At 38.0% G+C, this 61,001-nt stretch overlaps 1 long non-coding RNA gene across 1 annotated transcript; it reads left to right on the top strand.

Annotated features, from left to right (window-relative positions):
- The first annotated feature begins 44,310 nt into the window (after window positions 1-44,310).
- LOC132029449 (uncharacterized) lies at window positions 44,311-47,378 on the top strand. Its single transcript, XR_009407814.1, has 2 exons — window positions 44,311-44,436; window positions 47,097-47,378. It is a non-coding gene; the product is annotated as an uncharacterized LOC132029449 (long non-coding RNA).
- The last annotated feature ends 13,623 nt before the right edge of the window (window positions 47,379-61,001 follow it).

The following is a 61,001-nucleotide window of genomic DNA, read 5'->3' as shown; positions in this document are numbered from 1 at the left end:
TTTATTCTTATTATACCTCATTTTCTAGCACTCATTCTACCTCATTTCTCATCCTTTCTGTAGTTTGGTCTTTCACCATTCCGTCACTTATATCACTCGTGTTCTCGGCTATACACGTCATGACCTATTACTGCACTGTTATCTTGCTTTCTTCTTATTTCCTCCTTTCAATTTACTCCCTCTTCTCTGGTGCTCGCTATCATTTCTGTTATCACATAATCTTTATTCTAAACTTTCCCTACAGAACTTGATAAGTCTTTCTTATTCGTTCTATAGCTCGCTTTTATACTTTAGTCACATAGATCACGTCATAACTTTTAGTCACTTCCTCACTAGACTTTACTTATTTTCATAACAACCCTTACTATATTTACATTATATCCTGTTCATATTCAATCCTATAGTGTAACACTTCTTAACCTTATTCACGATTCTTACTATGGGTTGATTACACTCGGTGGAGTAAGCGTACTTATACTTTTACCCTTCTCGGTCAACCTTATCCTTAATATCTCATTAAGCTGTCTTATCAATACATTCATATCCGTCACAATTCTTTTTCCTCTGTACTCTTGTCTTAATCATACTATTACTTTTTTTAACTATAAACTCATCATAATTTATCACTGCTTATCAATTCAGTTGGTACCTTAATGTAGAACTCTATCAAGATTTGCCAGCCTTTTCTAAATCATCTCTTAGTATCACAAACCCTTTCCAAATTTTTTTTACCATATCGATATCGACCTCCTAATTACTATTACCCTCAATTCAGCATTCTCAAGGTCAATCGTACTCGCAACTTAGTCAAATCCTATCCTTACTATTGACACGACCTTTCAAGACATATTACAAACCTATATCTCATTCTCTTTTTATTTGTAGGAAAATTTTGGCAGAGTTTCCTCTGTATTTCTTACTATCTCAAACCTGCACGCAGGAAATACCAACAATGCCTATATATATATTATCATATCATATCACAATGACCACACAAGGCTCCCAATATCAACAACAAAGATAAAAATGATGAACTTACTCGTATGTCCAACTCAAAACCGCACCTCGTTACACTTTCCTGTTTACTTTCCCTTTCAATCTTCAACTTTACCTTTCAATCATACTTTCAAATACCTTGCCCGACATACATCTTTCGTACCGTTGCTTACCTGCATACTCTTGTAACTTTCAATATCGTTACAGTCGCTTTTTTCTGTCGATACCGTTCTTCTGCTGAAATCAAGGGTTAGTATAAGGAATCTCATTTCTTATGGCTTGGCTCTATCGCACGATCTTATATATGAAAGAAAGGTAACATCCTAAATGTCCTGCAGCTTCCTGTTTATAGATGTGGTGCACAGCACTTCGACAAACAAGACTCTACTAAACACGGTTTGTAGACACTCCGAAGATGAACTGCTCTGATACCACTTTTGTTACGACCCAACCCCGTAGGCCGTGACTAGTGCCCGAGTTGGACACTCGTATACATAACTGTTAGATATAATCAAACTGAAACTAAACATGATATGGAGGTTTGCAAAAACAATACGTTGTCTCAAAACTGTCACATTTATATATACAGGTAACCTGTCTCCTGAGGAGTCACAACCAATCAAAGATAACATAATACACGAGCCGACAAGGCTGCCATAATGTATGGGAAAATCCCAAAATATATATACGCAAGCCGACAAGGCTGCCACTACATACAACATCCCAAAATATATATACGCAAGCCGACAAGGCTGCCACTACGTATGGGAACGTCCCAAAATAAGTCATATTGACACAAACTGGACAACATCTATATACAACCTACACATATGTCTACGGACCCCCAAGAGTATCAACAACGGTGACATATAACAGACGAGGCCTGCGCATTGCACTCGGATAAGCATATGTATACATCAAAAGGATCTGTACCAAAGGTCTAGACTCCGGAACAACGGAGTGCTCCAAGACAGCTGAGTAGAAGTCCTAAGCTGGAGGATCACTAAAGCGAGTATCTGCACCTGCGGGCATGAAACGCAGCCCCCCGAAAAAAGGGGGTCAGTACGAGATATGTACTGAGTATATAAAGCATGAAATACATTAAGGAAGATCATAAATGAAGTAGAGATTCCAGGAGACAAGTATGATAATCAAGAAATCACTGTACCTGTGCCTTACGAAATAAACTCATGCATATCATTATCATATACCATACCCGGCCCATTATGGGACTCGGTGAATAAAGTCGTGTACACGTAGACCATACCCGGCCCATCATGGGACTCGGTGCCATAATCATATCATCATATCATCATATCATCATATACATATACCGTACCCGGCCCTGTAGTGAGCGACTCGGTGAACAATGCAGTGAAACTGTATCAAATAGAGCCTTAGGAATCATAGACACGTATCAAGATAACATGAAATAGCTTATAGAAGTCAAGGACATTAGCCATCCTAGTGTCTCTAAGAATAGGAGCTTATACATTAGTCATTTGTTCGTTTCATATAAATCATGCCAAAAGAAAGAAAGGATAGCTTTACATACCTTTAACGCTTATCCGTGACACAATACGTATACGCTGCCCGAAGTGTCTCAACCTATATTAAGACGTCAAGAACTATGGTTAAGCTACGGAAAGGTTCAAAACGTATTCCAATGTTAGTAACTTATTTCTAGAAAATTGGGCGGCATTTCTCCTATATTGTTCATTTCCCTTTCATTCAAGCTAACTATAAAATGACCAAGTTATCATCAACAACCACACGTTCAAGTACTATATCAAAGTTAGCCAAGACAAGATTCAAGAATGTTCCGAGACAGCCCGCACAACATTCCAAATCAGCCCACACATTACGACATTCCATAATCTTTAACATAACGACTACGACATATTCAAGTTACTCTTAATAATCTATGGCCACAACACTTCATCGCAACGACCTTACAATAGTCCAACAATTACAACAACACAATACATAATCTTACTACACCTAGTCCTCTAATTCAACAAAAACAACAACACAACCGTAACCAAATCCTTCTCGAATACAATACAACTATAACCTTAACTATCATATCCCTTCACTTTCATCATATAGTCAATGACAACAATAACGTCAACATTAATCGAAATTAATCCGCCATTTTTAGATTAGAACAGCCCCAACACGGTCCAACGGAATCTTAACACTAACTTATATAATTCCTTCACTTTTAACACATAATCCATAGCATTAACAACAACAACAACAATCAACCCAATCTAATTTAAACAACTCCAAATCTGTCCATGTCAACACCGACACTAATCATGCAATTTTCTTACTTCCAATTCCACTTAATACAACTTAATCTCTCCATTACAACATCATTAACTTCAATTTCATAACAAAAGAAGAAGTCTTACCTTAATTTAATTTGAATGATTGTACCACTTCTTACACTAATTGCACCACTCCTTCTTCCTCAATTTAAATCCCTATGTTGCTGCCTCCTTTGAATGATTAGAACACTTCTAGGAAATTAAGAATTTTGCTATCAAAAACTTGGGTGATTAAGGGCTGCCAGGCTATTGTGATCTTCTCTCCAAATCAAGGTGAGATTAGTGATTTAACGGTGTTGGAAAAAAAGGGCTGGCCGTGAGCTTGGTGAAGCTGCCATGGCCGTGGTGCTCTCTCTCTCTCTCTCTCTCTCTCTCTCTAACTCAATTTGTGAAGATGAGAGCTTCTCTCTCTTGTTCAACTTTGGAAGATGAATTATGAAATATGAGTCATCCATTAACTATATATATGCTTCCCATTATATTGACACATGTCCAACCACAATGACATGTGTCCCACTATAGCATGGACCAATCAGATTTGTCCATGTTGTAGTGGGGCCCACTTAGTGCATTATTTAATCTTAGTTAATCACTAATCCCCACTTAATAATCTAATCATGGTTAATTAATCCGTAATCTCCACTAATATTTCTATGCTATTTGAAATTTATAAGCAAATCGTGCACTAATTAAAATCGGGGATTAAAAGTCTCTATCTCATATCCCAAAATAATCTTGTCCTTGAACTTATCCCGATTAGCTTAAAAATATTCCAATGTACAAAAATACGAGATATAACACTTTGATTTGTTGATTGTATATGTAGTAGAATTGGTGGGAGAAAGCATGTATAGGTCTTCGGACATGAGGTCCAGTTGGATATTACTTAAGGCGGTAGTGATTGTTGAATTATGTGGGCTTGTCGCCATTACTTTATGTACTGAAACCTGAGTTGTATTTGCTATGTTATGAGAAGGAAGGAGTCAATATATACTCTTCTTGTTGATTGAGATGGATGAATATTCTTACTGTTGTAGAGTTGAATTATCTGAGTCTTGTTATGACTTGTGGCATGGTACCTTATATTTCATGACATTGACATTGTTCACTGAACATGTTCCATATTGACCGTTGAACTGGAAATACGTTGAGATTTCATATTGTGATCATATATATATATATATATATATATATATAATATATATATATATATATATATATATATATATATATATATATATATATATATATATATATATATATATATATATAACTCCCTAACGCGAAAGTTAAATTACGTAAATACCCTTTTAATAATACATAATTAAGTGATTAAAAATATTAAATATTTAATATTTAACTAAATAAAAGCAAAACAACGGAACTAATTTTAAGAGTTGTGTTTCTTCAGTTTCCAACTGATGCCTTTTCTAAAAGTTCAAAACATTGCCTTTTGAAAAGACACAATTCATCGATACAAAGTGTATTCATCTTGCAGCCAATAAGTATGAAAATACAACCATTCTTCTGAATTACAATTCTATAGAGATTTCGTTATTAACATTGAACTATTATCACGCATTTTTCTTTCGTGATCTTCACTTCAGTCTATCTCAATTATATACAAACATGATTTTTCTCCAGACAAAGTAAAAATTTTAAGAAAGCAAAAACACTTTTTCTTGCGGATTTAATATTTCTCTCTTTCTGTATGTTTGATACTTCTTTGTATTCAACATTAGTTCTTGACTATATTTTTTAAGATTAGAGTATTCTCAATTTTAGGTGTCCAATGTTGCTAATTTATTGGGTGACTTTCCTACGGGGAAAAATATTTTCCTAAAGATTATAAATAATAGCATTACATATATTTTACTATTAAATAATGTTATTATACATACCTATTGAATGTGATTTATATGGTTGGTATTATGAAGTATGAACTAACAAATTAATGTTGACTACAAGATAATAATTTATTTCTAATCCGCCAATTGTACTATATGTTAATAAAATTTAACAAAAGAAAGAGTGAAATTAAAAAGTTCCTACCTTTTCATATCAAATTACATAGAATAAGTGTTTGGTTAGAAAAGAACGAAGTATTTCATAAGCATTATCGAGTCATATTTATTTGTTTAAGATATACATATTTAAATTCAATTTGAAAAAAACACATTTAAAATCTTGATAATTATGTCTCTTAAAAGTGGTAAATTTTTACCGTTAGTTATTTATGAGAAAAGTATCAAAATAGTCTTGATAACTGACAAATCAAGTCAAAGATGAACATTAATAACTGGATTGGAAATAAAATTTGAAATAAAATTTGTCTATAGGAATATCAATGTCGATAACAAGAGTTATGATCGAAACAGACGAAAGGAACATATACCAAGAATATCGTCTATAAGAAAGTATTAGATTACTACTGAAAGAATAGAAATTAGCGGGGGATAAATTATGTACCTAAACAACAAAGTTCGTCGCTAATCATTTAGCGATGGATTATGAAAAATAATGTTAGCTACGGAGAAATTAAGTGACGGATTAGGGATGAAGTTCATAGCTAATTTCAATGTTTTTTATAGTGGATAAAATAGAATCTAATTTGAGTAGACGATACTAAATTAATCAGATATCAATTAGATCTAGAAATGAATCAACATCATCTTCTTCATTTTATGATTTTAGGTTTGATATTCGCTTTTGTGAAGGGAAAATATGTACATACCACCTTTTTGAATTTCTATATGAGTCAAGTTTTGAATTTGATAATTTATTAAAATTGATAAAATTAGGAGTTCATAAAGGAATTAAATCTATATACCACACCCAAATTATTGCCATTATTTTTATTATTGTTATCGCTTCATTACATGTTTGTACCTGATCATAGAATAAATATAAGTAAAAAAAATGTGTTTAACTAGACTTTGATTGTTCATCTTCGTAGATTCACACGATATTCTACCATCATGACGTCAACAAAGAAGTCACCATGCGACTATCTAAATTGATCATTCATGAAACTTATATCTTATTTTTTTATGTATAATTTTTTTATGCATATCTTATACAAGCAGGAACGCTAAACTATAAAACTAAATTACTTAAATACCTTTCTTATTAATCTAAATATCTTTAATCATTATAAAATAAATAAAAATATCAAATTTTTTAAAAGGGGTATAATCAGATTAGCTATTAATATTACTAACAATTTTCTACTTTTAATTTGGCTTTTAACCATTGCAATTATTGGTTGAAATCTTTTAAGTGAAAAATCAACCTTTAACCAAAATAAACGATCCAATGTATGTGACAACTATTGGACGTACTTTTCATTTTTGGTGCGATATAGGTCTTATCCTTGCCTTTTAGATTGATCCTTATTACTCATGAATATACGGATTAAATGTCAATTAGACGAGGAAAAAGTTCAAGTAAAGAAAAGATGATGACTTTGCAAATAGAAACTCTCCAAACAAATTGCATTATTTGCCAGGTTCTAGGTATTTCTTTTATTCTTAAAGAAAATATATATGCATTTTAGATAAACATGACCAATCATGACATATACATACACACAAATTCAGATAAACTTAATAAAGTTATTTGTTTGTCATAATATTATACTTTTGTTAGGGTCAAAGTAGGTTCACGATTATTGATCTTATTCTCTTATCTTTTCCTTTTCAACAAACAGATTTAACATTCCTCTTACGCTACCGTTTCTTAAAAACAAAGCAGAAATTTTAGGACATGAAGAATTTGCTATCATAGCATATGTTTCTTATAAACACATTTAAATGGTGCTACTGAAATATCTCAAAACAAGAAAGAACAAACAAATTGAATATTTGATACATTAGAATAATTGTTATCGTTCGCATATTACTTTTTTACATTGAGTTTTATTGTAAACATAATATTAATATAGTATATACAAGTGCAACATACATATATAGTGGCAAACCAAAAAATTTTAATTTTAACCAAGTGAGAAAAGGTAATATCAATTCCATTGATTGTTTATGTGATTGAAGTAGAAAACAATACTACTAAATATTGTTTCTTTCTTCCCAGATTTGAACTTTGACAGTTCATCTTTGTAGGTTCAGATGATATCAATCATTTTGAAATCGACAAACAAGTTATCATAAGAATCGACATTGACCATTCACAAAAACTTGTACTTTATTATTTCATATATAATTATTTATCAATGCTTTATACTAATAAAATTAATATTAATTTCTTATATCTTGTACTACAAGACTCGACGTACACGTGCAACACACGTGTAGAGGAACTAGTGTGTGTGTGTGTGTGTGTATCCGGAACAGACCTTTATCACCCCTTATCAAATGTGCCTTTATGTATGTATGCATGTATGCATACATACATACATACATACATACATAAAGGCACATTTGACAAGGGGTGAGGATGTGGCCTAGTTGTGGGCTCGTGATCTTAGGTCTGTTCCGGAGCGAGTGGTACATGGATACTATGGGTCCCCTGCAGTTCATGACTAATGAGCGAAAATAGCCATTGGCATGTGTGTACGGTTGAGATACTATCATTGGTTACATTGCATTACATTTGACTTATTCTTATTTCTATGGTTGGTTGATAACTGTTTGAGGGCATTTTTTGGTTATGAATTTCGCGTTATCAAGGTGTGGACGGCTTAGTATGAGCTCGGGGGAGAGCGAGAGTTACACAAGGATTATGGATGAAGATTATGTTATCCGAGCATAAGAATATATATATGACATTTGGAGAGTGTATGGAGTAAATCGGTTAACATGATCACTCGATGATAGCCCTCGAAACCATGAGTTAAGGTGGGGCCCACATGTCGGGATTTTGTAAAGGATATATTATAAGTGATACAAGTAGTACATGGAAAGTTGAGCAAGTCCTAAGAAGGACCCATAAGCCAAATATGGACATAAGCCCTCCAAAAGGACGATTTAAAAAAACGTTTTCGGATGATCTGACTTGGAGGGGCAAAAACGGCATTATAAGTTTGGAATTTGGAAAAACACCAAGAATAAAAGTTGTATATAATTGAAAGAGATTTCCAACCATAGGTTGTGGTCCATCACACGATGTCGGAATCAAGAGTTATGGCCATTTTAAGAGCAAGACCCCAAGTCGCCAAATGGTTCCGCGGCCCCACATGAATAAGTCGGTGGAACCGACCTAGGGGGGCTATAAATACCCCCATCAGCCCATTTTTTCAGCATATTAACATTCCAAAGAGTCCTAGAAGCCTCTCAAAACATCTCCCAAATATTATAGTCCGATAAATCAAGAATTTAACAAGATTACGCCAAACTAGTCCGTGAAAGGTAATTGTTCTTGCTTCTACTTAAGCTTGGTGTTGGAGAAAGTTGATGTGGCTGAGTTTCTTCAAGTATAAGGTATGTTATTTATCCCATCTTTTATGTTGAGTTTATTTGAAGGTCTAGCAAGCCTTAAAAATAAAACTAGTTATGGAGAAAAGGTCATAGAGTGTTGTATTGTAGTTGTTGTGTTTATGGGCTGTTTTGAACGTGTTGTGGCCATGTGGATGGACTGATTTACGCATATAAAAATGGTATCTAACATTGTTGGCGTATTGATGAGATTATACTCCTTGATTGGGATGGAAGAAAGTGCATATTGTTGTTGTATGTTGAAAAACGTCGTGTGGGATGTTTTTGGAATATGTTGGTATGAATAATAGTATTGTTGTTGTGGGTATTATTGTTTTTGTTGTTGGTTGTTGAATTGAAATTTTGGGCTAGGCATATAAACGGGGGAGATCTTTGCCGATTTTCGGCGAGAATATAGAATAGTTTGATTTGAAACTTGGAACAAGTGTGCAATAAAGAGTCTAACGTTAGTGTAAATCCTCTTAAATGTAGACTTATGAGCTCGGATGCATAAGCGTAGCTAATAAGAGGTGGAACAGGTATGTAAAGCTATCCTTTCTTTCTTTTGGCATGTCTTAGATGTAAGTAAGATATGATACGAGCCTTGGGGTAACTCTATTCATAAGATCCGAGCATGTCTACGATTCTTATTCACTTCTTGACATTCGCATTCTTAATATAGTCGAGCTATGGTCCTTGTGTCTTTTGTATGATTGGATAATAAATGTTGCATAAAGAGTTTTTATTCCTAAAGTGTTCTATAACGTATAATGTCCCTAACTTTCATATATGGTCTCGGATTGCTATGATATGTTCGTAGAAAATTCTATAATGAATAATGCCCGTAACTTTCATAGGCGGGCTCGGATTGGTTTGATACATGTTTATGATCCTCTAAGAGACTCTTTAACATATTTTGTAATGATATTTAGAACGGAGTTAAGTGTGACTATTATTTGATACTCGAGCGTTGATTTGTCTACTTATCTATCGAGTCTTAAAAGATGATTTATATGCATATGGTTTCTCACTACTCTGCTCGTGCAGCTGTTATTACTTCTTTCACCGAGTCCCGGGCCGGGTATGTATTCGTGCAACTCACTTGCATTATTCACCGAGTCCCTCACTAGAGGGCCGGGGCACGTTATATATATATATATATATATGATGATATGATGTGGGGATGGGGGCACGTATATATTTATATGATGATATTCACCGAGTCCCTCACTATAGGGACGGGACATATATATATATATATATATATGGGGATATGATATATATGATGACTTCATTCACCGCGTCCCTCACTAGAGGGCCGGGGCACGTTATATGTACATGTATATGATGATTTTATTTACCGAGTCCCTCACTAGAGGGCCGGGACACGTTATATATGCATATGTACATGATGATTATTTACTTATGTTTCTAAGTTCCATAATGAACTGGATATGATCTTGATACGCATGATTTATGTTTCAGAGGTAAGTCTTATGATTTTCTATACTCCTTATTTCAATATGATCCTGTTTACTATATTTCATGCTTTACATGCTCTGTACATATTTCCGTCGACCCCTTTCTTCGGGGGCTGCGTTTCATGCCACGCGTGTGTATACGGAGGGTAGAGGATATTAGTAGAAGATGTTCCAGCTGGATTGGCGAGCTCCATTTCCTTCCGGAGTGCTGCCGAGTCAGAGTATTTATGTTATGGTATCTTGATTTATGTTAGAGACTTTGCAGACAGAGTCACGTATATAACATGTCAGTCTTGTAAGCGGCTCTGTAAGCCGATGTATCATTATGCATTATGTTACAGATTTCATATGATTACAGATTTTACTTGATTTGAGAAAGACGAAAAGCATGTTGTTCTTTGAAAAGCTTCCATTATGCATTCATTTCATGATTTAAGAGTCCAAGTAAGATTATGAGTATCACGAGGATCAGCGGGTTCGCTCGGCCCTAAGTAAGGGTCGGGTGCCCATCATGCCCTATCAAAAGTTGGGGTGTGACAAATTGGTATCAGAGCAGTTCGTCCTAGGGGTTGTCTGCAAAGTCGTGTCCTAGAGAGTCCTGTTTATGGTGTGAAGCGCGCCACATTTATAAACAGGAGGCTACGGGGCATCTAGGGTGGTTACTCTTCTTTCACATCTGAGATCGTGCCATAGAGCCAAGTCATAGGGAATGAGATTCCTTACACTAACCTTTGATTTCAGCGGAAGAATGGCATCGACAGAAGAAAGTGACTAGCGATATTGGAAGTTACAAAGCACGCAGGTAAGCAAAGGTATGAAAGATATATGTCGGGTAAGATATTGAAGTACGATTGAAATACAAGTTGAAGATTAAAAGGGAAAGTAAACAAGAAAGTGTAAAGGTGCAGTTTGAGTTGGGCATACGAGGTATGTTCATCATTTTTCTTGTTGTTGATATTGGGAGCCCTTGTGTGTGGCGTGATATGATATATATATATATATATACATATGTTATATATATATGAGGCATTGTTGGTATTTCTCGTGCGAGGTTTTGAGATAGTAACAATTACAGAGGAAACTCTGCCAAAATTTTCCTAGAAATAAAGAGAGAATGAGATATAGGTTTGTAATATGTCTTGAAAGGTCGTGCCAATAGTAATGATAAGATTTGACTAAGCTACGAGTACGGCTGACATCGAGAAAGAAGTTAATTGTTGAATTGAGGATAATAATAATTAGAAGGTCGATATCGATATGGTAAAAGAATTTGGAGAGGGCTTGTAATCCTAAGAGATGATTTAGAAAAGGCTGGTAAATCTTGATGGAGTGTTATTTAAGGTACCGACTGAATTGATAAGCAGGGATGAATTATGACGAGCTTATAGTTAAAAGAAGTAATAGTATGATTAAGACAAGAGTACAGAGGAAAAGAATTGTGATGGATATGAATGTATTGATAAGACAGCTTGTGAGATATTAAGGATAAAGTTGATCAGAAAGGGTAAAGGGTTAAGAAGTGTTATATTATAGGATTGATTACGAATAAGATATAATGTGAATATAATGGGGATTGTTATGAAAATAAGTAAAGCCGAGTGAGAAGGTGGCCAAAGCTATGATGTGATCTATGTAGCTAGAATATAAAGGCAAGTGTGAAACGGAAAAGCGAGCTATAGAACGAATAAGGAAGGCTTATCAAGTTCTGTAGGGGAAGTTTGGAATAAGGGTTATATAATAACGGAAATGATAGCGAGTGTAAGAAAAGAAAGGGTAATTGGAAGAAGGAAATAAGAAGAAAGCGAGATAACAGTGTAGTAATAGATCATGACATGTGTAGCCAAGGATACGAGTACTATAAGTGATGGGATTGTGAAAGACTCGGTTATAGAAAGGATGAGGAACGAGGTAAAATGAGAGCAGAAATCCAAAGGCCGATAACCAAGTATTTATAAGTAACGGCGATCAAGGTGTGTTCATCACCATTGGGAATCTGGAAGTCTAGGACGGAAAGTAGTCATATCCATAGGTGAAAAGTGAATATTGAGGATTGAAAAAGGGCTAAAATAGTAATTGTGGAGTCAGAAGAGTAAGAGACCCTTTCTAATTCGGAGGGAGATGTGTTATGAGAACGTTTCGAAATCTGTTAAGACTTCAACTTACTCCAGATTATGTGATGAAGGTCATGCGGTGAGGTGGACGCTATCATACTAGTATTAAAGCATCGTATTTCATCAGAGTTCCAAGGTTAAGCGTCTTTGGAGTGAGAGAAATTTTAGGATGGGTGACCCCCGGGAAGTGTACTAAAAGTCCTATAAAGTCGAGACACGGGGAGAACCAAATGGGAAGCTAGAGTAGCCTAAGGGAAATTAGAGTATACAGAGTGGGCGGAAACCTTAAGAGGTCACATAGGACGAGGCAGACTGAACCAGTGAAGAGAAAGAAGGTGCATCACAGCTCTAGAAGCAGGGTAAGTTGAATAGCGTTTGGAAATATTTTGTAAGCAAGATAGTAGTAATTATATATATATAGGTATGCACATGATATCCCGTACATGGCTATATCAGCGGATATGTGTATTCCGGCAACCAACGTTGCGGTATATGGAAGGCATTAATCGGACAGGGTAACGAAGTTCAAGTGAAAAGAAAAATAAATGGCACAAATGTTACAAGGCAAGCTGATGTTGTTTTCACTACAGGTTAAGCTTGGAAAGTTCTAATACAATGATATTTGGAAAAGAAAGAAAGTGAGTAGATGGAAGGCAAGGGGATCAAAATGTCGGAATAAAAGTGCCGCCTAATTGAGATTGGAAATACGGACATAGGGCAAAGTATAATCGGATAATAGTATAAGTACACCCTTAAGGGGGAAGCGAGTGCGAGAGATGCAAGTGTAAGATGGAGACAATCGACACTACAATATATTTGATACGGATGCTTGGGCTACGGGTAAGATTCCTTGCTGAGACAAGTTAGTAAGATCTAAAAGACAGCAATAAAGGGGTAGAAGTCAGGATGGTAATTGAGATAGTGCTGGGAATGAGATTAATGTAGAGATCTTGAATGACATGACATTGGAAAGTGGATGCTTAAAAAAAAAAGAGAATACGACAAGGGAAAGTAACGAGTAACTTACGGAGACATTGTGAAAGATAACACTGCTATGCTGGATTAGAGGCTAAGATGTGGGCAATAGAGTTGTTCGCTAATGATACTGCGACCTATAAGTAGCAAGGGAGAAAGATAGAAAACCCCCTATAGTAGGAAGTGAGAAAATCAAAGGAGTGAATAACGGAAGGGAAAGGAGTATGACAAAATAGGCTATAAGCGAATGTTAGTACGGAGGAATATGTGAAGTAGAATGAACCAGAGAAGGAAAGATCGTGACTAAGATGAATATACTTTATACAAGTCGTACAAGAGTAGTTATGTTACCTATGAATATTTATATGCTGAGGATGAGACCAAGCAAATACTTAATGAGAAAAGTTTGGATTCAGTAATAACAATATGGTTACGAGATTCTGGGTGCATTAAGGAAAGATGTAAAGATGGTTTAAGCTAAATTACCGAGATAGAATTAGTACTGAGGACAAATAGGACATGGCTATGGTTGAACCAAAGACCTATCCCGATACCGGTTGTAAGATAAGAGAGGCGAAGACAAAGTAAAACATAAGGATTAGTGAAGCCACGCTAAGGTATTTTTGGGCTAATTTGAGCACCTTCGCATATTCGTGTAAAGATTGCAACATAATGTGTGACAGGAAAGTTGAGAGCAAGATCTGAGCAAAGGGACAATAGAAGAGTTTGAATTAAAGATAAAGAGATGACACGAGATAATGTGCCTAGAATGTTACAAGTTGAGTAAAGGGGATTATAAGACGATTTAAGCAAGATGATCAGAACTAGCTGGCTACTAAAAGAGGGTGAATTTAGACGTCAAATTCTTTCAGAATTATACCAGCTGATGATAGTTAAAGCAGGGAGCGGCTATGTAAAGTTACTATATGAGGGGACTTCATTGCTACTTGATAACTAACTCCAAAGATAGAGACTAAGAGCAAAAGGTAGAGTGACTTTAAAACTAAGGTCTTTTAAAGGAGTCGAGAAGAAATACATGAGGTGAAGATTCCGAATATGGACTTCATGACAAACTTACCTCGCACTCGCGGAAGTATGACTCTTCTAGGGTATTCTCTTGGGATGATGTCCTTAGGAGGTAGTAATAGAAGAGCTAGCGTACGAGGAAAACCCGTAGCTACCGGATCGTAAGGTAAGGCGAGAAAGTTGCGTACTAAAAACGTGACTTCCGTTAAGGTATTGTGGCGGAACAATAACAGGGAGGAGATGACCTGGGAAGCCGAAGAGGAGATGAAGAATAAGTATCCCTACTTATTTCCTATGCCTACGTGTGTAATCTAAATTCCTAGAGTGGTTATGTTGATTGATAAATAAACTGTATGTGGTAGCTATAAAAGGAACTCCCCCGAAGTGCCTATAAGACCCTGTAAGACTAGTTTAACATTCGAGGACGAATGTTTCTAAAGGGGGAAGGATGTTACACCTTGGAAAATTTCGCGTTATCAAGTTGTGGACGGCTTAGTATGAGCTCGGGGGAGAGAGTTACACAAGGATTATGGATGAAGATTATGTTATCGAGCATAAGAACATATATATGACATTTGGAGAGTGTATGGAGTAAATCGGTTAACATGATCACTCGATGATAGCCCTCGAAACCATGAGTTAAGGTGGGGCCCACATGTCGGGATTTTGTAAAGGATATATTATAAGTGATACAAGTATTACATGGAAAGTTGAGCAATTCCTAAGAAGGAACCATAAGTTAAATATGGACATAAGCCCCCCAAAAGGACGATTTAAGAAAATGTTTTCGGATGATCTGACTTGGAGGGGCAAAAACGACATTATAAGTTTGGAATTTGGAAAAACACCAAGAATAAAAGTTGTAGATAATTGAAAGATATTTCCAACCATAGGTCGTGGGCCCTCACACGATGTCGGAATCAAGAGTTATGGCCATTTTAAGAGCAAGACCCCAAGCCGCCAAATGGTTCCGCGGGCCCCACATGAATAAGTCGGTGGAACCGACCTAGGGGGGCTATAAATACCCCATCAGTTTTTTTTTCAGCATATTAACATTCCAAAGAGTCCTAGAAGCCTCTCAAAACATCTCCCAAATATTATAGTCCGATAAATCAAGAATTTAACAAGATTACGCCAAACTAGTCCGTGAAAGGTAATTGTTCTTGCTTCTACTTAAGCTTGGTGTTGGAGAAAGTTGATGTGGCTGAGTTTCTTCAAGTATAAGGTATGTTATTTATCCCATCTTTTATGTTGAGTTTATTTGAAGGTCTGCAAGCCTTAAAAATGAAACTAGTTATGGAGAAAAGGTCATAGAGTGTTGTATTGTAGTTGTTGTGTTTATGGGCTGTTTTGAACGTGTTGTGGTCGTGTGGATGGACTGATTTATGCATATAAAAATGGTATCTAACATTGTTGGCGTATTGATGAGATTATACTCCTTGATTGGGATGGAAGAAAGTGCATATTGTTGTTGTATGTTGAAAAACGTCGTGTGGGATGTTTTTGGAATATGTTGGTATCAATAATAGTGTTGTTGATGTTGGTATTATTGTTGTTGTTGATTGGTTGCTGAATTGTAATTTTGGGCTAGGCATATAACCAGGGGAAATGCTGCCCGATTTTCGGCAGAATATAGAATAGTTTGATTTGAAACTTGGTACAAGTGTGCGATGAAGAGGCTAATGTTAATGTAAATCCTCTTAAATGTAGACTTACAAGCTTGGACTTAAATAAGCGTAGCTAATAAGAGGTGGAACAGGTATGTAAAGCCTCCCTTTCTTTCTTTTGGCATGTCTTAGATGTAAGTAAGATATGATACGAGCCTTGGGTAACTCTATTCTTAAGATCCGAGCATGTCTACGATTCTTATTCACTTCTTGATATTCGCATTCTTAATGTAGTCGAGCTATTGTCCTTGTGTCTTTTGTATGTCTGGATAATGAATGTTGCATAAAGAGTTTTTATTCCTAAAGTGTTCTATAACGTATAATGTCCCTAACTTTCATATATGGTCTCGGATTGCTATGATATGTTCGTAGAGAATTCTATAATGAATAATGCCCGTAACTTTCATAGGCGGGCTCGGATTGGTTTGATATATGTTTACGATCTCGAGACATTATGTGACATAACATAGTTGTAATGATATTTAGAAGAGTTTAAGTGTGACTATTGTATTCGGATACTCGAGCGTTGATTTGTCTACTTATCTATCGAGTCTCGAAATGATGATTTATATGCATATGGTTTCTCACTACTCGCTCGTGCTAAGCCGTTATTACTTCTTTTCTTGAGTCCGTGCCGGGGCATGTATTCGTGCAACCCCTCCGCATTATTCACCGAGTCCCTCACTAGAGGTCGGGGAACGTTATATGTATATATATATATGATGATATTCACCGCGTCCCTCACGGTGGCACGTTATATGTATATGATGATATTCACCGCGTCCCTCACTAGAGGGCCGGGGTATATATATGATATATATGATATATGATATGGGGATGGCGGCCATATATATATATATATGATGACTTCATTCATCGCGTCCCTCACTAGAGGGACGGGCACGTTATATGTACATGTATATGATGATTTTATTTACCGAGTCCCTCACTAGAGGGCGGGACACGTTATACATGCATATGTACATGATGATTATTTACTTATGTCACTCGGTCCATAATGAATTGGATATGATCTTTGACACATGATTTATGTTTCAGAGGCAAGTCTTATGATTTTCTATACTCCTTATTTCAGTATGATCCTGTTTACTGTATTTCATGCTTTACATGCTCCGTACATATTCCGTACTGACCCCCTTTCCTCGGGGGGCTGCGTTTCATGCCACGTGTGTATACGGAGGGTAGAGATATTAGTAGAAGATGTTCCAGCTGGATTGGCGAGCTCCATTTCCTTGGAGAGTGCCGAGTCAGAGTATTTATGCTATGGTATCTTGAGCCATGTTAGAGACTTTGCAGACAAAGTCACGTATATAGCATGTCAGTCTCGTAAGCGGCTCTGTAAGCCGATGTATCATTATGCATTATGTTACGGATTTCATATGATTACGGATTTTACTTGATTTGAGAAAGACGAAAAGCATGTTGTCCTTTGAAAAGCTTCCATTATGCATTCATTTCATGATTTAAGAGTCCAGTAAGATTATGAGTACCACGAGGATCAGCGGGTTCGCTCGGCCCTGAGTAAGGGTCGGGTGCCCATCATGCCCCATCAAGTAGGGGTGTGACAGTATCTTTATTTTATATATGGCATGAATAAATGGCTAATCATTAAGTCTAGTATCACACACGTGGCAACAAGCCAATAGATCACAACAAGGCAACAAGCCACAATCAAACAGTGCTAACCTAAGTAATCCGTCCCAACTTCATACCCGAAGGCGTAGCATCCTTTCTCGAACAATCACTAACTCTACATAAGCCTCGCTAACAGAAGTCTAACATAAGGTAAATCATAACCTACCCGGTAGCCAAGCAGGAGCCAAGAACAATCACACCTTAGCTTTTCCCTTTCGTAGCTCCTCCAGATACTTAAAAGTCTAATCATATTAGAATTCTAGGTTAGAAATAATGAAGAACAACACCCATATTACTATACTTATCTTTCGAATCAAATTCAAATATGGGGAAAAGGGGAAATGGGCCCACGAGGGTGAAACGATCATTTTGAAAGTGAAATATGCAATTTAACGTTCTAGGAGTTCAATCCTCCTAATCAATTGCAAGAATAACTCAAGAATAGGTCAATTTCGAGATTCAAGTGAAAACCCCAATTTGGGTATGAACCCTATTTTTTCAACCTTCAAATTAATCAACACAAATGGAAGATTCAAGCCTATTAGCTATGAAATTATCAAATTCTATGATTAGATTAGTCTAATCCATCAACAATTGCCATTTAGAAAGATTAGAACTCATTTCAAGAAGTTATCATTGAAACCCATTTTTCCTCTTAGATTCTAATGGATTTCTAGCAATGATTCAAGCTTAGGAAGGTTAAAATAATGAATGCTAGGTTAGAAGACTTACCACAAGGAAGAATCAGCCAAGAACTCTCCAATTTGCCTCAAGAATGTTTAGAAAGTAGTGAATGAAATGATAGGGGTTTAAGGGTTCTATCCTAGCACTTACTGATTCTAGAAACACGTAATCCTGCTGCAGTGGTCACGGCTCCACTACAACGGGTTCACAGCAGTGCATCCGCCACAACGGATCCTGTCCACTGTGGTGCCCCAACAAAAGATCAATCGCCCGCTATAGTGGCCAAGACCCCTCTATAGCGGTTCTGCTAGGGCCGGTCTGGTGCCGCTACAATGGACACCAGACACCAGAAAATTCTGGTTTTTCACAACTCTAATCCTGAAATCCGAAAATCACTTGAGACCTCACATATACAAACCAAACAAGAATTCACATAGAAAGTCACGCTACAGACTCACTCGTGGTCTCAGAATTCCCAATAGAGGTCTATTTGACCGGGTCAACACCCAATGGCCAACGACCAACTTTCCAACTAATAACCCAAAATGCTCCCAAGTGCCTTGGGAACCGAATCGAACATACTACCAAGTTAAAATTAACCATTCGGACCTCTCGGAATTGACGGATTCCGAAAAAAAGTTTGTTTACCCAAAAGTCAACTATTGGTCAAACGTTTTTCACTTTAAAACTCTAATTCGCATAAGTCATCATAAACCTCGCCCGATCATCTCAGGAACCGTACCACCCATCCCCGCGAGTCTAAATCGTACTCATAAGGCTTGGGGAAGGGTCAACAGGGGTAAAAAGGTCAAGAACGCTCGTTACATCATATACCAATTGAACAATCGCTCGTCCTCGAGTGACAAGGAAGGAAACCGGGGAAGTACCTGAGTCAGCAAACAACTGGGGATATCTGGCATGCATATCTGACTCGGTCTCCCATGTGGCCTCCTCAACAGGATGATGCTTCCATTGAACCTTAACAGAAGCTATCTCCTTAGACCTCAACTTTCTAACCTGCCTATCCAAGATCGCAATAGGCTCCTTCTCATAGAACAGATTCTCATCAAGCAACACAGAATCCCAATGAATAATATAAGTCCCATATGAATGATACCTCTTCAGCATAGAAACATAGAAAATCAGATAGACACTTGACAGGCCCGGTGGTAAAGCCAACTCATAAGCAACATCACCAACTTAACGGAGAATCTCAGATAGGCCAATGTACCTCGGGCTCAACTTGCCCCTCATCCCAAATAGCATTACAGCCTTCAAGGGGGAATCTGCTCGCCCACCATAAATAATAAATCTCGAACCTTTTGGTTCGCATATATCTTTTACCAACTCTGAGCTGCCAAAAGCTTTTTCGGAGGAAGCTTCACCTTGTACAAGGAGTCTCTAAGAAAATTTGTAGCCCACGGGCGAACCTCAAAAGCATCAAATCACCCAATAGTAGAACGACACCTCTTATCATATAAAGCCTCGAACGACGCCATATCAATGTTCGAATAGAGCTATTGTTGTACGTGAATTGTGCCAAGAGTAGGAACTTGTCCCAATAACCACCCAAGTCAATACTACATGCTCTCAACATATCCTCGAGCACTTGGATAGTCTGCTCGGACAAACCATCAGTTTGGGCATGAAAAGTTATGCTCAAGTCCAACTGAGTACCCAACTCTGCCTGCAAATGACCTCCAGAAGTTGGAAGTAAATTGGGGACCTCCATCTGAGATGATGGAAGTAGGAACCCCGTGCAATTGCACAATCTCACAAATGTAAATCCTGGCCAACTTCACTGCATTATAAGTAACCTACACAGGGATGAAATGAGCAGACTTAGTCAACCGATCAACAATAACCCAAATTGAGTCAAACTTGCCTAGGGACTTCGGAAGACCTACAATGAAATCCATGGCGATCCTCTCCCACTCCCACTCCCACTCCCACTCGGGAATGAGCATCCTCTGAAGTACACCACCAGGTCACTGGTGCTCATACTTGACCTGCTGACAATTCCCTATCAATAAAATCTATAATATCTCTCTTCATTCGACCCCACCAGTAGTCTTTGTCTCAAATCACGGTACATCTTCGTTGCCCCTGGATGAATAGAATACCTTGAGCTATAAGCCTTCTCCAATATCAATCGAATCAGACCACCAACACGAGGAACACACACATGTCCCTTAATCCTCAGAATCCCCTCACTATCCAGAATGGCCTTACCTCTCAAAACCTTATCGTGAATCTTACATAACTGAGCATTCTCAAACTGCTAAGCCCTAATATTTTCGAAGAGAGAAGACCTCACCACAACGCATGCTAAAACTCTACCCGGATCAGAAACATCAAGACACACAAAGCTGTTAGCCTGAGTATGAACCTCAATGGCTAAGAGAAGCTCAGAAGCAACCAATCGAGATAGACTGCCCATACTCACTGCCTTGCGACTCAAGGCATCGGCTACCATATTAGCTTTACCCGGATGGTAAAGTATAATGACATCATAATCCTTCAAAAGCTCCATCCACCTATGCTGCCTAGAATTGAGATCTCTCTCAATGAACAGGTGCTGAAGGCTCCGCTAATCGATAAACACCTCACAGTGGACCCCATATAGATAAAGCCTCCAAACCCTTAAAGAGAACACTACTGCTGCCAACTCCAAAGCATGAGTATGGTAGTTCTTCTCATGGATCTACAGCTGTCGAGAAGCACAGGTAATGATCTTGCCCTCCTGCATCAACACACCTCCCAAACCAACACGGGACGTATCACAATAAACTGAGAAATCCTTACCCTCCACGGGTGATGCCCATATCAGAGCGGTGGTCAATAGAATCTTGGCCTTTGAAAGCTCTCTTCACAAGCATCGGATTACTGAAAGGGAACCTCTTTCTGAGTCAATCTGCTTAAGTGAGAAGCTAACCCCACCACGAATCTACGGTAGTAACTGGCCAACCTCACGAAGCTGCGAATCTCAATCACAGCAGTTGGCCTCGCCCAATCTCTAACAACCTTAATCTTCTTGGGATCAACCATGATCCCATCCTTTGACACGACATGGCCCAAAAATACCACAGAATCAAACAAGAACTCACATTTCAAAAACTTAGCATAAAGCACTTTCTCTCTTAACAAACCAAGGACAATCCTCAAATGACGCTCATGCTCCTCTCTACTCTTAGAATAAACCAAGATATCATCAATAAACACTATGACAAAAGAGTCTAGATATGGCTTGAAAATGCCATTCATCAGGTCAATGAAAGCTGCTGGGGCATTCGTAAGCCAAAATAACATCACAAGGAACTCCTATTGACCATAACGAGTCCTGAAGGCCATCTTCGAGATATCCTTGGCTTAGCTGATAGTAGCCTGACCTCAAGTCAATTTTTCAAAATACCGAAGCACCCTAAAGCTGGTCGATCAAGTCATCAATACGAGGAATCAAATACTTATTATGAATGGTGACTTTGTTCAATTGACGGTAATCTATGCACATCCTCATCGTACTATCTCTCTTCTTCACAAACAAAACAGGAATGAGCATCCTCTGAAGTACACCACACAGGAATGGGCACCCTCTGAAGTACACCACCAGGTCATTGGGGCTCATACTTGACCTGGTGACAATTCCCTATCAACAAAATCTAAAATATGTCTCTTCACTCGACCCCACCAGTAGTCTTTGTCTCAAATCACAATACATCTTTGCCGCCCCTGGATGAATAGAATACCTTGAGCTATGAACCTTCTCCAATATCAATCGAATCAGACCACCAACATGAGGAACACACACGTGTCCCTTGATCCTCAGAATCCCTTCACTATCAAGAATGGCCTAACCTCTTAAAACCTTAGCGTGAATCTTACATAACTGAGTATCCTCAAACTGCTAAGCCCTAATCTTCTCCAAGAGAGGCGACCTCACCACAACGTATGCTAAAACTCTGCTCGGATCTTAAACATCAAGAAACACAAAGCTGTTATCCAGACTCACTGCCTTGTGACTCAAGGCATCGGCTACCACAATATCTTTACCCGGATGGTAAAGTATAGTGATATCATAATCTTTCAGAAGCTCCATCCCCCTATGCTTCCAAAAATCTAGATCCGTCATAATGAACAGGTGCTGAAGGCTAAGGTGGTCGGTAAACACCTCACAGTGGACCCATATAGATAACGCCTCCATATTTTCAAAGAGAAGAATACCGCTGCCAACGCCAAAGCATGAGTAGGGTAGTTCTTCTCATGGATCTTCAACAGTCCGGAAGCATAGGTAATGACCTTGCCCTCCTGCATCAACACAGCTCCCAAACAAACATGGGACACATCACAATAAACAGAGAAATCCTTACCCTACAAGGGTAATGCCAATATCGGAATAGTGGTCAATAAAGTCTTGAGCCTTTGAAAGCTCTCTTCACAAGCATCGGACCACTGAAAGGGAACCTTCTTCTGAGTCAATCTGGTCAAGTGAAAAGCAAACCCCATCACGAATCTACGATAGTAACTGGCCAACCTCACGAAGCTACATATCTCGATTGCAGTAGTGGGCCTCGCCCAATCTCTAACAGCGTTGATCTTCTTGGGATCAACCATGATCCCATCCTTTGACACGACGTGGCCCAAAAATAAAACAGAATCAAGCAAGAACTCACACTTCAAAAACTTAACATAAAGCTCTTTCTCTCTAAACAAACCAAGGACAATCCTCAAATGATGCTCATGCTCCTCTCTACTCTTCGAATAAACCAAGATATCATCAACAAACACTATGACAAAAGAGTCTAGATATGGCTTGAAAATGCCATTCATCAAGTCCATGAAAGCTGCTGAGGCATTCGTAATCCCAAATGACATCACAAGGTACTTGTAATGACCATAACGAGTCCTAAAGGCCATCTTCAGGATATCTTCGGCTTAGCTGATGGTAGCCTGACCTCAAGTTAATCGTTCGAAATACCGAAGCACCCTAAAGGTGGTCGAACAAGTCATCAATACGAGGAATCAGATACTTATTACAATGGTGACCTTGTTCAATTGACGTTAACCTATGCACATCCTCATCGTACCATCTTTCTTCTTCACAAACAAAATGGAAATGAGCATCCTCTGAAGTACACCACTCGGGAATGAGCATCCGATAAAGTACACTACCAGGTCACTGGTGCTCATACTTGACCTGTTGATAATTCCCTATCAATAAAATCTAAAATATCTCGCTTCATTCGACCCCACCAGTAGTCTTTGTTTCAAATCACGGTACATCTTCTTCGCACCTGGATGAATTGAACACCTTGAGCTATGAGCCTTCTTTAATATCGATCGAATCAGATCATCAACACGCGGAACGCACACGCGTCCCTTGATCCTCAGAATCCCCTTACTATCAAGAATGGCCTTACCTCTGAAAACCTTATCGTGAATCTTACATAACTGAGCATCCTCAAATTGCTAAGCCCTAATCTTCTCCAAGAGAGATGACCTCACCACAACGCATGCTAAAACTCTGCCCGGAGCTGATACATCAAGGCACACAAAGCTGTTAGCTTGCGTCTGAACCTTAATGGCTAAGAGATGCTCAGAAGCAACCAATCGAGCTAGACTGTCTTTACTCACTGCCTTGCAGCTCAAGGCATCGGCTACCACATTAGCTTAACCCGGATGGTAAAGTATAGTGATATCATAATCCTTTAGAGGCTCCATCCACCTATGCTGCCTAGAATTGAGATCCCTCTGAATGAATAGGTACTGAAGACTGCGATGATCGGTAAACACCTCACAGTGGACCCCATATAGATAATGCTTCCAAATCTTCAAAGAGAAAACTACCGCTGTCAACTCCAAAGCATGAATAGGGTAGTTCTTCTCATAGATCTTCAACTGTCGGGAAGCACAGGTAATGACCTTGCCTCCAGCATCAACACAGCACACAAATAAACACGGGATGCATCACAATAAACTGAGAAAAACTTACCCTCCACGGGTAATGCTAATATTGGAGCGGTGGTCAAAATAGTCTTAGGCCTTTGAAAGCTCTCTTCACAAGCATTGGACCACTGAAAGGGAACTTTCTTCTGAGTCAATCTGGTCAAGTGAGAAGAAAACCCCTTCATGAACCTACGGTAGTAACTTGCAAACCTCATGAAGCTACAAATCTCGATCGCAGTAGTGGGCCTCACCTAATCTCTAACATTGATCTTCTTGGGATCAACCATGATCCCATCCTCTGACACAACGTGGCCCAAAAATACCACAGAATCAAGCCAGAACTGACACTTCAAATTCATAACATAAAGCTCTTTCTCTCTCAACAACCAAGGACAATCCTTAAATTACGCTTATGCTCCTCTCTACTCTTGGAATAAACCAAGATATCATCAACAAACACTATGACAAAAGAGGTTAGATATGATTTGAAAATACCATTCATCAAGTCCATAAAAGTTCTTTGGGGCAATTGTAGGCCCAAATGACATCACAAGGAACTCATAATGACCATAACGAGTCCTGAAGGCTATCTTGGTGATATCCTCGGCTTATCTGATGGTAGCCTGACCTTAAGTCAGTCTTTCAACATACCGAAGCACTCTGAAGGTTGTCGATCAAGTCATCAATATGAGGAATCAAGTACTTATTACGAGTGGTGACCTTGTTCAACTGACGGTAATCTATGCACATCCTTATCGTACCATCTTTCTTCTGCACAAACAAAATGGGAATGAGTATCCTCTGATGTACACCACTCAGGAATGAGCATCCTCTGAAAGGTCCACCAGGACACGGGTGCTCATACTTGATCGGTTGACAATTCTCTATCAACAAAATCTTTAATATCTCTCTTCATTTGGCCCCACCAGTAGTCTTTGTGTCAATTCACGGTGCATCTTCGTCGGCCCTGGATGAATAGAATACCTTTAGCTATGAGCCTTCTCCAATATCAATCGAATCAGACCACCAACACGAGGAACGCACACGCTTCCCTTGATTCTCAGAATCCCCTTACTATCAAGAATGGCCTTACCTCTCAAGACCTTATCGCGAATCTTACATAACTGAGCATCCTCGAACTGCTAAGCCCTAATCTTCTCCAAGAGAGACGACCTCACCACAACGCATGCTAAAACTCTGCCCGGATCTGAAACATCAAGACACACAAAGCTGTTAGCCTGAGTCTGAACCTCAGTGGCTAAGAAATGCTCAGAAGCAACCAATCGAGCTAGACTGCCCATACTCACTGCCTTGCGACTCAAGGCATCAGCTTCCACATTAGCTCTACCCGGATGGTAAAGTATAGTGATATCATAATAATTCAGAAGCTCTATCCACCCATGCTACCTATAAATGAGATCCCTCTGAATGAACAGGAGCTGAAGGTTGCGGTAATAGTAAACACCTCACAGTGGACACTATATAGATAATGTCTCCAAATCTTCAAAGAGAAGACTACCGCTGCCCACTCCAAAGCATGAGCAGGGTAGTTCTTCTCATGGATCTTCAACGGTCGGGAAGTACAGGTAATGACCTTGCTCTCCTATATCAACGCAGCTCCCAAACAAACACGGGATGCATCACAATAAACTGAGAAATCCTTACCCACCACAGGTAATGCCAATATCAGAGCGGTGTTCAATATAGTCTTGAGCCTTTGAAAGCTCTCTTCACAAGCATCGAACCACTGAAAGGGAACCTCCTTCATAGTCAATCTGGTCAAGTGAGAAGCAAACCCCTTCATGAATCTACGATAGTAACTGGCAAACCTCATAAAGCTACGAATATCAATAGCAGTAGTGGCCTTGCCCAATCTCTAATAGCCTTGATCTTCTTGGGATCAACTATGATCCCATCCTTTGACACGACGTGGCCCAAAAATAAAACAGAATCAAGCAAGAACTCACACTTCAAAAACTTAACATAAAGCTCTTTCTCTCTAAACAAACCAAGGACAATCCTCAAATGATGCTCATGCTCCTCTCTACTCTTGGAATAAACCAAGATATCATCAACAAACACTATGATAAAAGAGTCTAGATATGGCTTGAAAATGCCATTCATTAAGTCCATGAAAGCTGTTGGGGCAGTCGTACGCCAAAATAACATCACAAGGAACTCATAATGACCATTACGAGTTTAGAATGATATCTTCGGGATATCCTCAGCTTAGCTGATGGTAGCTTGATCTCAAGTCAATCTTTAAAAATACCGAATCACCCTAAAGCTGGTCGAACAAGCCATCAATACGAGGAATAGATATTTATTACAAATGGTGACCTTGATCAACTGATCGTAATCTATGCACATCCTTATTGTACCATCTTTTTTTCATCACAAACAAAACGGGAATAAGCATCCTATATGGCCGGGTAGCATAACACCATGCCTATATGGCCGGGTAGCATAACACCGTACCTCTATGGTCGGGCGCTTTTTATGCATATACATTTATAATGTTGTTTTAAAAAGTTAAAGTTAGCATGCATGATATCTGCCTTAAGAGACAATTAGATATACAGGTTATCTGTTTATCTCATGCTTCTTTATTCTTGTTTATGTTATTATTCATGCCTTACATACTCAGTACATTGCTCGTACTGACGTCCTTTATTGTGGACACTGCGTTCATGCCCGCAGGTAGATAGGTACACGAATCTGACCCCTAGGAGTTTCATTAGTGGATTCTCAGGAGCACTCCACTTACTTCGGAGTTGCAGTCTATTGGTATTGGTCTTGATGGTCATTTATATTCTATGTAGAGGCTTGTAGACATATATGTACAGTTAGACATTTCATAACCCTACCAGTTCATATCGTTGTATAACATTTTAGTAGGCTTGTCGGTTGGTGATGATAGGTATAATTGTTGAAGATTATATAGAGATGTGCCGTTATGTTGTGATATATGTCCTTATAGATTATGATATCCATGAGCTATCTTTATGGTCCACCCAGAAATGATTATGAGATGTATGTTTAGAGGTGCTCGGTGTGTTAGCTCCGGGTGCCCATCATAGCCCTCTAGTTGGGTCGTGACAAAAGTGGTATCAGAGCAGTTCATCCTGGGGAGCATCTACGAGCTGTGTCCAGTAGAGTCTTGTTTATGGGTGTGAAGAACGCCACACTTATAAACAAGAGGTTGCAGGGCATTTAGGAATAATTGACCTTTCTTTCTCATCTTAGATCGTGTCGTAGAGCTAAATTATAGGAGGTGATGTCCCTGATTCTAATCCTAAATGTTTTGATTGTGGATAAGCAGTTGATTATGCCACTATGAAGTAATTGATGAGAATTGAAGTTGATTCTCCGAAAGGTATGTTTCCTGCCTTATTGATATTGATAGAATTCGATATAATAACTCGACCTAGATGTTACGAGTATTTGTGATTGCCCTGTGAGGCATTGGATATGTTTTTAGGGCTGTGTGCAGGAATGAGGCAGTAAGAAGTATAGAGGAAACTCTACCGAAATTTTTACAAATTAAATTGTTTGAATGTCTATGCTATAGAGAAAGAATGAAGGGAAAATATGACAATCGGATGTTTGGTAAGTCCTGATTGAATGAACCATTATGAGACACTTTCAAAGAGAAGTTTTAGAATGATTTTAATTTAAGGGAAGAACCCTGGAGGGAAAAAATGATTAGTAATTAAAGGAGTTGGAATGAGTGCATTCGAGATTTTGGAGAATTGAGATTTATTGAAGATATAGGGAAAGTTGTCACTAAGAAATCAAATGCAGTATTACCATTTATAGATTGGCGAGTAAGAGATGATGAGGAGATATTGATATGGAAAAGAAGTTAACGAGTAGGGTAAGTTTTACTCTAGAAGTTTATATATATATATATATATATATATATATATATATATATATAAGATCAGGACGGGTTGATGACAGGCACTCAGACTCATTTTATCGAACTTTCCTATATGATGTGGGTTTACATTGGGATTTAGAAGTCACCAGTTATTCGACTTCAAGGGGATTCTAACTATTTGATAGTTGGTACTATTTTGAGAATCATTATGGCCAAGTTACTTTGGGTGTTAATGAAAACCTTGAACTCAAGAATGAGAAATGGTTAGGTAAGTTGGATTGCAATTATGATTGTTTTCTGGATTGTTTATATAACTTCTAAATATGATGTTGCTTGGCTGACGAAGGAAGTAGAGATTGTATCAACATTAGGATTATGTGGTGTATTTCTAGCTAATCCTTATAAGAAGGCTTTATCTCAAAAAATTTTCGGACGGGTATTGTGAAGATTATTGACGATATAGAAATTAGGTACAATGTCGGTTTATGTGTAAGCAGAGAAGAGAGTAGGTGTACAAGTGAAGATAAAGTATTGCAAGGATCGATTCGGTTGCTACAAGAAAGTAAAGGATGTGAGGTTGATTATCTTAGACAAAGAGATAGGGTACAAGTACGAGTAAAGATTTTTAAGTAAAGTTATATCGCCGGGATTCACAGTTAGGACGTAGAAAGGTATGCTAGGACGACCTACCAATTTAGACATACGAAAAAATATATATGAGAAACCAGAATAGCCCGAGGGAAATTAGGAGCATATGAGCTTTACAATTATAATTCTCTGGCTAGTTGGGCAAAAAGAGAGGGGATATGTATTAGAGCCATAGATTCAGGACAAAATCAAATGGCAACAGGATATCTCGCAAGAAAAGGTATTGAAAAGCGATAAAAAGATAAGTCACGAGTGGCTACATCGAGTATTATGTATACCCTTATGATTGATGTTACGACATGTTAAAAATATTGATTGTGCCGTATGTCAAAATTGAGGTAGCAAGCACTACAGAAAGAATCAGGATTGGGTTTTCTTGGGAATTAAAGTCAGATAGCGGTAACATGACCAAATATGTAAGCACGAGCATTAGGAAAAAGAAGGTCATGATATCATGAAGGGGAGAGAAACTTGGAAAAGGAAAACATATACACATTGAGGATCAGGTAATATATTTGAGGAAAAGGTCAAGATGAAAGCAGGAAAGGCACAATAGGAACAAATTTAAATAAATCAATGGGAGATAGAGTAATGTTGTACGTGACAAAGGATGAACGTGAGGACCCTGGAACCAACCTATATGTCTTCATAACCAGAACCAAGAAGGTTGTAAATAATGGACAAAGGTGTATCCTTGAGAAGAAATAAACAGGTCTTATGAGAGCGAAGAGGAAATTTTAAACTCCTGAGATTTAACCAGGAGAATGGATGTGAACCCATGATTGGTACGCCTATTTAAGGGAAGAAAGTACCTCAAGAAGAGATTTTCAGCGTCAAAAGGGATTTGCACTCGTAACAAAACACTCCAAAGATTCCTAACCTAAGAGTAAAGGATGATTAATGGAAACAGGCATTTTATAAGTAAAAGAAACTATGAGGACTAAAGGAAGGAGGAGGTGTTAACAAAATGGTTAAAGGAAATTATGTGGCCGCCGACAGCAAGTAGAAGGTTAATGAGTCAGTAGGCCGGCCCAAAGGAAAACAAATTGAAATTATAAGATAATGGTTGTGTGAAAGATGTAATCATGAAGAAAATCGAGAAAATTCGAGATATATATATGTGTGTGTGTGTGTACAAATTGTAGTATCATAAAGGAAGATGAAAACTCAATGAAAGAAGAAAGGAAAGGGGGTACTTTGTGAGGATTTCATGATAAGAACAAGAACCGACATAACACTAGAAGGGCTATGATGCTAGCTGTGATGCAAACAAGTAGTTAAGAAGAATTATGGGACAAAATGAGCTAAGCTAATGAAAGGACGAGTCGTGGGAATGGATGGTGCGGAATATCAACTTTTAATGGTATAGTACAAACATAAATCGAAATTGGGAACCTAGAGCAAGGAGAATTTCAAGGATATTAAGAAGATAGTCGTGGAGGAAGACTAGGGCTAAAGGAGCATCGTATAGTCGGACACTTTATAAAGGGCATAATGAATTTTGATGTCCCCATTAATTCATTAGCCTAGAAGGATTACTATTCATGAAGGGTAGAAGTGAAAAGACAATAAAGAAGGCATCTGAATTGTATTCTATATGTATAAGCATTTTTATTTGATACAAGAACTCAACTAGAAAAAAGAAAAATAAGTCAAACCATGCGATGAAAAGAACTCCGGCATTATATAGAATAGAGGAGTTGAAGGATCGCTAAGGTCGACTAGATGACTATTAAAGACGGTTAATACTCGAAGGTTACTGATATACGAGAACATCCTTTAAAAGGGGGGGGGGGGAGAACAAATTCAGTTCTGAGCCGAGGTACAATATTCCCAAGCTCGAAAGAGGGAAATGTATTGGCTTGAAGGAGCCAAAATTCGAGATGAACCCATATATCAAGAATGTGCTAAAGAAAAGTGAGAATGGATTAAATGCAGGTATATCAAGAGACAAATATGGAAGGAGAATAAATTTCGCCAATACGATACATTGTATTCCGGACTATGACTCGAATCACTCGTGCCGAAAAAATTTTAGGTTCATTTAGATATGCAATAAAGTACTCCAAGGGGTAGCAGAAGGAGTGAAGAAGGTCGCATGTGACTAGGGATAAGTATAAGGGACAATCGGGATTACTAAAAAAAAAAGAATTTGTAGCACTAGAAGAGATGAAAGCTTTAAAAGAGGAATATTTATAGGAAGTTCAATAATCTTCAAAGGAAAGGAAGATAGTGTGACTATGGATAGCAAGACAACAGTACTGCCTGAGATTAGGGAGTACCTCGTAAGTCGTGAAATTCTAGGTCGGTTATATCAATTGTGAGAGTGTAAGACATAGAACCATATAAACAATCGCCATGATGAAATGGATAACAAAATGGTGCAAGGATGACAATAAGGAGCCAAAGAGGAATGGAGGTTAGTGATTTAGTCTAAGTCTTAATTAGTCACCGGTATAAGAGAGCCAAGGACTTAAGGAGGGAAGCATACTCGTATTGGAAGGAAATTATGATTAAATAGGATTTTATCTTAGTTCCATGTTCATGAGTTTAGTTTGTAATTATGCTAAAACTGAGGAGAGGAAATTGTAGGAAAGGTTCAAGTATGAATATGATGATATTGTAAGGAATTAAAGAGTCCGACCAAGGAATTAAAAGGAGATGATAGGGTATGTATATGAGGTCGACTAGTACAAAAAGGGATGATCTAAAATAGCACCAGAAAAGCAAGCAAGGAAAGGTGCCATCTCTAAACAAGAGAGTTTGTCTATTAGTAGAGAAATAAGGAGCAAGGTAACACAGTACGACAATTAAGAGTGCTCACAGATCGGAGGGGAGCCATAGCAATCATGGGTTAAGAGCATCTTAATGGCAAAAGGTCTCAGGATAGTAACTAGATATCAGTTGACCGCTGAGTACATACATAAGAACATGAGGATATTGAACTAACGAATGAGTTCGACAGAGAATTGGGAGGATATGAAAGAATATTAATGAGCCCATAGTATAAGAGCATGGAGATCAGGAACTAAAGGCGGACAACCATTTTAGGAAAGTAATAAAAATGTCGTAGTCTCGCAAGCTACGACATTCGAGGATGAATGTTTCTAGGGGGGGAAGGATGTTACACCTCGCACTTCCAGAGCATAAGCATGCTACGTACTTCACCTTATTAATGGAGTATCGGAGACGTTCCATGAATTTTTGGAAGGTACAAGCCATGAGAAGTACGTAACAATGAAGTAAAGGATGAATTACGATCTCGTAAGTCGTAACTGGGAAGGACAACCTTAGAACCAAAGGACATGACCATTATCAGGTATGATTAATGATAAATATCATTTATGGAAAGCCTTGGAAGATTCCAGGACCATGCAAATCAAAGAAAATATGTTTTTCGAAAATTTGAAAAAATTTGGCAGGATTTTGGACAGAAATTTTGGGTCAACTTCAAAGAGGTATACCTCGGGGTATATTAGGAGTTTTGAGGTGTTTCAAAAGCCTAAATTGAAGTTTAAGAAGTATAGTTTCTAACGCAACAAACCTCTTATCAAAAAAACATCAGAGTAGGGAGTTATGGGAATTTTAAGATAACCCTCCAAACTGCCAGATGGCTTCCGCGGGTCCCACTTGGGAAAGTCAGTGGAACCGACTTTCAAGGGGTATAAAAACACCATCAACCCTATTTTTTCATCATTTTACACTCTCATGAGTTTTATAAATATCCTAGCACATCCCCTAAACACTTATAGACCATTAAATCAAGAATTTAACAAGATTAAACCAAACTAGTCCATGAAAGGTGATTGCTCTTGCTTCTACTTGATGTTGTGGTGAGTTTGGTCTTGAAGAAAGTTGGTGTGGCTAAATTTATTCAAGTATAAGGTATGTTATTCATCTTATCTCTTATGTTGAGTTGATTTGAAGGTTTAACAAGTCTTAAAAGTGAAAATAGTTATGGAGGAAAGGTCATAAAATGTTGTGTTGTAGTTGTTGAGTTTGTGGACCGCTTTGAGCATGTTGTAGCCATGTTGTTGGGCTGATTTCCATGTATATGGATAGTATCTAATGTTTTTGATGTATCGATGAGATTATGCTCCTTGATTGGGAAAAAAGGAAGTGTATATTTTTGTTGTATGTTGATAAACATCGTGTGGGATGTTTTATGAAATATTTTGGTATTGATGATGATGCTATTGATGTTAGTGTTGTTTTTGTTATGTTGGTTGTTGGTATTGTGATTTCGAGCTAGGGATATAAGCAGCGAAAATGCTGCCCGAATTTCGGCAGATTCTAAAGGGGTTTAATTTGAAGGCTTAAGATAAGCATATGACGATAAGCCTAACAATAATATGAATTTTCTTAAATGTAGATTTACGAGCTTCCAAGCATAAGCATTAAGTAGTAGGAAACTGAAAAGGTATGTAAGGCTAAACCCTTTCTTTCTAAAGGCATGATTCTTTTCTTATGAATCCATACATGCTTTCCATAACATCCTTATTCCCAAAAAGCTAGAAGTTCATGATTTTCAAAGCTTCTTATGATACTAAGGATGAGATGTTTTCTATGATGAACATGATGATGATGATTTTACTTCTAGAAATTCAAAAGCTTATGATTTTAATGCTATTATGAGATTATTGAGTTTATTTTATGATTTTCTTGAATTGTTCATTGTTGTTGATCTCACCTTATAATAATTGTTCCTTCAAGGTGAGATATAGCGATGATGATTGTTCCATAACATAAATCGGAGGTTACCGACCTTAAGTCACTCCGATAGAGTTGTAGCTTTTACTTGGGCTCTCATGCATGCTTTATGTTATGTACATGTATGATTAAACCGGGCCTAGTTGGCGGGCAGACACCACTACGGTGGGCATAGTGGGCGGCTTATGGATAATGATAATAACACCGTGTCTATATGGCATGGGCAGACACCACTAGTGGGTGGCGTGAGATTATTACCCCGGACGCGGGCTAATGATGATAACACCGTTCCTATATGGCCGGGAAGCATAACACCGTACCTATATGGTTGGGCAGTTTATACATATACATTTATAATGTTGTTTTAAAAAGTTAAAGTTAGCATGCATGATATCCGCCTTAAGCGACAATCAGATATACAGGTTATCTCTTTATCTCATGCTTCTTTATTCTTGTTTATGTTGTTATTTATGCCTTACATACTCAGTACATTGCTCGTACTGACGTCCTTTCTAGTGGACGCTGCGTCCATTCCCGGTAGATAGGTACACGGAGCTGACCCCTAGGAGTTTCATCAGCGGATGCTCATGAGCACTCCACTTACTTTGGAGCTGCAGTCTATTAGTATTGGTCTTCATGGTCATTTATATTCTATGTAGAGGCTCGTAGACATGTATATGCAGTTAGACATTTTATAACCCTACCGGTTCATATCGTTGTATAACATTTTGGTAGGCTTGTCGGCTGGTGATGATAGGTATAATTGTTGAAGATTATATAGAGATGTGTCATTATGTTGTGATATATGTCCTTATAGATTAAGATATCCATGAGCTGTCTTTATGGTCCACCCAGAAATGATTATGAGATGTACGTTTAGAGGTGCTCGGTGTGTTAGCTCCGGGTGCCCGTCATGGCCCTCTAGTTGGGTCGTGACACTGGCCAACGTCACAAAGGTATTCGCCCAATCTCTAAAAACCTTGATCTTCTTGGGATCAACCATGATCCCATCCTTTGACACGACATGGCAAATACCGTAATCAAGCCAGAACTCACACTTCAAAAACTTAGCATAAAGCTCTTTCTCCCTCAACAAACCAAGGACAATCCTCAAATGACGCTCATGCTCCTCTATACTCTAGGAATAAACCAAGATACCATCAACAAACACTATGACAAAAGAGTCTAGATATGGCTTGAAAATGCCATTCATCAAGTCCATAAAAGTTGCTGGGGCATTTGTAAGCCCAAATGACATTACAAGGAACTTGTAATAACCATAACGAGTCCTGAAGGCCATCTTCCAGATATCCTCGACTTAGTTAATGGTAGCCTAACCTAAAGTCAATCTTCCAAAATACTGAAACACCCTAAAGCTAGTGGAACAAGTCATTAATACGAGGAATCAAATATTTATTACGAATGGTGACCTTGTTCAACTAATGATTATCTATGCACATCTTCATCGTACCATCTTTCTTTTTCACAAACAAAACGGGAATGAGCATCCTCTGAAGTACACCACTCGGGAATGAGTATCCTCTGAAGTACACCACCAGGTCACTGGTGCTCATAATTGACATGTTGACAATTCCCTATCAACAAAATCTGCAATATCTCTCTTCATTCGACTCGACCAGTGGTGTTGTCTCAAATCATGGTACATCTCTATCGTCCCTGGATGAATAGAATACCTTGAGCTATGAGCCTTCTCTAATATCAATCGAATCAGACCACCAACACGAGGAATGCACACGCGTCCCTTGATCCTCAGAATCCCCTCACTATAAAGAATGGCCTTACCTCTCAAAACCGTATCGTGAATCTTACATAATTGAGCATCCTCAAACTGCTAAGCCCTAATCTTCTCCAAGAAAGATGACCTCACCACAATTTATGCTAAAACTTTGCCTGAATCTGAAACATCAAGACACACAAAGCTGTTAGCCTGAGTGAATCTTAATGGCTAAGAGATGCTCAGAAGCAACCAATCGAGATAGACAGCCCATAGTCACTGCCTTGCGACTTAAGGCATCGGCTACCACATTAGCTTTACCCGGATGGTAGAGTATAGTGATATCATAATCCTTCAGAAGCTCCATCCACCTGTGCTTCCTAGAATTGAGATCCCTCTGAATGAACAGGTGCTGAAGGTTGCGGTGATCGGTAAACACCTCACAGTGGACCCCGTATAGATAATGCCTCTAAATCTTCAAAGAGAAGACTACCGCTGCCAACTTTGAAGCATGGATAGGGCAGTTCTTCTCATGGATCTTCAACTATCGGGAAGCACAGTTAATGACCTTGCCCTCCTGCATCAACATAGTTCCCAAACAAACACGGGACGCATCACAATAAACTGAGAAATCCTTACCCTCCACGGGTAACGCCAATATCAAAGCTGTGGTCAATAGAGTCATGAGCCTTTGAAAGCTCTCTTCGCAAGCATCGGTCCATTGAAAGGGAACCTCCTTCTGAGTCAATCTGGTCAAGTGACAAGCAAACCCCTTCACGAATCTATGGTAGTAACTGGCCAGCTTCAAGTGAGAAGCAAACCCCTTCTTTAGATATTGTTGGTTAGAGTTCTTGTACGGTGACTTTCAGATCTTGGGGGTGTAATAGCTAATACTTCCGCACTTATATTATCTATAAATTATTTATTTATTTATTTATTTATTTATTCATATGATCATTGATTGTTTAAGTATAAATGATTAAAGAAGTTAAAATTGGTTAATGATTAATGGGTTAATGGGTAAGGGTTCACCTACTAGTGATAATAAGGTAGGTGCCCGCGCGATCGGTAACTTGGGTCCTGATAGCTCGTCAACACTGCCTTGGGAGCCAGTCTCGTGGGGAAGACGGTCGATCCAGCCACGTACTCTACACTCTTAAAGATTGCAGAAAGTAGAATCAGTACAACAACACGTACTGAGTAGGCATCATAAGCCGATAACAGCTAGCTAACATATCTATATAAGTAAGAGACTGAAAGGTAGACATGCTCGTAATAAGTATAACCAACACTGTCCAAGAACGGAATCACAATCACTAAATACGAAGTTCGAATGTCACTACAAGTACAGAATACCAAGTCCAAATGTCATCATAAGTACAAGTACCAAGTCCAAATCTAACAGTACAAATATGTAAATAAGAATGCAATGCCATGCAATGATACACATACGCTCCAGGCTGAATACTTCTACGCCTCGATAGTCATGACCTATGAAGGACTCGCGAAGTCCATGTACCTGCTGTGGCGCACAGCCTGATCCAATATCTATTGCGAAACATGCAACCCGATCCAATATATATTGCGGAACATGCAACCCGGTCCAATATATGTTGCGAAACGTGCAATCGGGTCCAATATATGTGTTACGGCGCGCAACTCGATCCTAATATATAAGTATGAATGCATGCAAGATATCAATGTAACCAAGAGTATATCAATGCCAAATCGTGCTATGAATGGACATATATCACAATAACAATATCAATATCAATTCCTTCCTCTTTACAAAACAATACTCAATAATGAGAGATACAATTTCACAACCATGAATAAATGACTAATCATCAAGTCTAGTATCACACACGTGGAAACAAGCCACAATCAAACAGTACCAACCTAAGTAGTCCATCCCAACTTCATACACGAAAACATGCTTTTTCCAACAGTCACTAACTTTACATATGCCTCGCTAACTGAAGTCTAACTATAAGGTAAACCGTAACCTACCTGGCAGCCGAGCAGGAGCCATGAATAATCACACGTTAGATTTTCCCACTCGTAGCACCTCCAAATACTCAAAGTCTAATCATATTAGAATTCTAGATTAGAAATAATGAAGAACAACACCCATATTGCTATACTTATATTTCAAATCAAATTCAACTATTGGGAAAACGGACACACGAGGGTAAAACGATCATTTTGAATGTGACATATGCAATTCAACATTCTAGGAGTTCAATCCTACTAATCAATTGCTAAAATATCTCAAGAATGGGTTAATTTTGAGATTCAAGTAAAAACCCCCAAATTGGGTATGAACCCTAATTTTTCAACCTTTAAATTAATCAACACAAATGGAAGATTCAAGACTATTAGCTATGAAATCATCAAATTCTATGATTAGATTAGTCAAACCCATCAACAATTTCTGTTTAGAAATATTAGAACTCATTTAAGGAAGTTATCATCAAAACCCATTTTTCCTCTTAGATTCTAATGGATTTCTAGTATGGATTCAAGCTTAGGAAGGCTAAAATGATGAATGTGTAATGACCCGTTGGGCCGTTACTAAAGGAACATGAAACTCATGTCCTAAAAGTATCGCTAATCAGTGTATGGTTAGTCGCACGGAGGATTTGTTTGTTAAATTTGATTCGCAGTTGAGTTAGAAAGGAATTAAAAATCGTGTGGGCCACCTGGGCTAAGATCATCGCTACAACGAGGGTTAGACCGCTACAGTAGGTCCGCCCCAACGGATCTCTACGACGAAGAAGCTCTGTTTCCAGAAGTCTGCCATTGCGGATGTTTTCCTGCCATAGCGTGTCCGCTACAGCGGACCGTCTGTCTACCGTAGCGGACATCGCAAAGCAGACATGGTATTTAAATCCCATTTCGGGATTTGACCTTATTTTTCTTGAAACCCTATATCTCAGCCACCATTTGGGACATCTTGGGAGCAAATCTCATGAATTCTTGGAAATGGTAACCCATTTAGACCCCATTTATTTCATTCTCTCTCCAATTTATTACTTAGTTTTACTAAGAGTATCTACTAGATTTAATAAAAATGGAGGCTTTCTAATTGTTCAAATCCTAGGTTGATAAAAAGGGATTTTTTGGCTTGAAATCATGTCATTCTTGAACTAATCACCTAGATTCTTATTCTAGGCTAAATAAACCAACCTCAAATGCTAATCTTTCCTCTAATTTACAAATGGGTTACTACTTGATTTCTTGAAATTGGGAATTTATGAGGAAAATAGTTTTATTTAAGACTTGTTTCATAAAGCTAGCAATGAAACCCGGATTATTGGTGTAATAACCTGCTAGGTCGTTATGGGCATTTTGACCATTTTAACCCTACCTGTACCTTTCGGAGACTAAGAATGAGCTTAATGAAAGCTTAAAGAGTTAGAAGTCTAAAAATTGATGCTTTGATTTATTCTTTTGTGTATGTTTGCATTGTTTGAAAAACTTATTTTATTTCCGTCGAGGGGTGACTTAGTAAATTTGACCTCCGTTGGAAATTCTGAGGCCACGGGTGAGTCCATAACATGTTTTCACATTAATATGCATGTCTGATTTGTGTCTGTAGGGCCTTGGATTGATGTTGGATCTTGGGTGAAAATCTGGTGAAAAAAAACAGAGCTCACTGGTCGGATGGAACCGCTGCAGTGGGTGTACTACCTCTGTAGTGAGTCCGCCATAGCGGGCGATGGTCGCCGCCATGGGGAGTCTAGAAATTAGTAAGGTTCGCTATAGTGGAAGAAGTTCTGCTATGACAAGACCACTATTGGGAAACATTGACCGCTGCAGCGATTGACGGAAGGCAGAAACTGATATCACAAATTTCGAAGCCATTCCCCATATAACACCAAAATAGTTCCCAAGAAAGTTAAAGCCGACTTTCTAAGGCTAGGGTGAAACACCTCTTTGAAGGTAAGACTTAACCCTTTTGTTGTTCATTCCAGTATCATCTTTAAGTTTCACGATTAGTTTAAGGTCCTCTAATGGTGAATAAAAGATTAGAACCCTAGAAATAGTAAACCTTTAAATAATTGATGGGTTGTTAATTTTATTGTGTATATTCATCTAGGAATGTAGATTATGACTTTCTAGGATGAGAATTTGATTATTAAGAGGGGAAATTGCATATTGAGACTTAGGGTTTGCACAAAAATGGAACCTTTAGCCTAAATTTTGTGTGAAAAGGGTTGAGTTGATTAGAAAACCCATGAATTGAAATAGTATGATTGTCAGGATTGAAATTATGATGAATTAACCACTAAGTGATAGTTCACCCATTTGAAAAGGGTAGAAGTAATTGGGTTTTCTTCCCCAATTATTGTTTTTGTTTGAGAAGATGATTCATTACTCACTTAGCATTACATTGCTAGACTTTGAAAGTTTCGAAGCATTACGGAAGGGAAAAGCTGTCGCGGAATAGTTTGCATTGTTCTAATTCTGCATCTGAGGTAGGTTACGATTTACTTGAGTTAGACTTTTGTTAGTTGATTGTATATGTAGTAAAGTTGATAGGAGAAAGTATTATTTGGTTGGTATGAATTCTGATTATGGTGGCTTGTTGCTATTTCTTCATATACCAAAACTTGAAATGAAATTGTTGTGTCTTGAGAAGGAAGGAATCAATATATACTCTTCTTGTTGATTTATCTAAGTATTGTTATGACTTGTGGCATGGTGCCTTGTTTTCATTGACGTTGAACCTATTGACTGATCATATTCCATATTGATTGTTGAACTGGAAATACATTGGAATTCATATTGTGATCAGATACATACATACATACATACATACATATATATATATATATATATATATATATATATGTATATATATATATATATATATATATATATATGTATATATATATATATATATATATATATATATATATATATATATATATATATATATATATATATATATATATATATATATATATATATATATATATATATATATATATATATATATATATATATATATATATATATGGCATGGTGCCTTGTATTCATTGACATTGAACTTATTGACTGATCATATTCCATATTGATTGTTGAACCTGGAAAAACGTTGGAATTCATATTGTGATCGATACATATACACACACACACACACACACACACACACACACACACACACACACACACACATATATATATATATATACACCTTGTATTCATTGACATTGAACTTATTGACTGATCATATTCCATATTGACTGTTGAACTAGAAATATGTTGGAATTCATATTGTGATCGATACATATACACACACACACACACACACACATATATATATATATATATATATATATATACACACACACACATATATATATATATATATATATATATATATATATATATATATATATATATATATATATATATATATATATATACCTTGTATTCATTGACATTGAACTTATTGACCGATCATATTCCATATTGATTGTTGAACTAGAAATATGTTGGAATTCATGTTGTGATCAGATACATACACACACACACACATACACACACACACACACACATATATAGACACACTCATACACACACACACACACACACATATATATATGGCATGATGCCTTGTATTCATTGACGTTGAACCTATTGACGGATCATATTCCATATTAATTGTTGAGGCGGAAATACGTTGGAACTCATAGTGTGATCATATATATATATATATATATAGGCACTATTGAGGGGGAGTGAGGATGTGGCCTAGTTATCGGCTCGTGATCCGAGGTCGGCTCGGAGTGAGTGGTACATGGACACCACGGGTCCCCTGCATGTCATGACTGTTGAGTGAAAATTGCCAGTAGCGTTTGTGTACGGTTGAGATACTATCATTGTTGCATTGCATTGCATCAGACTTGCATTAATCTTGTTGATGGTTGTCGATGGACTTATCAGATTCCTGTGCTGGCTGATTTTTGTACATATATGTGTGTGTATATATATATAGGCACAATTGACAGGGATTGAGGATGTGGCCTAGTTATCAGCTCGTGATCCGAGGTCAGCTCCGGAGCGAGTGGTACATGGACACCATGGTCCCCTGCAAGTCATGACTATTGAGTGAAAATTGCCAGTAGCGTTTGTGTGCGGTTGAGATACTATCATTGTTGCATTGCATCGAACTTGTATTATTCCTGTTGATGGTTGTGGCTGGACTTATCAGATTCCTGTGGTGGCTGATTTCTGTTGATGACAATATTTGGTTATGAGCTGTTGTGCCTATCTTCTTATCTTATTAATTTTACGAACGTATGCATGATACTACTCTTAGTCGGTCTATGATATTTATCGGTACATAGTATTTGCACTAATACTACATTGTCGCGCTTTTTATTTGAGTGCAGATTGTGTGTCAGAGACTTCAACTAGACCTCATATTTAGCTTGAGGCCAGTTTCTGATCAGCTTCGAGGGTAGGCTCCCATCCTTGCCTTGCCACCTGAAGATCTTTCTTATTTTGGATGTTTATTTCATTTCAGACATTTATGATTAATTCTAACAGTTATGTTTTATAGTCCTTGTACGATGACTTTCGGATTTTGGGGTTGTACTAGATAGAATTTCTGTAGTTTATTTATTTATGGCATGATTAGATGGATTTATGATTTAATTCTGGCTATTGATTTATGATTGTTTAAATGATTTAGTAATTAGTTAAAGGGATGGTTCACCTACTAGGGGAATTAATGTGGGTGAGTTGGTATCAGAGCTTTAGGTGCCTCGATCTCGTTGCATAAGGACATATCTCGTAGAGTCTTGTGGATCGGTACAGAGACGTCTGTACTTATCTTCGAGAGGCTATGGGACACTAGTAAAATTCCAATTCTTTCTTTTCTTCGTGCTAGTTGATTCCTATTGGCATCTGGACTATTCAAATTGGTATATGACTTTTCTTCATACTCTCTCACAGATGGTGAGGACTCGTGTGGGAGCAGCAACATACCAGGTACCTGAGTGGCCACTGGGGCCGTAGTTCATGGTGAAGGCCAGGCTAGGGGCCTTGGCCTTGGTAGATGAAGGGGAGCAGCTGCACCAAACAGGGGCGAGGCTCCTGCAGCTAGTTAGGCTCGCGCTGGGTCCCTCGAGCCCCAGGTAGTTCTAGATGAGGTAGTAGAGGTTGCAGCAGCACCAACTCCGCCAGAGGTAGTGGCTGCTCTAGTGGTGACAAATGTTATAGGCCGAGTGTTGGACCTATTGAATGGTTTGACTGAGGTAGGTGTGCTACCAGCCGTTCCAGTTGGCCGGGGTGTGAGATAAGGTGGTCAGGCTCCGGACAGGGTTTATGCTCCAGGGGTACAGTATGTTGCAGTTGTGGCCCCACGTTTAGATGAGGCTCCAGAACTTGAGGTATTTCCTAGACCAGTGGTAGGGCCGGTGTTGATCGGTGTGGAGCATGATTTGTTTTGGAGGTTCACTAAGATGAAGCCTCCAGTCTTCTATGGCACAGAGGCTAAGGAGGCATATGAGTCCATCATTGACTGTGATGAGAGGCTCCATCAGATGAGGGCAGTGGAGAAGTACGGTGTTGAGTTTGTGACCTTCCAGCTCTTGGGTGACGCCAACTTGTGGTGGAGGGCCTTTGTGGAGTGCAGGTCAGCGGGATTGCCTCTATTGAGATGGACGCAGTTATATCAGGTCGTTTAGAGAAGTATGTTCCTCATACTTTAAGGGACAGGAGGCGTGATGAGTTTAGTAATATTGAGTAGGGTAATTCGTCAGTCACTGCTTATGAGGCTCGGTTCCATTCTCTATCTCGTTATGCTCTCCTGCTATTACCTACTGAGGAAGAGAGAGTTAGGAGGTTTGTGAAAGGATTGAACACTGCTCTTTAGTTGTCAACTCTTTAGCTTGTGGCCTCAGGTTATTCTTTCCAAGAGGTGGTGGATCATGTTAGGACCATCGAAGGTGTTAGGCGGGGATGGTTATAATAAGTGCACAGAGAAGCAGGCCCGAAAGGGTGGTAGTTTCAGTGGCTCTTTCTCTAAGGGCCAGAGTTCCCAGGTCTATTTAGGACGCCCTGTTCAGTCAACTATGCAGGCTTCAGTTGGAGGCCCATCAGGGGCCAGTCAGTACTCCTCTAGTCAGCCAGGGGGTTCACAAGCCAGAGTCCCAGACTATGGCGGTTACTCGACTTCTTCAATTTCTATTCAGCGTCCGATACTAGACCACGAATGCTTTGAGTGTGGTGAGATGGGGCATTTCAAGATGAATTGTCCCAGACTTAGATAAGATGGCCAGGGCGCTCAGTATCAACCTCTTAAGACTCCAGTTTCATCAACTAGGGGAAGAGGATCTTATGGTGGGAACCGTGCTTAGACTGGGCGTGGAGGTCACTCAGCTGGTAGAGGTGGTACCCAGCCTAGCAGGGCCGAATTCCAATCAGGTAGAGGTGGACATCAGCCCGGTAGGAGCAGAGCTCAGACAAGACAGGTTGATCGTGGAGATTCGCAGGCTAGTGGCGGATGGGTTCATTGTTGTAGCGTGGGAGCTTTAATTACTAAAGGCTCAGAATCATGCTTCTTTCAAATATGGGAAAAAGGACCCCTGAACATGTCATGGCTGCAAAATAGCGACCCGTCAGTCATTCTATTGCCTTGCCAAGTGCATGTTGGTTCCTATTTTTTAACTAGACTATGATCATCATTGCCCACCGAGGGATAACCTTTCCGGACTAGGCATGCTCAAGTTAAGTATCTATTCCAATCACTAAATTTTCATCAAGTATAGAAATCTGTTCTTTTAAAATGTGGCCTCAATTTAAATACTTTTTCATCGGCCCAAATGTAGTATCATGTCAAATCAGTGGTATTAGACCAAGTATAGTAATCTGTTCCTTTGGAAAATATGACAATATGTTATATTCCTTTCAAGTGTAGCATCTGTTCTTTCATAATTCAGCAGCAACGCATAATAGCAACTATTACATCAAGTGTAGCGTATATACTCATCTTAAACACCAATTTAAGTAGCAAACAGGGATGCAGCTTGATCACAAGAATGTGAGAGTCAGCTCATAGCATCGATATGCTTTTTTTCTTTAAGAGCAAAGCAACAACAGATGATCAAGCTACAACAAGCAATGCCAATAAATAACCATAGTGTTACACCCCGTATCTTCGAAGAGCACTTATCAAATTTGAAACATAAGTATGTTGAGTTAGGGTTAAGTAAAACCGCTTTGGAATATAAGGAGCAAGCATTATTAAGTATATTTAATGAGTGAAGGATGTATATAAGGTATACCGGAAGGTTTTATAAGTAAATGAGTGGAAGAAATGGAGTAGTACGACTTTGGAGAAAGGACGGGTAAAGTTTCGTGAGAAGATTTTGGTCCAACTTGAGGAAAGAATATCTCTTAGCATATGAAGTGTTTCAAGGTGTTTCAAAAGCCTAAAATGAAGTTCGTCGAGTCTAGTTTCCAACGCAATAAACCGCTCGTCGATAGGACATCAGAGTATAGAATTATGGATGTTACAAGTTCAGCTGACAGAGCAGAAACGCGTGTTACGGTATTGCTACAGTTACCGACTTGCTACAGTAAAATACTACAGTGACCCCCGACCCGAATTTGACCCCTAATAAAGGGTAATAACCCCTTTTTTTTCATCATATTTGCCTAGAAAATTCCAGAAAAAACAATTGAGGGTGTGAGAATATCAAAAAAGTGAGCAATTTTCAAGTGACGGAATATTAGTTTAGGTCCGAATAGCGCGTGGCTGTGATTGTAGTCTTGTTTTGCGGTGGATTTTGTCGTGGATTCAAAGCGGATATCGGGAATATTGCTACTTCAACAAGAGTAAGGTATGACTCTCTTTCTATTTTACGTTAATTCCGATTTATTCTCGGAAACAAAGTCGTTAAATAATTATGTAGTAAGTTGGTTAGTTATGGAAGTTGGAAAACACCGCATGGGCTGTTTTATGGTACATATTGGTGTTGGAAATGATGTTATTGATGTTGGTAAAGTTGTTGTTGTTGGTTGCTGAATTGAGATTCCGGGCTAGGCATATAAACAAGGGAGATGCTGCCCGATTTTCAGCAGGATATAGAATAGTTTGACTTGAAAGCTTACCGCAAGTATACAACAATGAGTCTAACGATAGTTGAATCCTCTTAAATATAGATCGATGAGCTTGGAAAGACAAGCGTGCAGTAATTAGAGTAAGGCGACCGGAAAGGTACGTAAGGCTAGTCCCTTTCTTTCAAAAGGCATGATTCCTATGCTATGATTCCATATATGTTTCCATAACCTTCTTATTTCCAAAAGTTAGAAGTTCATGATTCTTAAAAGCTTTTTATGATACAAAAGATGATATATTTTTTATGATGAACATGATGATGATGATTTTAATTCTAGAGGTTCCAAAGCTTATGATTTTAATGCTAAGATGAGATTACTGAGCTTATTTCATGATTTTCTTGATTCCACTCATTGTTGTTGATCTCACCTTATAATCATTGTTCCTTCAAGGTGACGTAGAGCGATGATAATTGTTCCATAATATAAGTTGGAGGCTATCGACCTTACGTCACTCCGATAAAGTGATAACTTTTACTTGGGCTCTTATGCATGCTACTTATGTTATATATATATATATGTATATATATATATATATACATAGATGTGTATATATATATATATATATATATATATATGTATATACATATATATATATATATATATATATATATATATATATATATGTATATACATATATATGTATGTATATGTATATATATATATATATATACATCATATATATATATATACATTTATGTATATATATATATATATATATATATATATATATATATATATATATATATATATATATATATATATATATATATATATATATATATATATATATGTACATATGGGGTAAGGGGAAAGGTGAGGCGTTATATACGCATAGCCACTTGATCAGCTGGATATCGTCCCGGACGCAGGATATATGGATAAATGGATTGGGTCGTTCGTTCCGCGGCAATATATATACAAGATGATAATATGATATATGGATCGGGCTGGCACGTTCCGCAGCAATATAAAATATTTATGGATCGCGCTGCACGTCCCATAGAACTATTATTTATTTATGGATCAAGCTGCACGTTCCGCTGCACTATTCTTTGTGTGTATATATATATATATACGAGGAATGTTTTTTTTAAAAGAAAGCTAAGCATGCATGGTATCCGCCTTATGAGGCAATCAGATATACAGGTTATTTTTATTTCATGTTATGTTCTATATTTCCTAATATGTTGTTATTCATGCCTTACGTACTCAGTACATCATTCGTATTGACGTCCCTTCTTGTGGACGCTGCGTTCATGCCCGCAGGTGTAGATAGACAAGACGAGGATCTTTCATCGTAGGCCGCCTTGTGTACCGCTTATGATTGGTGAGCTCCACTTCTTCCCCGGGAGCGCTGCCGAGTCTGGATGTATATATGTTTGTATGATTTTTGTTCAGGGCATGTCGGGGGCCCTGTCCCGACTTGTATACTTCAGTCATGTTCATAAAGGCTTTGTAGACAGTTCCTGTGTATAGCTTCGTTATGTTCTGTCAGTCGTTATATTGGCGTCGTGGGTCCATTGGACATATATTTATGCATGATATTACGTTCATATCTAGCCTTAGCCTTATTTTGTCATTCGAGACATAGAGAATACAAGTTATAAGTTGGTTCGCTTGGTTTCCGTAAGGTGCCGGGTGCCAATCACGCCTTACCAAGGGTGGGGTGTGACACATAGATAGCAATTGCCAAGTAGTAACATGATGAAACCAACAAAAGGTCAACTATAGGCAACCATAAGTAGTGCTTTGAGCCTCAGATACTAGCAGTTATCTCAGGAAAAAAATACAGGCTCATCAAGTATAGAGTCTGTTGGTTTAAACCAACAGCTAATCCATTAAGAACACTTTAAGACTGATCAGCATGCTTGACAGCAAACAAAATCAACAAAATGGTAGACAGGGAAGCAACAAGTTTATCCTAAAATGTGACAGCAACATAGAAATCTCAAAAACCAAAATGCTATAGTTCACAAGATACCATAGCTACAGGCAACATAACAAGTGCACTAGAACAACATCAAAGTAATAGGGGCAGTCTAAATATGGCAGATGTAGTAGCAATATAACAATAATGTCATAAGGGCATTCACATCAAAAGGGATTTTAAGGCTCAACAATCTCTCAAGAGGGACATCAGTAAGCAGAGCAGAAACTTAGCTAAAAAATGTAGCAAAACTCTTGTCAAAATACAACAGAACTCAGCCCTTTAAATGTGGCAAGTGTCCCTCTCAAGGAACAACAGATTTAGCACTATGACAGTTAACTCAAATGTAGCTGTGGCAGACTTATCATAGCAGCAGTTTTTAATATCCTATGTGGGGCAATTGTTTTATCATATGGCAAACCAGCAACATGCTATAACATTATGGGCAACTATAGCAAGGTATTTGTGGAAAAAAACTACTCAAACATGGTAGCAAAATGAAGCAACTAAAACAAGGTGGCTACTTACCTCTACTGCAACCATCAAAATGTGGCAACATTTTAATCTTAGGAAGGTAGTGGTTAGCATAGCAAAGTGTAATCAACAAACTGCTCTTGGAATAGCAGCTTAAGTACAGTGTGTTCTCATCAGATGCAATACTTCATGGCAATAGTTTCAATAGAGATAAAGGCAGAGTATGATAGCAAGCATTTTTGCCCCAAGCCTCCAGTGTACAACAAACCAGTTCATGGCATTTGGGATGCGGAGCTCCCCAATTTATGCAAAAGAAGGGTAAAGGATGAGTTTAAAAAATTACATATCTTTAAGAAAACTAAAGTTAGCAGTCAACCTTTTGAAGTAGTTATCAAGGTGTGAAGGCATCAAAACAATTCAATGCTTTTAAGAGAAAATAAACTTAAAGACTGGTCTTGAACCTCAGACTAAGCATCAAGTTTGGAAAATAAGACAGCAAATAGGGGCTACCACCATCCATGTTCCAATGCCACAACAAAATCCAAAGGTTTCTAGAACCTTAGGCATGGTAGGCTATCGGAGGAGGACAAACCAAACCAAAGCTTGCCTTGGCCTTCACACAAACAATTAAGATTTTGTAAGAACAAAATGCAGACCATGAATTAAGACAAAACATTTTTAACAACCCTTATAAGCTACAAATTTCATACTCCCATGTTTGGACAAGCTGCAGCCTGATGTAAATTAACAACTTTAGTTGGATCTTGCTTATGATAGATTAAGAATGTTTGACCCTCAAGCTAAGTATCCATTTTCTCATTTTCTCTAGAGTATAATAGATCAAACAAAACTCCCAAGCCAGTATTTCTAATGTTCAAAGGTATGAGACCTGCCTTGATATTCACCAGAACCCAAAGACACTTTAACATAATTCATGAAGCAGCATGGAACTTTGTAAGGTAAGAATAGTTTCAACAACTCAACTCCTATCCATACTTTTAGAAACTGCTTTCTAGTCTGTTAAGAATCCCAAACATGTCATACTCCAATTGGTTAAACTAGTCCCCATGGATGGATGGACCTTAATCTTTTATTGGCCTAACATGAATACATTTAAATAATCTCAAAAACACAAAGACTAAGCTAATCAATACTGAAAACAGATTACCATAAGGAGACAAATGTGCTAACTAGCTAAAACAAATTAATGACATTAACCTAATAGCTTAACCAATCACTATAACAAATAGCTAACAATGGCAACAAATTTAATAGGAAAATAACAATAGGCTAGTCACATGGCTGATTACTGATATCTAAGCCAGTTCCAAACTAATGAAGAAGGATCAAACTGGTGCAGAAAAGGGGGAAGCATACAAGCACACATGTGATCTATTCATTTTTTAATTTAAACTAAACTGGTGATCTGTCTCATTTTCCTTTTATCAACATACCAGCAGCTATCTAAAAGAAGAGAACAAACAAGACACAAAGCAGAATTTTTATGCATATTAAAAGCTGACAGATATAGTCACATAAGGTTTTAATTATTCAGACTATTTTTAGCTTTCTTTAACAGGACTGAACCTAATATTCATTTCTTTTACTTTTAACAAAGCAATTTCTATATCAAAAGATAGGAAGAAACTTTATTCACTTGGTTATATTCAATGGAAGCTAGAGGTTGTGAGGCATAGGATGCTGCACACATACATAAGCTAAGGGATTCAGTCATCACAACATAGCAGCAACAAACAAAGTGAAGGCTATACCAACACACAGTTAAAGTATACTTGGGCAGAGAACTTCTTAAACAGATTTGACTTTACCAAACAAACTAACTATTTCACATCCACATTTGTCGATTCTCAAGGGCTCAAACAAACACTTGGAGGCAGCTTATGTGAAAAGATGTAAAGAGATTCAACTTTCATAGATAACAACTGAAGTTGGGATTTTAAATTGTTAAGTAAAGCATCTCACTCAGGCAAATAAGCAACTACTTTTTATCACTTCAAATAGAGAACATCCCAAAGGAGTTTTACAATTCATCTTGTTAAAGTATGGATAGGAACTAAGAAGGAAACGTAGCTCCCTCATGCTCAGGTTCTAACAAACAACTTTTTAGGAAACAACACACAGACTAACACCTTAATCTCATGTTCATGTCACAATATCAAGCTAGTACTTCATTGGACACTTAAGCACAAACAGACAAGGCTGAATTATACCTTCAGCTTTTTAATACAACTTCAGGACTCATCTAATGCATGCTAGTTCAAGAAATAAACAACTACAATACTTAAGAGGACCAAGAAAGGCTATTCAATCTAAAGCTACTGAGATATCAACAGAGAAGAGCTGGTGCTGAACTGAACCCCTGGAATTTCAACCTGGAACATCAACTAAACTAAACTCACGACCAATTCTCGCAAGTTAGGTAAATTCAATAGTAAACTTGGAAAACAACACAGTGTTCCAATCCTTTTTAAAGCACATGGATATATGAGAGATTTTCACACTTAAGGTGGCTATTATATTAACCACCAGCCTAACTAAGCCATTTGACAAACCAATTACCACACCACCCCTTTACTTTAGCAAGACCTTACTCAAGTTAGACCAACTTTAGGGAGATATACTTTTAGTCAGGCTTAAAAGCAAATAAGTTCCCTTTCATCAAAGCTTCAACACTCAAGAGAGGAAAGGGCAGATTCAGGTTTAGCCAAGCATGCTTAGAGTGAACAAAAAGATTTCTTTACTGCCACAAACAAGCAGACAGAATTGGGCCAAAAGCAAGCTAAACTTGTTTTAAAGCTCTCTTAGAGAGCCTGCTTTATTACAGTCTTAAACCAAACCGGTTATAAACCATGACACTTTTATTTTTTACTGATTCAATGTCAATGTAAATAATCATAGAAGAAATGGCTTGTAACATCTCTTTAAGCATAGCTTATTCATAATACCACTCTTCTTGAACCAATTTTATACTTATAACCTAAGCAGGAGCAGACATGAGGAAAGGCAACTAATGTCATCTATTGATCAACCAGTTAAGGAATCAGAAAAAGTCAGCAGTCAGGACAACCATCAAGATTTTGCAAAGTCATTACCCAAGGCTAGACAATGTTCAGACTAAACACACTTACAGAAGTAAGAACAGACAGATTCCCAATCTGGATCATTCCAAATCATAGCAGTTTCAAGGCTAAGTAAAGACCCTTTATTACCATTCTATTCAAACCTCTTCAAGTCCTCTTCATTTCCCTATGTGATCTGGTTTAACAGGTTATTCAATTACAAGGTGAACTTATACTTCTATCCGTTAAAGTTTTCTAGTCCCATTTTTTCTTTCTTTTAATCCCTTTAGCTACAGAATTTAATAATTGCTCCCTTCCTCTATCATGAACTCATAAAAGTTTGTTTATGGCTCACTCCCGCCTATGCTACTCTTGATTCCTGTTAACCTTCTTCTTTTATGCTATGTTTTGTTCATTTAACTAGTCTATATGTTCTTAAGCACCATGTGTTATCCTAACAGTCCGTGAATCAAACTTAGTTATGTGAAGCCAACCCCGAATGGTTCTATCAACCTACGAACAAGGACTAGTTATTATCCTAGTCATTCTAAATTTACTACCCAAATCACTAAAGCAACTAATAATCACATTAACAGTAGCATTAACTACATTACTGACTAGAATATCATACAAAACAAATTAAACTACATAAGACCACACATAAAACACTTAAAGGCACAAAAATAAAAGAAAGCATAAAACGTTACCTTTTGTACGTGCAGCGATGGGGCGACAGGAGTTGATGAACCACCTTTCACCCGAGTAGTATTTCGACGAGCGGAAATGAGCTCCAAAAATTATACTTGAGCGTGAACATCCTTGAAATTCAACTGGTTAACCGGATTTCTGAGTGTTCTTACTCTTAGGGTTATGAAAACCCATTTAATGGTATAAGAAACAATTTTTTGGTCTCAAAGCCATTTTCATCCTTTTAAATGCAAGGAGCGTGGTTTCTATTTATAGAACCAAGAGGATGACCCCAAATTCTGCTCAACAAATGTGGGATTCTCTATTTTTTTGCCCTTGTTTCCCCAAAATCTCTACCTTCCCAAATTTCAAAATTAAAATGAATAAGAAAACAGATTCCAACAAATCGTACCAAAAATCCCTAAATTTTTGCAAGTATCGTCCTAAGAATAGTGACAGCAAAGCAAATCATACCACCCAGTCACAAACCAACAAAAATTGTATCCAATTGAACCGTTGGTGCCAAACTATACGCGTACGATTGAGGGAAAAATAATGGAAGGGTTGTTTGGTCGATCGTTCTGTGGGAATGTTGAAGAAAAAGTCATTTTGTGTTGTTTTTGACGTTAAGGGCCTGTTTGGTTGTGAGGATGAAGGGGTTTTTTTTGAGGGGGGGAGGGGGGTTTAAGTGAAATATTGAAACTTAAGCTCCCCTTTTTAAAAAAAAAATGTAGTATAATCTTTACATAGTTTCAAACCGACGTATTAACTTAAAACACCCTCGTAAAATAACATTTGTAAGGAATAAAATTCTCAATTCGTAGTTTTAAAAATATGATCTTTAAAATGAGCCCGATATTGGCATACGGATAATTTTTTAAGGATGTGAAAAATGCGGTAAAAAATGAACCGTAATTCATACGTCGTTTCAATTGTTGAATTTCCCGAATTTAGATGGAGCGGGATACGCATTTTTTTTTACTTACATTTATGAAAATAAATAACTCGTAATTTCTTGTAGTTGTCAATTTTTACAGAATAATAATTAAACGTCAATTTTTGCAATTTTCTCGGAATTTTTAAGTTTTGAAATTTTAGAAGGCATCCTTACTCCGTCTTGGACTCGAAAAATTTGAAAATTAAAATATGCATTTTATGAGGTGAAAATTTGGTGTAAACAATTGTTATGCCTTCCCTGGTAGATCGGAGGCGGAGGGCTCAGATGCAGTCATTATAGGTAACATCTCAGTCTATCATCGGATGGTTTCAGTATTGTTTGATCCGGGATCTACATTTTCCTATGTGTCTACATATTTCACTATGGGTCTTGATATATTCTGTGATTTGCTTGATGCCCCTATACATGTATCTACTCTAGTTGGAGACTCAATAGTTGTAGATAGAGTCTATCGATCTTGTACTGTCACACTTATGGGGTGTGGCACCTGGGTTGACTTATTGATTCTAGACATGGTAGATTTTGATGTCATCCTGGGTATGAGTTGGTTGGTTCCTTATCATGCAATTCTGGACTTTCATGCCAAGACAATCACCTTAGCTATGCTCGGGGTGCCTAGACTTGAGTTGAAGGGTAACCTTAGTCCCTCCCCAAAGAAAATTAATTCCTTTATTTGTGCAAAGAATCTATTTCATAAGGGGTGTTTGTCTTATTTGGCGCATATCCGTGATACTAGTGCAGAGGGTCCGTCTATGGAGTCAGTCCCAGTAGTGTGTGAGTTTACGGAGGTGTTTCCCACCGACTTACCAGGCATGCCACCAGACCGTGATATTAATTTCTGCATTGACTTAGAGCCATGGAAATTAGTGAGGCCCGCCGTAGCGGAAGAAGTTCCTCTACAGCAAGACTGCCACAGCTGTAGACGGAAGGCAAAAACTAACTTTTATATCAAAAACTTCGAAGCCACTCCCCCACATAACTCTAAAATAGTTCCCAAGAAAGTGAGATGTGATTTTCTAAGGCTAGGGAGAAAATCCTCTTTGAAGGTAAGACTTAACCCTTTTGTTGTTCATTCCATTATTATCTTTAAGTTTCATGATTAGTTTAAGGTCCTCTGATGGTGAATGAAAGAATAGAACCCTGAAAATAGTAAACCCTTAAATAATTGATAGGTTGTTGATTTTATTGTTGTATATTCATCTAGGAATGTAGATTATCACTTTCTAGGATGAGAATTTGATTATTAATAGTGGAAATTGCATATTGAGACTTAGGGTTCGCATAAAAATGGAACATTTTGCCTAAAATCTGTGTGAAAGCGGTTGAGTTGATTAGAAAAACCATGACTTGGAATAGTATAATTATTAGGGTTGAAATTATGATAAATTCACCACTAAGTGATAGTTCCCCCATTTGAGAAGGGTAGAAGTAATTGGGTTTTCCTCCCCAATTTTTGTTCTTGTTTGAGTAGATAATTCATTACTCACTTAGCATTACATTTCTAGACATTGAACATTCTGAAGCATTACGAAAGGGAAAAGCTGTCGTGAAATAGCTTGCATTGTTCCAGTTCTGCATCTGAGGTATGTTACGGTTTACTTGAGTTAGACACTGGTTAGTTGATTGTATATTTAGTAAAGTTGATAGGAGAAAGTATGATTTGGTTGGTATGAATTTTGATTATGTGGACTTGTAGCCATTTCTTCATATACCGAAACTTGAGATGAAATTGTTGTGTCTTGAGAAGAAAGGAGTCAATATATACTCTTCTCATTGGTTGAGATGGTTGCATATTCATGATGTGTTGAGTTGATTTATCTGAGTCTTGTTATGACTTCATGTACGGTGCCTTGTATTCACTATTACTGAAAATATGACCGATGATATTCCCATATTGACCGTTGAACCGAAAATACGTCGAAATTCATATTCTTATATATATATATATATATATATATATATATATATATATATATATATATATATATATATATATATATATATATATACACACACACACACACACACACACATAAAGGCACATTTGACATGGGGTGAGGACGGGCTCAGCTTATCGGCTCGTGATCCGAGGTCGGCCTTAGGGAGCGAGTGGTACATGGACACCACGGGTCCCCCGGTAAGTCATGACTATTGAACAAATCTACCAAATAGGTCCGTGTGCGTATGGTTGAGATACTATCATTGTTGCATTGCACGCATCGCATTTGTATTATTCCTGTTGATAGTTGTGGCTGGACGTATCTCATTCTTGTATTTGCTGGTTTCTATTCATGACGATATTTGGTTATGTGTTGTTGTGCCTATCTGCTTATCTTATTGATTTTATGAACGTATGCATGATACTAATCTTGGTCGGTCTATAATATCTACCTAAGACATAGTGTTCGTACTAATAATACATTGTTGCAATTTTTATTTCGGTGCGTTGCGCATTGTGTGCTGTGTAGACTTCAAACCGTACCTCATATTTAGCTTGAGGCCAGTTCCTGATTAGATTCAAGGGTGGGCTCTTATCCATGCCGTGCCATCTGAAGATCTTTCTTATTTTAGATGTCTATTTCATTTCAGACATTTATGATTAATTTAGGCGGTTGTTCATTCTTTAGACAGTTCTGTTTTAGAGTCCTTGTACGATGATTTTCGGATTTTGGGGTTGTAATAGATAGGATTTACGCAATTTATTTATTTATGGCATGATTAGACAGATTTATGATTTAATTCTGGCTATTGATTTATGATTGTTTAAATGATTTAGTAATTGGTTAAAGGGATGGGTCGCCCACTAAGGGAATTAGTGTGGGTGTCACTCATGGCTAACTGGGTCGTGACAATTGGTCCATGAAAATTTAGGGACAACTAGTTGGGAATAAATTTCAATTTTACCCTTACAAACCTGAACCCTTGTATACTATGTTCACTTGGACTCATTGAACTCGCTAAACCCTTTTCACGAGTAATAGTTCGAGAATGAGAAGATGTAGACAAATGGATATTCGTGGCACCTGCTCGGCATCGAGGTAAGCTACAGCTTACTTGAGTAGTCTTCGATTAGTATCTCATATATGTACAATAGAAAGTGATAAAGAAAGCATGCCTAGGTCTCCAGACAAGAAGTAGGGTTGGATAATTCTAGGTTGGTACTGTTATGTGTGTTGTTGCAGAATTATTCATATTGATTACCTTGCTAGCTATGAGTGTAGGTGTCGGTATGACTGAGTTGAATTCTTTCCTTTTGACTATGTACGGTTTAGATTTTGTCTACCTTTTGGTTAGACTTCGGTTAGCGAATCATATGTAGAGTTAGTGATTGTTGGAGGAAGCATGTAAACCTTTAGGTATTGGGTTTGGGATGGAACACTTAGGTTGGTATTGTTGTCGACTATGGCTTGTCGCCTTATTGTATTCTATTGAGTTTTTGCCTTATTCTGATTTGTTGGCCTGTCAGTACGCGTTTGATTCTAGAATTTATCCTTAGTAGTTGCCTATGATTCAGAGAGCATACTTATCATTGTTGAGGTTATTGGACAGGAAAGTAAGTTTTTGATATTGTATTGTGATTGAGATATGTGTCCAAGTGTGGCATGATTGATTCTTATATTCTTGTTGGCATCATTTTGCATACACTCATTTATACATATATTAGGATCGGGTTGTGCGCCGTAATACTTGCTTGGATCGGGTTGCACGTACCGCAACACTTGCTTGGATTGGGTTGCACGTACTGGAACACTTGCTTGGATCAGGTTGCACGTACTGCAACACTTACTTAGATCGGGTTGTACATTCTGCAACATTGATTATGGGGTCGGCCTGTGGGTAATGACTGTCGAGGCGATGAGATATTTCCGCCGAAGCTTGTGTGTATCACTGCATTGCATGTGCATTCATATTCCTATCTCATATTCCCTTATCGTTGGGTTATTTTGGATAGTCTCTTATTGTTGTATTGTGTTGGTAATTGTTAGTTAGAGGTTACACTCATCTGGTATTCTATTCAGTAGCATCAGTCGGTGAGATGGGGATGACATTGAGGAAATTGTAGAAGGAAACGAAATCCTAGGTCGCATAAAGTATGAGGGTGTTTAGTTGGGACTGCTTTTATCTTTGTGAGTGAGAGTTCGAAGGTTTAGATGATGTTGGTTGATTTGTAGATGATGATTGAAACCTGTTTTTTTATATGTTATGGCTTGGTTAGTTTGTTACACTTTTTGGTGGTAATCATGGAGTCTTCTTCGGGACCGCATGTTTGACTAAGCTAGTGATTGTATAGGTTAAGTTGAAGGGATCTTATTGGTAGCACCCCATCCCCATTATAAACTGTTGATTGACTAAATATTTGCTACCATGCTTATCTGTTTTTCTCTATTGTTATTATGATTTCCTAATCGTTGTTGGCCTATGATGCCTACCAATACGAGTGTTGTACTGATGCTACTCTTGCCACACCCCTTTCGGGGTGTAGATTGTTTCAAGTTGAGTTCATGATTAGTAGCTTCCGAGGACGTGCCAGGGCTATCTTGAAGACCCTGTCATTCTTATTCCAAACAGGGTTTTCTTCTTTTATTGTCTTATTGTATTCGTATCTTAGAAGCTCTTGTAATAGGCTAGACCAGATTTTGGGAAATGGTTATATGTCAAACATTTGTACCCGCTCATTTATTTTATTAATGGAAAACGATCTTATTGATGAGGTGTTCAAGTTGAATCTTTTAATGCATTATTTGGGTAAAGGGTTCACCTACGAGGTGGGAATAGGTAGGTGCCTGCACGAACCTTATTTTGGGTCGTGACAGAACGCTAGGTTAGGAGACTTACCATAAGGAAGAATTAGCCAAGAACTCTCCAATTTGTCTCAAGAATGTTTAGAAAGTAGTGAATGAAATGATAGGGGTTTAAGGGTTTTATCCTAGCATTCAATGATTCTGGAAACACGTAATACCGCTGCAGCATTCATAAGTCTGCTACAGTGGGCTCGCTATCGCGCATCCTCCACAGCGGATTCCTGTCCGTTGTGGCACCCCAACCAAACATCGATCGCCCATTATAGCAGCCAAGACCCTGCTATAGCAGTTCCACTCGGGCGGGTCTAGTGCTACTGCAGCGGACACCAGAAAATTCTAGTTTTTCACAAGCCCAATCCTGAAATCCGAAAATCACCCGAGATCTCACACATACAAACCAAATATGCATTCACACATAAAAATATGCTACTGACCCACTTGTGGTCTTGGAATTCCCAACGGAGGTCAATTTAACCCAATCAACACCCAATGGCCAACGACCAACTTTCCAACCAATAAGTCAAAATGCTCTCAAGTGCCTTGGGAACTGAACCGAACATCCTACCAAGTCACAATTAACCATTCGAACCTCTCGGATTTGGTGGATTCCTGCAAAAGGTCCGTTTACCCAAAAGTCAACTATTGGTCAAACATTTTTCACTTTAAAGCTCTAATTTACATAAGTCATCATAAACCTCGCTCGATCATCTCGGGAGCTGTACCACCCATCCCCATGGGTCCAAATCATACTTACAAGGCTCGAAGAAGGGCCAACAGGGGTAAAAAGGTCAAGAACGCTATAATGATCAAACGAGTCGTTACATCAGGGGAAGTAGGGTAAACAAGTTCCTTATTCAATTCCTCCAGTGTCATTTTCATGGTGATATAGATATACTACTTCTCCACCCTCACTCATGCCCTTCTCTTTCTCTTCTTTTTCTGTAGCTTTAATTAGAGATTTTTGAGAAAATGACATCATTTTGTGTTGAAAAGAATCGAGTGCCACTGAGAGTAGCACCTCTAAATTATCGATATCCATATCCATCTCCCATGGATATATATGAGAATATTGTGGCGTCTCCTCAAATGTTGATGGATACTTTGAGGAAGCTCCATACTGGCATGAAAACTAAGTTCAGCATCCCTATCATAGGGGGGAAAGTGTTGGATTTGCATCACCTCTTTATCGAGGTAACTATTCGTAGTGGTATAAAAAGGGTTCTAGATGAGAACAGATTGAAGGAAGTAAGATTAGTGTTTAGTTTTCCTTCTTCAACCAGAAATGCTTCATTTCTCCTTCGGAAACACTATTTGTCGTTGCTATTCCACTATGAAAAAGTCTACAATTTCAAGAAAAGGCACTGGACTCCTTCCCCTTCTGATAGTGTGCTTCAATCAGTATCAGAAATCGAAGTCGTCATGCCCCGACCACAAAGGATAGAAACAACATTTCCTGAAGCACCATCCATAGTTTCATTGATGACAAGTTTGACAGTGCATATCCTATTACAATGAAGATTGGATCTAAATATTTTAAAGCTGTTCTCTATCAAGTTCTAATGAATTTTGAGTTGCAAAATCAGAACCTACCTACTAAAAAAGCTACATCAACAACTGAGGTTAAATCTGAGGATTACAATAAAAATAATAAGACATAGCAAGGAAAATGTTGTCTTCTTGTAAGAAGTAAAAACTTTATAATTCCCAACTACTGTTTCTTGAAGATGACATCAGCTAGTTGAATCTTCATATATTTTGTCGACAAACATACACTTCATTTAGTAAGATGACCATTGTTGCTACTACATTTTGTGGATGGTAACAAATTGAATGTTTGTATTTTAAATAATTCACTCTCTTTATTTAGGGAATCATGAAGATATCATCATGACATATTTTGTATTAAATCTAAGACATCGGGGCACAACGGGTGAAGAAACGAATGGAAGACATCTTGGCTATGAAGCAAAGACTGGACGAACTGCTCTTCGAATTTGTGGACAAGTATCAAAGAGAAAGGATGACGTTATCTAGAGTTTCAGACACTTGGGCATGTAATGACCCGCCAAGCCATTTTGAGCTTTTCGACTCGTTTTCCATGAAATACCCTTCTCGTAGCTTCATTATGGTATTCATGACTTATGGGGATGGTTGGCAAAATTTCTGAGGCAATCGAGTGAGTATCAAATCAAATTTATGAACATTAAAGGTTGTTAAGTTAAGAAATGGGAAGGGTTTCTTTAAGTCAGCATCAACGGTAAATGGGTGTGTATCAGAGTTTTGTCGATTCCATTAGGTACGGAAGGTGATTTATCACTTAGTCAATGTAACGATCGGGTCGGTCGCTGTAACAACCCATTAAGCCGTTACTGTGAATTTTGAAGAAAACCGCAACTCTGACTCCTTAAAAATGTCCTCGTTTAGTTATGTTTCTGGAAAATCACTAATTCAATCGAAATCGTGAGACATTGAAGTGTGGGCCGCCACAACGCCTATAAAGGTGCTACAGCGGTGATGCTGTAGCGGTGGAAGCATTGCCATGGCGGTAGAGTAACAGGATATGGCGGCCACTCAGCTGCCCTAGTGGCACCACTAAAGTAGTGAACATACCGCTGGGGCGGTCACGTACAGTGAAATACCTATTTAAGACTTCATTTCGGGAATTGACCTCATTTTTCCAAACCCTAAAGAGTCCAGCCGCCTTTGGAGAAATTACTGAGCCAAAAATGATATTTCCTTGGGAAAGGTAATCCTTCTAACTTCATCCATTCATTCTTCACATTAGTGATTCTTATTAAAAATCTCTCATTTAGAAACCACAAAAAAGGATATCACAATTTCCTAGACCTAACTAGATGATTAGTTGCCCTTATTATGGATTTCATTGAATCATTCTCTCTTGTTCATCACCTAGAATGGTTCCAAACTAGTTTCTCATTTCCCTACAAGTTTTTGAATGGGTCTCTCCCATAAATCTCGAAAATGGGTATCTCAAAGATAAGCTTAAAAATGGTAATTTTACCTATCGAGTGTCTTAAAATAGTTGACTAAGTCATGGAAAAATGGTTGATAAATCACCTAGAGTGGTTATGAATGAAATCTAGAAGTAGGCTAAGTTCTTAAACCTTCCTTATTAACTCGAAATCTCCTATAAGAGTCCTAACGATGATTTCTATTCTTGGGTCTCTTGTTGGTCTCAAGTTCCTTCGTGTGAATGTCGACGTGATTATCAAATTGAAGAATCAACAGATGCTCGTGGCACCTGCTCGGCCTTGAGGTAGGTTACGACTTCCCTTTAGGTAGACTCCGGTTAGTTTCCCATGTTCATTTATTAGAAGGAACAGAGAATACATACGTAGGAGTTCGAAGATTTTGGATGGATCCATAGGATGGTATTGCTGTGTGATTTGTGTGTTCGGGCTTATGGCCTATAGATTCCTTAGGATGTTTGTATTAAGTTCCCTGTGTATCGGTGGTTTCTATGTGACTTGGAAGAAATGGTTGATTCATGTTTTTCTACGATTTTAGTGAGAATTTCTGTAAAATGTGTCTATATTGTGCTATGCTATTATAGTGGATCTATTCGACATTGGGCGTATACAATGTTTCAATGATTGTGAATTAGTTCTAGCCCGGGGAGTTAAAAGTCTTAATGG

This window comes from Lycium ferocissimum, chromosome 9 (genome assembly GCF_029784015.1).
Source record: "Lycium ferocissimum isolate CSIRO_LF1 chromosome 9, AGI_CSIRO_Lferr_CH_V1, whole genome shotgun sequence".
Taxonomy (NCBI): domain Eukaryota; kingdom Viridiplantae; phylum Streptophyta; class Magnoliopsida; order Solanales; family Solanaceae; genus Lycium; species Lycium ferocissimum.
Note: the sequence above shows the minus strand (reverse complement) of the source record. Positions and strands in the feature narration are given on the sequence as shown.